The following is a 72,089-nucleotide window of genomic DNA, read 5'->3' as shown; positions in this document are numbered from 1 at the left end:
GCCAATGATTGAGAGTAGAGTGGATAGGACAGTAATTAGCCAGACTGGATTTGTCCTGTTTTGTACAAGCTTGGATGATTTCCCACATGGTGGGGTGGATGCCAGTGCTGTAGCAGTACTGAAACAGCTTGGCTGGAGGTGCGACTATCTCTGTAGTGCAGGTTTACAGCTGGGATGTTGTCTGGTCCTGTGCCATCAGCCATTCCTTGATATCGTGCACAGTGAAATGAATTGCCTGGTGACTGTCATCATTGGGGCCTGAGCTACCAATCTGTTAAGAGCCCTGTGCTCTTGTGACCTTTTACCAACGCCCAAGCAGAACCCTCGATCACGGTCACAGAGCGGAAATGTTTGTCCCTTTTGTTCAGCTCTATACGCCATTGTTTGCTGAAGGGCCCTGACTGTAAATGCCAAACATCAAGGAAATGTCAATGTTTTTTAAGCATGTAATTATGACAAATTGATGCAGAAACCAAGCTGTACTGTCAAGTGCTGCAACTCAGTGCAGAAAGGAGTGAATAAATTCAGAATAATGAACCCAACCAGCCAGCCCAGAGAAGAATGTTCCCTCAGTGTTTCTGTATATAACGTGAGTAATCTTACATCCACATCTCTCGGCAACACTGGAAGGCTGCAGGGACACCGCAGGTTTACTTAAAGTAAAATGGTAACTCTAAGCGGGTTAAAGTTAAGCATTTGGAGAAACATACCCAGCAAAACCTTTGTTAATTGATGTTTACAGATCTCTTAATGATTACGTTTAAATACTCGGCACAGAGGCAGCTGAGAAAGAGGCCATTCAGTCTAGTAAAATCATTCTGTTTGTTAAACTTCTCACACTCATTTTGATTAAGTACATTTTACATATCCTTCTAGTCCATTGTATCTTTAGCTGGCTTCTTCTTAAATATATCTCTGCAATTCGCTTAAAAATCTCCATTTGGTATCACATGCCCACATACCAGCCACTCCTTAGTTCCCGATTGGAATTCTTTATGAATGTCTTGCATTCTCCAGTCAAACATTACTGCTGCCATTAACTTGCTGGCTTAATGGCTTAATCTTGTTATAATGAGGCTTGTTGGCTTTCACCAGAGCACTCCAAGTCTGCTAATGACTAATTGTTATTCATCTGGCATATGTGCTGACTTCACCTTGACTGGCGGTGAGGTGCTGCGGTTAGTACTTGTGTACAGGGTTAGGTAGGCGATAGATTCCTCGCAGTAAATGGTAAACACCAGTATATCCTGAAAGTCCCTTTGTATGGGGATATTGATTGACTTTATCAACACGGGGCGGATATACTCCTGCAGGAGTCATAATGGCCAGTTTATAAATCATTTTGTTCCCTAATTCTAAAAGACTTAGAACAAATAAAAATATAAAAGCTGAAAATTTTGAAAAAAAGTAAAATAGATTAACAATCTTATTGAGATAACATCTTAGTTATTTTCTACATAAGGTTTTCTACACACTGTCTTCAGATGCAGGTTTTTTCAGAGTCCTCCCACTCCCAATCCATTCACTGTGCCAGCAGTCTCCTGACTCACCGGATCTCACAGCTATTCAATCAGATTAATCAAAGTCTAACTGGATGCCCTTATTTCTCCATCTCCTGTACTCTTGAAATTAATTTTAACAATTATTACAAAATAATTTTAAATAAATTGACTAATAATTTTTATTCTATCTGGAGTGCTCACGACAGAGTTAAGGAGCTTAGCATTAATTCCTGAAGACTCCAAATGATCCTGGAGGCTTGGCAGCTTTATTACCAGCAGAAAGTAGAGAAAATGACATACAGCACCTGTTATTTGATCGTCTGCGAAGAGAAGGCAGAAAGCAGCTGTAGGAATACAACGTAACCTATTGGTGCCCCTTGGAAACCCGAGAGATCATTTTCCATTTTTATTTGTTTCTGCTGAACCAAAAAAAAATGTCTGACATTCATTTGCACCCTTGCCTTTTAATTTGCAGGTGTAGAACTTTCTCTTCCTGACTTTATTTTGGGAAGTTCAGAGTCTGACAAGCTCTATCACGCTGGGCATGTGGTGTGGAGCTGGTGTGCATTACCTTGTATGCCTGTGATGATTTTTGTCACCCTTGACCCTGGTGCTGTAAGGATTAGTATTAGCTTTTGGAAGCAGCTGGGTTATTTAACTGTGCTGAACCTCTGAAGCTGCCATGCATTCTGTGAAGGGCATGGAAAGGGGAGGGATGATAGAAGGGAAGAAAGGAATAAGTTAAGAACAATCTTTGCATTTATGTAGCATCTTACACCATCTCCAGGATGTCACAAAGTTGTCTGCAGTCAGTGAGGTACTTCTGACATTTTCAGGTGCAACAGTACAAAGTCACACAAAGGGCAGTGTGAGAACAATGCGATCATCTGTTTTACTGATGGTGGTTGAAGGGTAAATATCAAACGTCTATGCTTTCCTTCTCCTGATCTTTCTACCTAAGAGGAAAGGCCAAATTAGATCTTGGTTTAATGTTTTATCTGAGATGCTGCTATCATACATACTGAATAAGCACAGCAGGACTGCTGCATCCTTGTTACCTTCAAGGCTACAACCAGAGGAGGCATTCACTGGCTTGCTCAGGTGGATATTCCCTTTGTACCTGTACAACTATCAGGACAGTGGAAGGAGAACGTTTGCCTGAACAAATCTAGGTCAAAATATGGATTGGGTAATGGACAAGTGTTGGAATTGCAAATCTTACCTCTCGTGTTTTCTCCACAAAACTGAATGATTGATGTCATTATGAACTAAAAATGAGTGACTGGCTTGTGCCCTTATAACAGAAGAACATGATTAAATAGGAGCAGGAGAAAGGCAACCCAGCCTCTCAATATGTTCAGGGCTGATCTGCTCCAGGCCTCAGCTCTCTTCAGTGCAAGGTCTTCTTAGCTATGAGGCAGTCCAGAGTGGATTGATTAAGCTAATTCTTGGAATGAAAGTGTTCTCTTCATTTTCCCAATCTTTCGAAAATTTTACCTATGTTCTCTTTAAATGACAAATAAACATAAATATTTATTCAAAAGATGCTGGATCAGCCAACTACAAGCTTCAAAATATTTCAGGACTGGAGAATACTTCATTAAGCCACAATTTTTTTTCCTTTTGTCCAGCATTAAGATGGAGCTGTATTAGAACAATGTTGAGGTTTTTAATTCCAAGACATCTCTTCCCTTGTTTATATATATATTTTAACAAGATATAACAATTAAACATGAAAATCAATTTCAATGAAAAGTGAAGAGAGGAATATACAATAACTGATTAATTCAGTACCACAGAGTTGTAGAATCCAAACTCTTATTGCAAGCTTCAATGACGAAGGGTCTCGGCCTGAAACGTCGACAGTGCTTCTTCCTATAAATGCTGCCTGGCCTGCTGTGTTCCACCAGCATTTTGTGTGTGATGCTTGAATTCCCAGCATCTGCAGATTTCCTCATGTTTGCATTCTTTAATAGTTATTTTTCAGCTAGTAGGTTTTAAGGTATAATTACATCCTTCATTCATACTTACTCAGGTTTATTTTAGACATTTTAATTTTATTATTAATCCTCAGGACTAATCTTAAAATTTTTTTCCTGCAGGTTTGAGGGCTTGTTTCAGGTATGTTGGTAGTCAATGTTGTGACTTTGATCAAGCCACATAGAACCAGGATCTATAGATATAACAGGATTCTCTTCAGCAAAAGCACACATTGAGGGAGAGTCCTGGAGGAATAATCCCACAGCAGACTCTCGCTGAACTGGAAGTGACTTTGTTTTAGAATCTTATTATGTACAAAGATAGCAGCATGTGATTGAATGCAAATTCAATATTTACAATTGCAATAGAATACAGTACTACAATAATTTGGGTGTAGATGTATGGTTCCATAGAGTTATGTTTTTAATGCGACCCATTTTAATAAACAAGACTATTAAAAACCTTTCTTGAGATGAAGTATTTCACATCAATATTCTAAGCATTCTGAGAAATTGATTTTGTGAGGACTGGCCCTTTTTGTATGTAATCACCCTAAATATCAATTGACTGAACAAATGTGATGAAGATCACAGTTGATGTGTTTAGCAGCAAAATAGCTGTTTAGAACCTTCCTTTATTTCAGTCACAATGGTGCAAATATTGTAACTAATGACATTTGATGCCTGGTTTGCTATAGGTCAGTAGGTCAGGCTTTGCATATGAGAATGTGTCATGGCCATGTCAGTTTCCAAACAAAATCTCTTAAGAGGTTTTCTGCTGTGTGTTGCTCTCTTCAGACTGTGCTGTTTGTTTATGCAGTGATCCAATAATTTCAAAACTACCTACAGTGTAGCTTGTCATTTTAAATAGTTCAAAAACTGGTCTTGTTTATATTAATGACTATTACCCCATTACTTCTGTTCATTGCTGCTTTTCCTCACTAGTCAAAGAGAGGTTTCATAGAACTGGTAACAACTATCAGAAAATTAGTTAGAAGAAAAGCCGTCCTCATTGGCAAGAGTAACTAGAAGGTACAGTCTTAAGATAATTGTCAAAAGAATAAGAGAGGAGATGGAGATTAGTTTTATACAGCGAGGTGCTATCAACTGGAATCCTGAGAATGGAAAAAAGAAGATTCAACAACACAGATGACCTCTTTCCCCCACCTTTGACCATTTGGGTAAGGGAAATTTGCACTTCCGAAATTCACAAATCACCATTCTAAAATTTGAGATATTGAATAAATTCACTCTCACTGAAAATAAAGTTTTTCAACTCATGTTTCTTACCATATTCACAGATGGCAGAAAATCATGAAAGCAACACCCCCAAGAAGGGTCAAGGATTCATAGAGTCTATGTGTGTAATGTTGTAGCTGGTCAGACCCCACTTGGAGTACTTTGCTCAATTCTGGTCACCTCACTACAGGAAGGATGCGGAAACCATAGAAAGGGTGCAGAGGAGATTTACAAGGATGTTGCCTGGATTGGGGAGCATGCCTTATGAGAATAGGTTGAGTGAACTCGACCTTTTCTCCTTGGAGTGTCGGAGGATGAGAGGTGACCTGATAGAGGTGTACAAGATAATGAGAGGTATTGATTGTGTGGATAGTCAGAGGCTTTTCCCCAGGGCTGAAATGGCTAGCACAAGAAGGCATAGTTTTAAATTGCTTGGAAGTAAGTACAGAGGAGATGTCAGGGGTAAGTTTTTTACACAGAGAGTGGTGAATGCGTGGAATGGACTGCCAGTGGTGGTGGAGGCTGAAATGATAGAGTCTCTTAAAAGACTCCTGGATGGCTACATGGAGCTTAGAAAAATAGAGGGCTATGGGTAAAGCCTAGGTAGTTCTAAGATAGGGACATGTTTGGCACAACTTTGTGGGCCAATGGGCCTGTATCGTGCTGTAGGTTTTCTAAGTTTCTCTATTTCTATGAGTTGTGTACAAAAACAGGGTCCACAGTTCACTATGCCCCTTGTACAAAAACTCCATATATCTACAGTAGGTCCACAGCGTTCTATGCCTTGGTAATCAGTTTATAATTGTCACATGTACTGATTTTTAAAGAAAAGCTTTTTTTAATACACCATTCTAGACAGATCATTCCAAACATACCTATGCTGAGGTACTACAAAAGGAAAATCTATAACAAGTTGCGGAATATTGTTCCTGTTAGGGAGATTGAAAATTCAAGTATTTGTCTTGTTGTTCCTTAAATATCATCAGAATATCTGCATTCATTCCTTCTTCAGGCACATATTCTAGACTTCAACCAGCTTCTATGTGGGGAAAAAATACCTCTTGATATCTTTCTAGACCTCTTACCTTAAACATATGCTCTCTTGTCTTAGAACCCCCATGATGAGAAACAGATTTTTACGATCTCCATCTAGTGTATCTCCCTCATAGCATTATATACCTGTATCAGGTCACCCCTTAGCCTCATCCACTCCAGGGAAAACAAACCCAGCCTATCCTTATAAATAAAATGCTCCAGTCCAGTCAACACCCTGCAGAATTTCCTCTGCATCTCCAGTAATCACAATATGGTGTGGCAACCGACCCACAAAAGATACTCCAGGTTCAGCTGAACCAATGTTTTAAAAAGTTGTAACATTAACTTTCTATCATAACTGTGTTTGTATGTATGTCTGACTGTATATGTGTGTGTGTGTGTGTGTACGCAGCCATGTGCACTGAGTCATGCTTGTGTATGCTGAGTCTCATTTTTATTAACTCAATTCTTTTGTACTTTATGGTACTGTTGAAGACTTCACTAATCACTAACACAAACTACTTTCAGGAAGCACTGTTGTAGCCTTATCCTTGTGGCTTTTAAATCGAGTCTCATTATCTGTAAAGGAAGTACAACAGAAACAGGAGGAGAGACACGTATTCTAAATGGGAAGCCAGTGGCCTGAGGAGGGGTGTATGCAAAGCAGAAATTTTATAGACTAAGATAACAAACAGAACCCTAAAACCCATTCATTTGTAGAAAAGAAAATGAATAGGACTTAATTTCTTCCATAAAAAGATTATCAAGCAAAATTGTAACCAGTTGTTTCTCCTTCTGGGTTGCTCCTTTCCCAAACTTCAGATTTCCCTGTCTACAGGTTCAAGAAGTAAAGATTTGAATCAGGAACAAAATTGCCAATAAAATCTCCTCTGAATTAATGATAAATGGGATAAACTTTTACAATTTTGTTCTGCTTCCCTTTTGTCACACGTGGAAACTTGACTCTAGCAGTTACAGCTGAACTGATTTAACTGTGCTGATCAATATTTTCTGACACGTATCTTAGAGCCTGGTTTTGCAAAAGTAAATGGTGTATTGCAAAACTTCTTCTCACAACATTTGAAGTTACAATTTGACATCTCAGGTACACTTTTAACAGCAAAATCTTCAGATTTTCTTCAATACAAGTAGAAGAGTAGAACATTACTCAAGGAAAACTCCAGAGCAGGAAACATTGGCTAGCAGGGGAAATGAGGGATGAGGCTCTCCATTGGTCAGGTTCGACTACGGATGTTGCGCCCCAGCTGTCCACGTGATGCGCAAACCAGGGTGGTACAATATGGAAAGCGAGCTGGTGACTATGTAGCAGGATGCACCTCTCCAGGCAGCTGATAGATCCAAAGGAAAGGCAGAGTCTGATACAGATTGGCACCAGTGGCATCACAAGACTTGCCCGTCTGTGTTGATCCTCAACATAAGACTGCCTCAGGGACTCCAGCTCCAGATTTTCCTCAGGGTTTCCTCCCAAAGCCTTCCCCATGAGTAGCAAGGAGCTGGAGTTGGTTGTTAAGGCTATTTGAGACGCATGCCATTGGGAGCATTTAATAGGCAGTGGGAAAATATCCTGACCACCACCCGGAGCTATAACAACCTTAAGGAGCCAATGGGAGATGAGTTAAGCATTAAAGTAGAAACATATTTGAATAACATGAGAGATCCTACAGATTGGAAAGGTAATAAAGGACTATGATTTGTAGGTGGAGAGTGGTAGAAGCCTAAGATGAATAAGCTTTCAAAGTATTACAAATGCTTGAAATACTTCTTAGTAATTCATTCAAAACTCAACAGCTAAGAACATGCAAACCCTTGAAGAACGTATATACAAAATGCTGGAGGAATTCAGCAGGCCAATCAGCACCTATGGGGAGGAATAAGCAGTCAACTTTTCAGGCTGAGACCCTTCATCAGGTGTAGGTGGGGGCGAGGGGGGAGAAATTACCAGAAGTTAGAGATTATTTCCTCTCCCACCCCCACTCTTTGCTTTCCATAGGAATCATTCTTTATGCCACTCTCTTGTCCAGACATCCCTTCCCTCTGTCCCTGCACCTCCTCCCTCACTACTAATCTGGGCCCCAAACTGTCCTTTCAGGTGAGGTGACACTTCAGCTGTTGATCTGTCGGGGTCATCTATTGTATTCTGTGCTTCTGGTGCAGCTTCCTCTACACCAGAAAGACCTGATGCAGTTGGGAGAATCTTTTTGAGTATCTTCACTCTGTCCGCTACAAAAAGCATGAATTCTGGTGGCTACCCATTCAACTCGACTTCCCATTCCAATTTTGACATGGTCTTCTCTCCTACCATGATGGTCATCATGGTAGGAGAGAAGAGCATGCCGACATCTCATATTCCATTTGGGAAACCTCCACCTGATAGAAGGAACATTGATTTCATGTACTTACAGTAATTTATCCCACCTTACTGCTTCTCTCCCCCCCCCCCACACTTTCTTATTCTGGCTTCTGCCCCTTCCTTTCCATTCGAGATGAAGAGTCTCGACTCAAAATGTTGACTGTCTATTCCTCCGCTATAGATGTTGCCTCACTTGCAGAGTTCCTCCAGCATTTTGTGTGTGTTACTCTAGATTTCTAGCATCTACAGAATCTCTTGTGGCTATGGATCAAGAGATGAGACCCATGGACCAAGGCTGCTGGGACACAAGCCAGGTTTTGATCAACCCCAGTTAGTCACCTGGACGAGAGTGTCTGATGTTGAAAGGCTTGAAATGCCCAATAGCCCCAGATAACATGTTTGTGCCTTTGAAGAATAAAATTATGACAGAAGCAAAGTTTGGAAATTTAAAATCCTGTGAGCTAGAGCTAGGAGAAAAGACCACAGAGTTGAGGACATCCATTGCTCAGTTGGGAACAGAGTCTTGGAGCAGAAGACAGCAAGAAATATTTGCTTAATCTCTGGAATGAACAGAATGAGTTCCTAGCTCTACATTCTTATGCCAGTCATTCCTTGGCAGGCATTGAGTATTCTTTCTGTTGCAGAGAAATGTATTTTCACGTTCCTTGTGCAGTTATATATTTGTGAGTCAAAACATAACATTGTGAAATATGCTATAGGAATGCAAACCTTCTTTTCTTTCAAAATCTCAGAAGCCTAAAAGTCCTGAAATACTACAAACTATTCAAAGCTGTAATGTAAGAACAACAGCAGCCAATTGACACAGAACAATTTTGCAAATAACAATAATGCTCAGATAAAAGACATCATTGAGGGATAACATTTCACCAAAACATTGGAAAGCACTGTACTGGTCTTATTTGGATATTATGAAGGGATCATCTGATCCTATTCAAGAGAGAAGATGAAGATTTGACTTAATATACAGATTGCTCTCATAACAGAGCTGCACTCCCTCAGAACTGTACAGAAGTATCAGTCTAGATTTTGCATTAAAGTCTCTGTGTGTGTTCAAAGGTTCAAATTCACAGCCTGTTTACTCAGAGATGAGAGTGATACTATCATGTCATTCCCCTATAATCAACTTTAAACGGTGAATTATACGTCAAATGCTATGGTGTAAGTTGTTAGACATTTTTCTGTGTGCCAAATCGCTAAGAACCAAAGGTCTGCCTCCAGCTGATCTAAATCACATAATTTGTAGTCTGAAAGATTGTGTTTTAACTTGTTTGGTATGAAAAGAGATAAGTATTATTTGTTATCTCCGTACATCAGTTATCTCTCATATCTGAACATAATTGTTTTCAATCTAAAGACTCCAGAATGAGAATAACATAATTTAAAAGGCTGTGATTTTTAAAATCAATTATAGCATAACATGTTTTATGGAAGTAGTTATAGCTCCATTTATTGTGCTCTCAATACTAAAGAACTTGTCATTCTGAACACAGCCTCTTCTAGATGATTTTCTTTCCTGACCTCAGCCCTGATCCCAGGATGATTCATGATCACAACTGGGTTGCCTAGCTGCCAGTTTTAACATTATTATAATTGCTTCTCATCCAACCATGTAATGGTGAACTCTGCCTATTTAGTGAACAGATCCTTAAATCTAGGTGATTCAGGTTCTTAAAGGTAACATATTGTGAAACATTGTTTTTTGTGAGTTCTCTCAGCCAACTGAAGTGATAATGAGAAAGGTAAGGTCACACATGTACTTGCAAACACCAGTAAATATAGATATAGATCACAAGGCTTACAGAAAAAAATAGATTGGAAGGTTCAATTTCATTTTATAGTTGATACTTTTATTAACAATAATTTTTGGTAATCGCTCTTATATTTCATGACTCTGTAAAATTAGCCTTCCTGATATACAGAGACCTCTATCTATCAAAACAGATTGACAGCAATAGTACTTGTAAAGGCTAAGCTGCTTCAAATGACGGCAATTTAAATTATTTCATTTATATAAAATAAGTTCCATTACATTGGCTGCTCCTTCTTCTGGATGTCAGCTGCCACTCAGGTTGTAGTTCACTCGGTTCAGATTCAAAAGATCTCGCTGGAGGAAATGCTTTCTTCTCAGGAAAAACATCTTTTGGATGAGATATTAAACACAGTTTTGAACTGTGTTTTCAGATCCACATAAAATATCCTCTACCAGCATTTCAGAAAAGAGCCATAGAGTTTCCCAAATGCTTTGGATATCAGCCCATCCCCCATTCATCCATTGTCATTTGTAAAATGCTGAGGTCTTGAAGGTGCTTTATGAATTCAAGTCTTTCTTTCACGATCTTATTCCAACCTATTTGTAGGAATCTGGCCCTGTAAATTCCTGAGCTCAGTTGCTAATAACAGCTGAGGAAGTCAAATCAAGACCTCAAAAACCTTCTTTTCAGAAAACACCCCTTTGTCCATGTCAGCGCCCAATGCTTATTTTATGTTTTCCATATGATTATTATTTCTTTATTGCTATCTGCCTGCGATGCTGCTGCAAGTAAGTTTTTCATTGCAGCTGTGCATATATACAAGTACGTATGTACGTACGTGTATGACAATACACTCTACTTTGACTTTGAATTAGGGTCTTACTTGATTTCAGGAATTTTGCCAACTTAACTGGGGGATTTCTTTTTTTGTGTGGAGGAATACTTCCTGAAAACAGAATTAATTTATGATTCATTACTCATTTCTCTTGGTCCATACAGCTGTCTTTCCTTTATTTCCATCTTTTTTAATAGTCTTCATCAAATGGAAAAAAATGAACTAAACGACATACCACTATTTGTACAAAGGTCATTTCAATCTGTTACCCAATCATTAATAGGTGTGTTAATGTTATTTTTCCTGCGCAAGTATTATTCTAAGGCAGGGGTGGTGAACCTATGGCACGCACAAACATTTTATTAGCACGTGGAATGTACTGCTGTCCTTCAATTCTTTAAACCTCACCCATAGTGACAAGGTACATTATGATTATCTTCACTTTAAAATAAAGCAGCAATTACGTTTTACAACCTGAGGACAGTGAGATGTTTTCACGGGAAGTGCCTTACACTGGCTTGATGCCAGCTAGACGGTTGTGAGAACATGTGACTTTGGATGATGCGTTGTGAAATTCTTGCAGACTTGGTATGCATACTAATATATGGATAGTAAAACATAGACATTGTCTTTGCTTTGCTTATACTTCTTCCTCCATTTTTTTGAGACTAGACATTATTATTGTAATAATAATGTTAAATACTACATATAGTTTAGTGTCTCCCTATTTTTTCCCAATAAACATATTTTATTTATATTAACAAAACTATATTTATTGGTGAGAAAAATTTCAAGTCAAGTCAAGTCACTTTTATTGTCATTTCGACCATAACTACTGGTACAGTACACAGGAAAACTGAGACAACGTTTGCAGGATCATGGTGTTACATGACACAGTACAAAAACTAGACTGAACTAGAATTTAAATTGATTTTGCCCTTTTCAAAAAGTCCAATACACCAGCAAAGAAAGAAAAACTTTGAAATAATGGGAGAAGCAGCAGAGGTTTTCAAGAGCGGTGGAGTGAAAGATTTGGCATGATTGAAAAGGGTGATAAAGTCTTATGCATCTTATGTTCTGAAACAGGAAACAGTGGTGTGCAGGACTTCCTCTCTATTAAAAGATTAATATTGATTTTTCAACGGGTTTTCTAAAATGCTTCATCTATTTCATTGTCTCTGTTATACTTCAATTAATAGTCAAGTTATGTATACACATAAATGAGCAACAGGACATCCTTTTTCCTGAAAAAATTCAATAACTTTGTTACAAATTCACTAACTAATGAAAATCTCTGCTCAAAATTACCAAGGCATATGAGCGCATTTTTCAGAATATTATTGCCACTTCAGGCACACGCTCTCAGAAATGTTGCCACCCTTGTACTATGGGGTTTGGGAGACTGCTTTTGAATTACAAACCCTGCATATGCAATATTCTTTGCAGAACAGAAACACATCAATACACTTTGGTCTAAGGAATGAAGTTCTAGCTGCACAATTCACGCAATTGCTCAGTACTAAAATGAGCTCCATTTATATAAGCTTAAAGGTTTAGGTCCAAACTCTTTCTCATCAAGCCTTCAACGTACAAGGCCAAACATATTTGTACAGCACTATGTCTCTGTAGTTGGCCTGTTTCACATAAGTTTGCTTTTGTGAGTCAAGTTGTTCGATATGGTTTGACCCTGATAAATGTTGGTCAATGGATGATTTCAGGAAGTGTATGACCCTGCAACCTCTCAGTAAAAGGACAAAAGACCAATGAAAACTGTCCAGAAAAAGATGTAATACTGTATCTTAAAGGTTGTGAAACTTTATCTTTAATAATTAATGTGATTGTTAAGTGGAAAACATCAAAAATCAGGTATGCAGAAAACAACACCCCTCAGAATAATTCATTGGCTTCAGACCCTCATCACTACATACTGTCCAAATCTTAGAAAATCTTGCTTTCTCTTCCAAAATGGATGATATTCAAACCATAAAATTTGCTTTGTGGCATTTCAGTATTTGAAAAATGGGTTACCACTCTACAACGTAGAGCAGAGGAAGAGTGAAGCTGGCTGCAAGGCTCATGAGGCTTGTCTTTACATCACAATGAAAGAGCATAGAGCCTAGCCTTCATTTACCAATTAACAGTGTATAAAACAAAACCACAAGCTGGTGCATGAGCACACAAACAACACCAGTTTGAAGTGCTGAAACTTGAATACACACGCACAAGAACTAGCACAAGCTTACAAATGACACAATAGCTTTGGCTTCAAGCACTTGATTTTGATTAAGGAAATATTAAGACTTAATGACCTAGAAATGTGGGTTGTTTGGGTGAGCAGGCATTGGGCCTGGGATAATGAAGCCCAAAACTGGGCTTTGTGTCTGCGTATAATGAAGCTGGCATGGTGAAAACAGCCAGCTACCACTGAGGAGAGCAAGAATGAGCTGTTGATAGAAGCAAGTTGAGCAGTGGCTGTGAAGCAAGGAGATGTGGATGGTGGAATTAGAGGTTGGGGGTGAGGATAAGCTGGTGTGAGAAAGGGGGTTGGTGGGAAATAGAGTTAGGATGTGTGTTGGGGGATGGTGAAGTGGAGAAAAAGGAAGCAGTCCAGAACGGGAGATCAGAGGTGTGTAGTGGATAAGACACGGAGAACAGAGAATGGTGTTAGTGTTAGAGAAGGTCCCAACATGAGGATCAGGAAAGGGGGGAACACTGAAGACTGCGGAGGTGGATGAAGTGGATCATTGGAAGTGGGGAGCTCAGGAGAGATTTGTGGTTGAGAAAGGAGACTGAGGATTTCGATTGGGAAAGGGTGTGATATCAGACAGCAGATTGAGTCAGGATGGATAAGAGTTCTGAGGGTTTTTGTGAGGAAGTTTGAAATAGGGAACCATAAAGCCAACCAGTCTTGACAAGGGGACCACAAGAAATTCTGCAGATGCTGGTGACTTTGAACAACTCACACAAAATGCTGAAGGAACTCAGCAAGTCGGAGTGAAGGGTCTGATGGAGGATCATGGCCCGAAACTTTGATTTATTTACTTCCATAGATGTTTTCCGAGTTCCGGTGTGTGTCAGCATGGGGGATCCATGTTTTAGAACTCATACATACATGTGTATATAAGACACAGGTATCTATCATGTTCCTTCCACCATTATGATGGAGGTAGAACTCTTATCCATCAAAGTCAAAGACAAGGTTATTGTCATATTCAGACTACATCTATATATGCAGGTGAAATGAATTACCTGCCACATCATCACAGGCACACATGGCATTAGAGACACAACATTCACAAGAAAGATATAATCCAAACATAAGTTTTAACAAATTTGTGCAAAAAAGAACACAACTACAGCAAAAAAAAAGGTCTATTGTAGTACAAAGTGGTTAAAATATTGCTCTACTGAAATAGTGATTAAGGATGTGCAGGGAGATTTAAGAACAAAATGGTTGAACGGTGGCAGCTGCTCTTGAACCTGGTGGTGTGGGAGTCCAGGCTTCTGTCCCTCCTGTTCCATGATGAGAAGGTGGCATAACCCATACTGGTGCTTGGTTCAGTATACGGTGTTGAGTTCATAGGTCATATCCTACTTAAAGGGAAGTAATTCTCCTTTAGTATTTTGGTACAAATGCAGGCCAACAAAAGACAACAAGAGATAATATAAATTAAACATAATGGAAATTAAATGACAGGTTAGTTCTCTTGACTGTAGCAATATGGCAACAAGCCTAGCCACTTATTATAATGAAGATTTGAATCACTTATCTGATGACTGCCATAGTATCTTAAATTGAAAGTGCTATTTAGTTACATGCAGAATTATTCCTAACACTGAAAATATGTTCAATTACCTGCAATGATCAGTAGTAATCATTATGTTTTCTATAACAATTGGCTGGAATGTTTACTTGGATTTACAGTACAATTTTACTAGAGAGATAGCTTTTCTGTGATAGCTATTTGCAAAATATCATAATTAATATGCATTATATTAACACATGGATGATGTCACTCAATTATCAATATATAAATAGCAAATTAGACCTGCCATGATTCACTGACAAACTATTTTATAGGTAATTAGGATTCTCTCAACAGGACAGATTGGTTTTAATCATTGTTCAATTTTTATTAACCAAGAGGTGTCCAAAAACACATGTAGCTAAATAAAGAGCAGGAATCCAGTCCATACTGCAAAATGGATGTGGGAGTGTCAGGGATGGGGGAATGTGGGTAGAGGGGAGATGAGAAATGAAGGAAAAGAGACTTGAATAAGACTAACCATCGACCATTGTTTTTGCTGGGCATTGTAGTTATTGTTGTGGTAGTGTAATGTGTAGTGCTTGTCTCTCTCACTTTCTGCTTCCACTGCTGGCTAGCTGTCTTGCAGAAAGGAGAGCTGAATGTGTAAGTCTCTCTCTGCCAGTGCACAGCCTCTCCAACAGCAAGCCTCATATAGTGCCTCCTCACTGGTGACACACAGAAACTGAACTCCTTTCAGACACAGGCTGAACTACAGAGGACAGGGAGGAGGTCTGGCCCCTGCACATGCAGCACGTAGACCCTCCATTGTGTGGCCACGTCCTGGTGCTCGTGAACCAGATCTCCAGCTATGGGTAAGTAGTTCCACTGCCTTGTGGGCAGCCTGGGGAGAGGTGAAGGCTACAAGAGTAAACCCAGACAGCAAATCCGGAGTGGAGCCCCTAAGGCGGCTGGATGCCATTGAACATCCTTCCGGCAGTTCCTGCAGCCGAGTTGGTGCCAAACATATTGCTTCATAAGCTTTCCTTTGCACTACGCTGGTGAGGCTGAGTGGGGGATCTTGATGACTGGGCATCTCAGGATCTCCATACCTTCCACCCAGGCTTGTGATGATGATCGTCATCACCCATTGTCCTTTGATGCAGATGGATGACAGCCATAGTTATTTATGTAAGAGGTTAAATATTCAGGTTTATTAATAAAGACCATAATTAAATTATTTCACCTCAGGGGTCATTACAATGTGATGCTTGCTGAAGATAAGGTACTTGCAAAATAATAATTCTAAACAATGAATCAATTTCATATGATGTGTGAGGGGTTTGCTGATGCTTAAAGGGCAGTTGATCCCAATAATTAAGACAATTATTTTTGTGTAAATCAACCACCGGTCAATTTGATACAATCATTTCAAAATGTTATGGTTATCAACTAATTTACATTAATGCTTGTGAATAGGTAGCACTGGTTTAAAATAGCTGGCAAAAGAAGAAGACTGGGTGGAGAGAATTTTTATTAGGATGTTGTTATGATCTGGAATCCACTGTCATCTTCATCATCATTTGAACTCCTAGTTACAACTATGTTGCCAGGGAATTAAATTTAGACTGTAGACACAGAAGTTTACAGATGTTGGAACTTGGAGTAACGGACAAAACGATGAGGAGCTCAACTGGCCAGACAACATCTATGGAGGAAAGTAGACGGTCAACCTTTCAGTTGAGACATTTCACTTGGACTAGCAGTCCAGATGAAGGATCTTGGCCCAAAGCATTGACTGTCCATTTTCCCCCATAGGTGCTGCCTAACCTGTTGAGCTCCTCCAACATTTTGCTTTTATTGCCAATGAAAAGACAAATTTAGCTCCTAGTTGGTTGTCTTTGTGGTGACCCTAATTATATGCCTTTATTCAAGATTTCATTTTGTTGCTTGCATGTAGTGTTTTGAGTACTCCACCTTTTGGAAGATATTTCCAAAATTTAAAAAAAAAACAATAATAAAATTCTACAACCATTTCACCTTTGAGATAAAACAGTAAGTTCCCAGAAGGTTAAGTGGAAATTGTAAGGAGAGACACTTAGTTTATCATAGAGTTGTACAGTAGGGAAACAGACTCTTCAAACCAATTCATCCACGTTGACCAGGGAGCATTCTGCCCTATTTATCCCATCATCCAGCACTTGCTTCAAAGCCTTCTTTGCTTAAGCAATTCAAGTGCTCACTTTTCTTCATTCTGAGATACAGCACGATAAAAGGCTCTTCGGGCCCAATGGGCCCACACCATTCAATTGCACCCATGTGACCAATTAACCTACTAGCCCATACGTCCTTGGAATGTGGTTGGAATCTGGAACACTTGGAGGAAATTCACACAGGGAGAACATACGAACTTATTCAACGGCATGATTGAACCAGATTGCTGATGCTCCAATACCATTACTCTAACCACTATGCCATCGTGCCACCCCAGCATCCTTAAAGGCCATCAACCTTGCGTTTTAGAGAAGCACCCTTGTATGAATGTATAAAAGGAATGCCTCTTCTTAAAATATTGACAAAATGTGAAGAAGTTTCCTGCACTGCGGAAGTTCGGGGAATAAATTATACCTCAGAGTCAGAGCTTGTGTAAAGTGTACAATTGCACATTGATTTCAGGTTGAAGATACCTCAGCTTCCTGATTCTCCTTTTGAGTTCACAGAGACAGCAGATGGCATATGGCAGCCAGCTCAGCGATTGTTGTTGAAATTTTAGCATCAGAGGAAGAGTTGCAACCAGAGACCGTGGTTCTGGATGAGATGTGGTAAGGAATGAGGTATTTATTTTATTTAGAAATACTGAACTGTAACTGGCACTTCCAGCCCAAGAAGTCCACAAAGCCCAATTACAGCCATGTGACCAATTACGGTAAGCTCCTAACCCATAAGTACTTGGAATGGGGGATGAAACCTACACAGTCGGGGGAGAACAAACTCCTTACAGACAATGACGGAATTGAATCTGGATGTTTGGAGTAACTGGCTCCTCCTGCCAACAATATCCACTTAACTTGAGAATAGCTTCTCAGTCTCCCTTCACTGAAAGGAAAGGCCAAGCTAATTTCCTGCTCAGACCCTCAGCTGCATCGGGGTAAGATTGCTATTGTTATCTAATTTTAAGGGATACCTGGTTGCTTCTGCTAGGGGCTTCAGCCAATCTTCTGCCAAGAGCACATCAGAGTTCACCATGGTCTCAGTAAAGGCAGGAATGGATTGGGTAGGAGAGCTGAAGAACAAATTACTGTTCCTCTGGGATTCCTGTGGCTGAATGCCCACCTTATAGTTCCTTCTTGAATGATCTGCTTATAGTCTCTTGTGTTGGTGGAAGGGTTTAGTTTATTTGGGGATTTGATTATTAATTTACTTAGTTGGGGACAGCATTGTGGGCCAAAGTGGCCTTTCCTGTGCTGCACTGTTCTATGTTCCAGATGTGTGTGTGCGTGTGTGTGCGCGTGTGCGCGCGCGTGTGTGTGTGTGTGTGTGTGTGTGTGTGTGTGTGTGTGTGTGTGTGTGTGTGTGTGTGTGTGTGTGTGAGCTTAACTCCTGGTGGAGTCGTTAGGGCGCCGTCATGGCAAGCTTTTTGCACCGATCTTTTTGGTGATTGCTCATCACCTTGGGCATCTGAAACCTGGCGGAGCCCATCCCTCTCCAGGTTGTTTGGACCTGGCTGGATTCAAACTGGGGAACCTTCACTCCAAAGTCCGGCGCTGATGCCACTGCGCCACCAGCCAGAAGGACATGGACACACACACACACACACACACACACACACACACACACACACACACACACACACACACACACACACACACACACACTCACACCACCCCCCCACCCCCCCACTTTCAGCAGGCTTGTGATTAAAAACGATGATGTTGCATTTGTTTCCTGTTCACTTTGACATCATTATAATAACAACCTTGTCTGTTTTCTATATTACTGAAAACTATCCAGACAATTTGGAAATTTCTTTCAACTACTAAGAAGATGTATATGCTGTATACAATACTTAAACTAGATATATTTAATTTTGATATTCAATACATCTATAGAACATTCAATTTCAAAGGGGTATTGATTATGACAAATTCCTGGACAGCATTTGACGTGATCAGTATAAACTCCATTAATCCAGTGTATTAGTTTTCAGGCTCCTTAACTTAATGCTCAATAAACAACAGTGGAGAAGCATGCCACTAATTAGAATTAAACAGTTCTTTCGACCCAGTATGTTCACACTATAAGGACTGAAAACTATACAGGGTGGAAGTTGAGTGTATAGAAGTGTATGCTAAAATATTAATGTATATCAGAAACTTTCCAGATTCTTATTGGCCACAGGGAACTGATGTTCCTAATCACGTGATGTGTGTGAATCCTAAGCCTCCACTGCAGTTACAAACAGTAACCTAAGTCAATGGCAAGCCTCGTTCCAGAAGATGAACCTTCATGCACAATTTGCTGCCATGGTGGAATTTACTGATAGTTATCCTGGGAATATCCTCTCCAACGTCTGGAATACTCAAGCCAGATATAATAGGATGCAGTCAGCCAATGTCTCCAATAACTAATTGAACTTCATAGCTGTGCAGATGAACACTGGGGAGGAATGTTGGTGATTTCTCCCAACTGCCTCACCAAAAATTGGAAAGGGCTAAGTGGAGCATGAGTAGGGTCAGGCTGTGGCCTTCCTGTTCTTCCTGTTGTCTGGCCTTGTGGTGAAGATCCATACTGCTCACTATCTCAAATGTCCACTCTGGTCTTTTACACAACCTTGGCAATCGTGTGTTGCACACCAACAAATATTACTCTGTGTGTGTGTGTGTGTGTGTGTGTGTGTGTGTGTGTGTGAATTACATTTAGTCATATGTTAGTCATATGATACATTATGCAAATTGTTGCATTCACAGTTCCAATGCAAATCAATATTTAAAATCAGTGTTGTAGGGTGAAGTTGAGCCAGATCCAATGAAGTTTTGCTAACTTAGTCTGGTTTGAACAAAAGTAATCTATTGAATGGGAGCCATATCCACAAACAAACTTTCTGACTCTTTATAATATTTAATGTTTTTGCTCTTTGGAGGAAACAGAGTTCAGTTATAGTTTCCATGAAGGTCAATGTCAATGAAGATCATTATTTCTTTGGTAATATTGGATCTTTGCCGTCTAAGGAGTAGGTGTTTTAATACTTCATTCTTATGAAAAACACACTCAATTACACTTTAACTCTGATTCTTCAGAGAAGCCAATCTCCTGAGGCAGAGTGAATAAACCATTTACTACATAAATAGATAAAGTGGGAACAATCGTAGGCACATCCTTTAACTTGCAGTTCAATTATGGAGTACCATTGTTGTATTAACATCAAGTATTTCTTCATAAAACTAGCAATCGAATCTACAGTAATTTTAATTAATTCATTGCAGTATCTTCTCCAACATTCACCATTAAAAAACTAAGTGTTAATCAACTGAAAAATATTTTAATTCAAAGCCAAATATGAAAGCACATCAGAGTACCAGTCCATGGACCACTTACCGCTAATTTCTAATCAGTCAGGTCTTGTGAAGCAGTGGATGAAGTATTGGTAATATTTCTAATATTGATTGACATTCATTCAGGGACAGTGCTCATGTGACAATTTTTAAAACCTGGGCAGAGTCCCCACGTGCAGTGCCAGCTAAGGGTCAGGACCTGATAGATGGAAGGGAGGGTATGCCACAATGGGATTATGTTAAATTGTATTCCAGTGCCCTCTACTGGATATTTGACAGTGGAAGAACATTTGAAATTGGCTGGGTCTGCAAGGAGCAACAAAGATGATACAACTGAGATAATATAGTTGTCCCTTTTTAACAAGCTATCTATAATCTTATCCAAACAGTTCTATTTTAAAGGGGAATCACTATACTAAAACAATCTCTACTGCTCTTGTCTGAATCAAATAGAATTCAATATGATTGTGCTATCGATACGCAGCTCATCACATATAAACTGAAGAACACAGTAACCCCAGTATTCAAATTAGAGCAAATTAAAGTAACTTTGATTTGAGTTGTATGTTGGGGTTGATGGAGAACCTGTAGTATTTTTTTTTAAATGACATTCATAAAGAAAGCATTATTTACAGGCTTCAGACTTTGTAAAGCATTCTTGGTCATTGAAATAGTTTTAAGGCATTGACATTCTCGTAAAACAGGAGCCATGACAGCCAATATACCTGCAGAGTTTGACATTTTGCTTATTAGGAGTTGGTTCCTACCTGAAACAGGAGGTGCCCTTGGCGGGGGGGGGGGGGGGCGGTGGAAGAGAGAGAGAGAGAGAGAGAATATATGTGTATGTATATATATATATAGGGGTGGGGTGTGGGATAGAGCTGGAAGGCCATAGAGCACCTGCAAAACAATCTAGACAGGTTAATCCAGTAGGGAAGAAGGCAACACATGAAGAGTAATGCAGGAAATTGTGGAGATATGCCCTTTGGTAAGACAAACAAAATATAGTAGATGTTGATATTCAGAGGGGTCTTAATCCTGAATATTTCTGCCAAAATGAAGAATGGATATTCTACATGTGGACTTATCTTGAATATTAGTCTGACATTCTTTTCATGACTTGTTTCTTCATCTGGACATATGCTTAGAAGGGGACCTCTATTGGACATATGCTCTGATCTCCTATTTAGGCAGGGAGATTAAAAATGTCTTGGTTGCATTCTACCTTGCAGGTTCTGAGGAGCTCATGACTCCAATATAGAGAAGGTCCATCCCTTCTGCAGTTGGGATAAACGGTAGCTGTTGGGACGGGTGAGTGGATGGTTTGTGAGGTGGTATGTTGAATCCACTGTTTATGCATGGTGTTGTGTGACTCCACGTTCTCAATACCAACCTGAGATGTCATGGGCTGAATATACCCAGGAGTATCCATTTAGGAGTCAATAAAGATGCTGTACCTCAAGGAAGTTATATACACATCACTGAATCCTTTCTTCTCCCTGGATTTAGTGCAGCAATATTGACTCTCACAATGTCCTTGTTAGAATCTCTGCAGATCTTAATTACACTGAAGTAACAATATGGATATATAAATATAGGAGGTATAGCCCTTACATTCACAAATGACACAAAATTAGTGAAGAAGGTAATCTTAGGCTACTGGACAGTATTACTAATTTGGGAAGGTTGCAGAACTTAATCCTGATAAGTGTGAGGTGACACACACAAAATGCTGGAAGAACACAGCAGGTCTGGCAGCATTGATGGGCACGATTCAACGTTTCCACCCAAGACCCTTCATCAGGACTGATGACAGGTCTCGCCTGAAAGGTCGAGTGTTTAATCTTTTCCATAGATGCTGCCTGGCCTGAGTTCCCGCCATTTTGCGTTTGTTGCATGGATTTCCGACATCTGCAGATTTTCTTTTGTTTGTGCTTAAGTGTGAGATGATGCACTTTGGGAGGACAAATAGTGCATAATGAATGTAGGACGCTAGAGAGCTTTGAAGAACCAAGGGGTTTTAATGCAGAAGTCTAAGGATTCCTGAAGGTGGCAGCACAGATAGATAAGGTGGTCAAGAAGTCATACAGGATCTTAGCCTTCATTAGTGGGGACATAAAATATAAAAGCAAGTAAGGCATAACTTTATAAAATATTAGGTAGGACACAGCTGTAAATAATTGCACTAGAGAGGTTGCAGAGGAAATTACCGAGGTGTTGGCTGGGATGGAGCATTTTGATTTTGAAGAAAGACCATCAGGCTGGGGTTCCTTATCCTTGGAGAAAAGGAGACTGAGGCATACAAAATGATGAAAGATAAAGATACAGTAGATCAGAAGAAGCTTTTCCCTTTGTGGGTATAGATTTAAGGTAAAGGTAAGAAGATTAGAGGGGATCTGAGGAAGATATTTTTCACTTATTGGATGGTTGAAATATGAAACTAACTGCCTGAATGAGTGTGGAAGCAGAGACTCACAACATTAAAGAGGTATCTAGATATGCAAGGCAAAAGCTGGTAACTGGTATTTATATCAATGTGGTGGCATCCGTCGGTCTCGAGAGACCATGGATCTGCGCCTGGAGTTTCCAGGGCGCAGGCCTGGGCAGGGTTGTATGGGAGACCGGCAGTTGCCCAAGCTGCAGGCCTTCCCCTCTCCATGCCACCGATGTTGTCCAAGGGAAGGGCACTAGGACCCCTGCAGCTTGGCACCGGTGACGTCACAGAGCAATGTGTTGTTAAGTGCCTTGCTCAAGGACACAAACACGCTGCCTCAGCTGAGGCTCGAACCAGAGACTTTCAGGTTACTAGTCTGATGCCTTGCCCACTAGGCCACGCGCCAACACATTTGATATTTCATCCTAACCAACTCTGCCACAAATATTTTAATCTGGACGTAATGGAAAAACAAGCTCTGTTGGTACTTCTGATGAGCTTGTATTAACTTGTTCAAATCCAGAACAAATTCTAGCTAGCATCAACACTAATTTCAAAATAATTTAATCAAATTCTCTAGATTTTGAACACTATATTTATGTAAAATTCAGAAATAACCCTCAAGAACATGAGGTATAAGGGAAAATAATAGCTCCGAGCAATAGTAAGTCTGCTTCTGCAATCACAAGGTAATGGCTGATCTTTCATCTAAAACATGAATTTACTGCCCTATCCTTGTTTCCTCCAATCATTTAACATCGTCATCTATCCATATTGCTCATGTATTCAAATCCTGTTGCAACAAAAAACAACATACCAGTTCTTCCCCAGTTGCCAACAGCACCTATATAAAAACTTTCTGTGACTTGTGAACAAGGACATCCAGCTAAGAGTGAATATTAAAATTCCATTTAAAAAGTTAAGCACTGTTCTGTTTTAACTACAAATGTGGATATCATGTTCTTGTACTTATTAGTCCATCTGCCATGTTATTACCTGTTTACTTAATTTGCCTCCGCCTCCTTGAAATCTGCATCCTCCCCACATTCCCATTTAGTTTCATACCTTAAGAACTTAGAAATGTTACATTTGGTCCCTTAAGCCAATTCATTAACGTAGATTGTGGATATCGCCAAAGCACTGGTGATAAAATGTCCCATTATTCACAACATAATAACCTGCGAATGACTGCAAAACCAAGGGAATCAAAAGCAGTGGGAAAGCATAGCATGCAAACACAGAGTGTGTGGTGTCTAACTGCTATGGGGTGTGTCTTTAAGGCATGTTGCCTACCTCAGCCTGTCTGGAAGGTCTAGGTAGAATGCGATATCTCTGAAGACTTCCTATGAATAAGCTCCATGTAAGTAAACATTCTTTTGCCTCCTGATCCACCCTGAATGGCTAGTCATGTCATCAATGATGCTTACAATTCTGCCAGTGCTACCAAATTAGTATTTCAGCCACTTATTGATAAATAAACAAATCCATTTGTGCAGCTCCCCCTGTGGACTTCTGAAGCTGCCCAGTTATGTCTGCTGTCTGCCTCTTTGGATTGACATAGAGACAACAAATGGGCTCTTGTTCTGAGGACCTTCACTGACAGCAGTAGCTTGAGCCCAAATATTCCAATTTAGCCAGTAATGGAGGTCACGTTTGTTGCATGATTGGATGCAAGAAAATTATTGTGCACATTGATGTGAACTGTAATTAGAAATGCTGTGGCCATCTTCCCAATGGGTGCAATCTTATATACAAATGATGACTTGTGCAATCTGACTCCAGTTAAATCATGCTATTGAGTGATTTACACCACAGATAGCAGATGCCAATAGATCGAATTTCTTGTCATTTATGTGACTTGCACAGCTGGGGTAGTGCACAATGCTGCTGTTAAAGTAAAAGGCATGGAAGAACTTCTAGGTTGGAATCTTTTATCTTCACCTGAGTAAATAGCTCCTCGCTTTAACAATTCAAACAAAATACGGAAAAGCGGAAGTTTAATTCCACTGACTACTTTAGAGTATTCCTATATTTAAATAACATTCTGGTACAAAGTAAGAAACTGCTGTTTAACAATCCCACTGGGGGAATCCACCATTGATTCCAAGCTTTGGTCAAAGAACTATTGGAAATTACTCTTGCTATTGAAAGCAGGCAGTTTGAGGGAGCCAACATTTCCCTGTAGCATCATTTTAACAGACTATTGGTTTTAAAGACCAGAAATATTGATTCTGCATTTGTACAGACTGAAGGGAAAGTCAAAGCAAAGCAAGGTGCTGGGACCTCGCTGCATCCTCATAGAACCTATTTGAATTAATAAGTTGCTCAAGAGCATTTAAGCACAATCTCACTTGATTACTGAATGGGGAAGAAGAGAGGCTGTTCCACCTGAACTAAATAATCCTCATAGAGTCAGAGCTCAGAAACAAGTCCATCATTTTACCACGTACATATTGATATAAATACATAGTTCAACAGAAGTACCAGCAGAGCTTGTTTTTCTGCTATGTGCAGATTAAAATTTTTGTGGCAGAGTTGGTTAGGATTAAGTATCAGATTCATCATAGATAATCTGATGTGGCAGGCGGGTAGGCCTCTCTGCCTTGTGTGGTATCCCTCTCTTCCACTGAATGCTGGTGATATTGTAGGATGGTATCATGGTTCTACATATAGATTGGAATACTCCATTTACGGACTGTGGAATTTTTCAGACTTATGGCTTTTATATTTTATGTTTTTTATCGCCCATTCCTCTACCATTTTCTTGGGAGAGTGTTTGGGGCTTGATGTTCTGTTGGTTTTTTGTGCAGAGAAGAGTTCGATTTTTAGGGGTTGATGTTCCTGTCAGGTTTTGTGCGAGGCACGGGGGTTTCAAGGGGTTGATGATTAGGATGTCATTCTTTTTTGTACGGGGGGGTGGGGGTTGGATTTGATGTTTGTCTCTGAACAACTTTCATGTTCTTTCTTTGTTTTATAGCTATCTGGAGAATACAAATTTCAGAGTTGTATATGGATATATGCTTTAATAATAAATTAACCTTTGAAGCTTTGAACTTGAGGACTACCAATTAATAATGCTATGATAGACATTCACTTTCCTCCTCATATTTGCTAAGCTTGCTTTCTAAACATAGCTACCACTTGCAAGATCAAAAGCAGATGTACTGTAAATAAACATCTAACTAACAATTTGTTTAACTTCTGGTCATAAATGGAATTCAGTCTTCAGTTCCTAAATGTAAATGGAAAGCTGTAACCGGCCTGAAGTTAAAAAAGATGCAGTTTTGAAGATGCTCTGTCTGTGAAGGCAGACACTAGCTCACTACACCTGCTTTATTATTGAGTTGTTTCAAACAGGCAAGCTGACTCTTAAGTTGTTTAATTCAAGAAAGTTTGCAGAACCAGACGGATCATATCACTAGCATATCAATAACTGATGTGCTCATTGTTGGAAGGGTTCATGTGTTCAGAGAAGCTAGCACTACAGCTATAATTGTGACTGTCAACCTTAAGCTGAGGTCTTCAAAGATGCCTTTAGACCAAGGATATCTGAGGAAGTATCATATGTGTGTGAAGTCACTCAAGTGGCAGATTAATGGGATAAATGTAAAGAGTAGTTCAAGCTTATTAGGAAAGTGGTAAGGAACATAGAGAAACATTGAAGAGATGCAGAATGAACTGGAATCCATTGCCTCCAGCTTCAGTTTCTCTGTAGCTGGTTGGTATGTCTTTTTTAATTTACAGGAATTGTTCCTGTGTTTTAGAAAACCCGAATCCTTTTCCCTTTGTGTTTTCAGCTTTTTGATTTGGAAATGTTTAAGATAGAAATCCTCTATGAATTTTAAATGTGTTTTAAGAATGATTGGACTTAAATGAATGAAATGTGTTTAAACTAGTTTGCCAGCTGGAAGTATCTTCTCTTTGGAAGGAAGAGGGAGCACACCTCTTAAATAGTGAGTATTGAAAGCTAAATTCACCATGGAGAATAAACAGGAAAGTAATCTAGTCTTTGAAGATTGGGTAGCTATAGTATAATCTCCCTTTAGAGAGAGTACTTGTGACTATTTATTTCCAATTAGGCTTAAGGCCTTCATCTGAGTTTAGAACTTCACCGTCAGCAAACTCAATGTCAGCACAATGTTTCTAGTTGCTTTCAGTTGGTGGTATCTTTACAAACCATTTTCAAATCAAAGTAAGCTTAATTTAATGTCCTCTCTGAAAGATAATAATTTCAACAGCAGCCTTTTACCATGGCACCTTACTTCAAATTGTCTGCTCATGAGACTTGAATCCACGGATAACAGATTCCAAGGTTATCCAAGGAGCCATCAGACGCTTGTGTAATATATTTTGAACCATAATGGGATCAGGGGTTGATCTTACAACATCCCTAAGTCTTCATTTACTAGATCACTTCTATCATTCCAATCAAAGTAACCAACAATATGATTTGCTATCAGGACACCATGAAAATATTCAGCTATCCTCTTCCACTGAACTAACTGGATTTTTTTAAAATAAAAAAAATGAAAATATTATGCATATTGTGGTAAAACGCCTAGAAACAGAATCCACTTGGCTAATCTCCTGAGAGAGGTTGGAAGATAGGAGTCAGTTTTAGTGGCTTGACAATGGCTACAGCTTTGCATGTCCAATTACCTCTGCGCTAGCCAATGTGGGACAATCATTCTCCATACCAAAGCCTTGTATCGGCTCTTTGGCTATTTGTTTTTCATAGTATCCTCGACATTAATACTGAGCAAACATCCCTATAGCTGTATATAAAGTCAAAGAGTCATACTGTACAGACACAGGCCCAGAAACATAGTAAGTGAAAGTCAAATACTTTCCATCTTTTCAGTGCTATTTTTGACATCCACATCAGCTGCATTTTCTGCATCATACTCAGCAGGAAATTCCAGGATTGGCTTGATGATGGCAAGAATGCAGAAGTAATTAATTTATTAACAAATCCATTCCAACTAAGCTTAGGAGATAGTAGAATTAAAGAAATCAGTTCTGGCTTCACTTGAGGACACCTGAAATGACTTAATTTTCATATTTTACATTTCTAGTTGGTCAGTTTTCGCTTTGTACAGTGGTATTTTTCAGTTCTCTACTTACATGCATTGTGGGTCTCTTGGTTAAATAATACATTCCCTGTCCAAAGGGAATTAAAAAGTCTTATATTATTCAGTAGGCTATGATTTAAATATAATTATTTCTTGTGGCTTGGATGTAAAAGGTTTTGGTCAAAATGTTGAATCCTTTATAGGTTTCAAATGTTGGTGTGTAATCTTCAAAGTTATTAAAGAATCATTATTGGAATTGCAGCAGTAATCTTGTTGAAATGAGCAAAGGTCTTAGCTGTTGCCTTCTGCAACTTAGAAACATCACACCGATCAAAGTAAATTTATTATCTAAGTACGTCTATGTCACCATATACAACCCTCAGGTTCATTTCTTTGTGGGCATGCAGAGTAAATACAAGAAACACAATAGAATCAATGAAAGGACGCCCCCAACAGGAAGGATAAACAAACAGTGAGCAAACAATAACAAAATGTGTAAAATACCAAATAAGGACTAATAATAACTAGATAAGCAATTAATATCAAGAACATGAGGTGAAGAGTCCTTGAAAGTGGGTGCATAGGTGTGACAACAGTTCAGTGATGGGCAGAGTAAAGTTGAGTGAGTTTAGTTGTTTAGAAGTTACTTCATTGTACAAAAACACTCCAGTCATCTATAAGAACGTAACACCACAAAATGTAGGGGCAAAATTAGGCCATTCGACCCATTGAGTCAGTTTGGCATTTCATCATGGCTGATCCATTTTCCCTCTAAACCCCATTCTTCTGCTTTCTGCCTGTAGCCTGTCACACCCTGACTAATGAAGAAAATATCAAACTCTGCCTTAATATACCCAATGACCTGGCCTGCACAGCCATGAGTGGTATGAAATTCCACAGATTCACCACCCTCCAGCAAAACAAATCCCTCCTCATCTCCATTCTAAATGGTTGCTTCTCTCTTCTGAAGTTGTTTCCACTGACCCTAGACTCCCCCACGGTAGGAAATGTCCTCTCCCCATCCATCCTATATAAGCCTTTCAACATTCAATGGTTTTCAGTGCAATTCTTCTGAATTCCAGTGAGTGAAGGCCCAGTGCTAACAAACACTCCTCGTACAATAACCCTTCCATTCTCAGAATCATTCTCATGAATCTCCTCTGAACCCTCACCAATATCAGCACATCCTTTCTTAGATAAAGGACTGAAAACTGCTCACAATACGACAAGTGAGGCCTCACCATTCCTCTACGAAGCCTTAGGATTACATCCTTGTTTTTATATTCTAGTCCTCTCAAAGTGAATGCTATCATTGTACTTACCTTTCTCACACCAACTCAACCTTCCAGCTCCTTTTACAGCTCAGATTTTTGAATTTTTTCCCCTGTTTATAAAATTCACTATGCTTTTATTCCTTCTGCTAAAGTGCATGACCATACACTTCCTGACACTATGTTCTGACTGCCATTTCTTTGATCATTCTCCTGAACCCTGTCTGTTTCATCAAAACTTCTTGCCCCTCCATCTACTTTCGTATAGTCCACAATCTTGTCCACAAAGCCATCAATTCTGTAATCCTAATCATTGATATATAATATAAAAGGAAGCGGTCCCAACACCGACTCTGCGGAACTGACAGCCAACCAGAAAGGGCTCCTTTTATTCCCACTTTTTGCCTCCTGGCATTCAACCAATACTCTACCCATGCTAGAATCTTTCCTGTAATACCTTGGGCTCTTATCTTGTTAAGCAGCCTGATGTGTGCCACCTTGTCAAAGGCCATCTTTAAATACAAGTACACAACATCTACTGATTCTCCTTTGTCTATCCTGCTTGCTATTTCCTCAAAGAATTCCAAAAGATTTGTCAGGCAAGATTTTGACAAAGGAAACCATGCAGGCTTGGCTTATTTTATCTTGTGCTTCCAAGTACCTGAGACCTCATCCTTAACAATCGACTCCAATATCTTCCCAACCACTGAGCTCAGGCTATCTGGCCTATAATTTTGTTTCTTCTGCCTCCCTCCATTCTTGAAGAGTAGGGTGATATTTGCAATTTTTCAGTCCTCGGGAACCATGCCAGAATTCAGTGATTCTTGAAAGTTAATTACTAATGCCTTCTCAAACTCTCTAGCTCCTCTTTCAGAACCCTACAGAATGGTCCTTCTCATCTAGATGGCTTATCCAGCTTCTGACTTTTCAACGTCTCAAGCACCTTTTCCCTAGTGATAGTAACTTCTCTCACTTCTACCCCCTGACACTTTAGAACATCTGGCATACTACCAATGATTTCCATAGTGAATACTAATGCAAAATACTTAATCAGTTTGTCTACTATTTTGTTGTCGCACCCTCCCCCATTGCTACTGTTCCTGCATCATTTTCCAGCAGTCAGGTATCTACTCTTGCCTTGTTTATACTCCAATTAACCAAAAATATTATTTCAGTTATACTCCATATAATCGAAAAACCGGTCTCCTCTTTGATATTATTGACTAGTTTACCTTCATATTTTATCTTTTCCTTCCATATGGGATCTTAGTTGCCTTCAGTTGGTTTTTAAAAGCCTCCCAATCCTTTAACTTCCCACTAATTTTTTGTCTATTATATGCCCTCTCTTTTGCTTTTACTTTGACTTCTGTTGTCAGGCACGGTGATATCATCCTGCCTTATGTATACTGCTTCTTCTTTAGGATATATCTATCCTGCACCTTCCAAATTGCACCAATAATCTCCAGCCATTGCTGCTCTGCCATCATTGCTGCTGGTGTTCCCTTCCCATCAACTTTGGCCAACTCCTCTCTCATGCCTCTAATTATTCCACTTTTAGCATCTCCCTCTCAAACTGCAGGATGAATTCCACCATATTATGATCACTGCCTCCTAAGGGTTGCTTTACCTTATTTCTCTAATCAAATCTGGTTCGCTATACAGCACCCAGTACAAAATACCCTTTCCCCTCATGGGTTCATCCACAAGCTGCTCTAAAAAGCAATCTCACATTGCATTCTACAAGTTCTCTGTCTTTGGATCCAACACCAACCTGATTTTACCAATCTACCTGGTTATTGAAACTCCCCCATGACTATGGTAACATTGCCCTTTTGACATGCCTTTTCTATCTCCCATTGTAGCTTCTACCCCACATCCAGATCCCTGTTTGGAGGCCGGTATATAACTCCTATCTGGCTCTGTTTACACTTGTAGTTTCTTAACTTTACTCACAAGAATCCAACAAAATATAGGATCAGAATTAGGCCATTCGGCCCATTGAGTCAGTTTGGCATTTCATCATGGCTGATCCATTTTCCCTCTAAACCCCATTCTTCTGCCTTCTCCCTGTAGCCTGTCACCTCTTTCTAAGGATTTGATTTAATTTTTTACCAACAGAGCCATGCCACCCACTCTACATACTTACCTGTCCTTTCAATATAATATGTACCCTTGGATGTTAAGCTCCCAACTATAATCTTTCAGCTACGACTCAGTGATGCCCACAATATCATACCAGCCAATCTCTAACTACAAGATCATTTACCTTATTCTGTATACTGTAACTGTATACTGTATACTGCATTCAAATGTAACACCTTTAGTCCTGTATTTGTCATCCTTTTCGGTGTTGTTCCCATTTTATACTGCAACTGATCCCACTGACTGCAATTTATCACTTGCTTGTCTTTCCTAACAGTCTCACTGCACTCTGAATCTGCTTGTATACCAAATGCCCTATCACTCCAGTTCCCATCCTTTTGCAGAATTAGTTTATGCCCTCCCCAACAGCTCTCACAAGCCTGCTGCAAGGATATTGGTTCCCCTGACAGGATTAGGTTTAACCCGTCCCTCTTGTACAGGTCATACATTCCCCAGAAGAGATCCCAAGCTCTGCCCCTTGCACCAGTTCCTCAGCCTCTCATTCATCTGCCAAATCATCCTACTCTTACCCTCTCCAGCATGTGGCACAGGCAGCAAAGCAGGAGTTCCTGCTTTTCAGCTTTCTAACTAACTCCCTAGGTTCTCTCTTTAGAACCTCCTATCTTTTCCTATCCTCTGTTATTGATGCTAATATGTACCAAGACTTCTGGCTGTTCACCCTCCCCTTTCAAAATGCCTTGAACCCCATCTGAAACATCTCTGACCCTGCCAACTAGGAGGCAACATACCATCCGGGTGACTCTTTCATGCCCACAGAATCTCATGTCTACTCCTCTAACTATGGAATCCCCTTATCACTATTGCAGTCCTCTTTTACCCACCTTTCCCTTCTAATCTGCAGCGCCAGACTCAGTGCCAGAGATTCGGTTGTTGCAGCTTCCCTCAACGGGTTGTCCCGCTCAACAGTATCCAAATGGTATATTTATTATTGAGGGGAATGGCCCCAGTACTCTGCACTGGTTATCATTTCCCTTCCCTCTCCTGGAAGACACTCAGGAACCTGTCGACTGTAGCAAGTGCTGACTATCTCCCTGTAGTTCCTATCTATCACCACCTCATGTCATCGAGGTTCAGCTCCAGTTCCTTACACATTCTCTGAAGAGCTGCAGATCAGTGCACTTGGTGCAGATGTGGTTGCTTGGGCGGCTGAAAGTCTCCCAGAATTCCCACATCTCACACAAAAAATTAAACACAGCTATTCTCACTGCTCCACTGTGCACTAACAGATGAAGAATGAAGAAGAAACTTACGAGAACTTACCTCACCCAAGCCTGTTGAAGTGTAACCCTTCCCACTCCAATACTGGCTGCTCCATTTGTCCTTCCCTTATTTTATTCTCCCTTCCTAATGAGCCACAGTACAACAGGGCTGCCAGAAAACATCGAAAGCTATTGAACACTTCTTACTAAATTGCTCACACCAATCTGTCTGGTGCCTCCTCTGTCAATTCAATTGGGCTGGCAGGAAAGATGTTGAGTAAGACCATAAGACATAGAAGCAGAACTAGGCCATTCAGCCCATCAAGTCTGCTCTGCCATTCCATCATGGTGATCCTGGATCCCACCCAACCCCGTACGCCTGCCTTTTCACCATATCCTTTGATGCCCTGACCGATCAGGAAACAATTAACTTTCGCCTTAAGCATACCCACAGACCTGGCCTCCACCACAGACTGTGGCAGAGTATTCCACAGATTCACTACTCTCTGGACAAAGAAAATTCCTCCTTACCTCTGCTCTAAAAGGTCACCCCTCAATTTTGAGGCTGTACCCTCTATTCGGGATTCCCTCACCGTAGGAAACATCCACCTTATCCAGTCCTTTCAACATTGGATAGGTTTCAAAGATATTCCACCGCATTCTTCTAAATTACAATGAGTACAGGCCCAAAGCTACCAAACATTCCTCATATGTTAACCCCTTCATTCCTGGAATTATCCCATGAGCCTCCTCTGGATTCTCCCCAATGACAACATGTCCTTTCTGAGATATGGGGCCCAAAACTAGTGACAATACTCCAGGTGTAGCCTGACTGGTGTCTTATAAAGGCTCAGGATTATCTCCTTGCTTTTATATTCTATTCCCCTTGAAATAAATGCCAACATTTATTTGCCTTCTTTACCACAGACTCAACCTGTAAATTAACTTTCTGGGAGTCTTGTATGAGGACTCCCAAATCTCTCTGCACCTCTGATGTTTGAACTTTCCCCATTTAGATAATAGTCCACACTAGTGTTCTTTTACCAAAATGCATTTTCATACATTTTCCAACACTGTATTCCATCTGCCACTTTTTTGCCCATTCTTCCAAACTGTCTAAGTCCTGCTGCAATCGCATTGCTTCCTCTGCACTACCTACTCCTCTACCTTTCTTCTTATCACCCACAAACTTTGCCACAAAGCTATCAATTCCATTATCCAAATCACCAACAGGCAATGTAAAAAGTAGTTGTCCCAATACTGACCCCTGTAGAAAACCACCAATCACTGGCCCTTTTTATTCCAACTCATGCCTCCGGCCTGTCAGTCATTCCTCTATCCATGCCAGTATCTTTCCTGTAATGCCATAGGATTTTATCTTGTAAAGCAGCCTCATGTGTGGCACCTTATCAAATGCCTTCTGAAAATCCAAGTAAGTGACATCCACTGCCTCTCATTTATCCACCGCCTCCCCTTTATCCACCCTGCTTGTTACTTCCTCAAAGAGCTTTAACAGATTCGTCAGGCAAGACTTCCCTTTACAGAACAATGCTGACTTCGGTTTATTTTATCATTAGTCTCCAAGTACCCCGAAACCTTGTCCTTAAGAATAGACTCCAACTCTTTCCCAACCACTGAGGCTAGGCTATCTGGCCTATAATTTCCTTTCTTTTGCCTTCCTCCCTTCTTAAAGAGTGGAGTGACATTTGCAATCTTCCAGTCCTCCAGGACCATGCCAGAATCAAGAGATCCTTGAAGGATGAAGACCAATGCATCCGTTATCTCTTCAGCAACCTCTCTCAAGACTGGGATGTAGTCCATCTGGTCCAGGTGACTTATTCACCTTAAGACCTTTGTGTTTACCTAATAATAGCAATGACACTCACTCCTGCTCCCTGATACTCACAGACCTCTGGCACACTGCTGTTGTCTTCCACAGTGAAGGCTGATGCAAAGTACTGATTAAGTTCATCTGCCATTTCTTGTACAAACTCCCCCCCCCCCAACCATTACTACCTCACCAGCATAATTTTCCAGTAGTCCAATATTAACTCTCACCTCCCTTTAACTCTTTATATAACTGAAAAGAAAGTTTGGTATCCTGCTTTATTTTATTGGCTAGTTTACACTCATATTTCATGTTTTCCCTTCTTATAATTTCTTTAGTTGCTATAACTGGGCAGTATGCAGTCAAAAGAATTTGCCAATCTTGTTCCCAATTGCCGTACAATTACCATATAAATAAATTCTCCAGTTTCAAGTTAGGAGTTGCAAAAATGCCTTAACGGTAGATGTTATATGACTCTGAATGTCCCCTTTTCAAATAAGTGTTCATTGTATATTGTGATTTCAGTAGGAACCATACACATTAATAGACAGGCTATTTCACTGCAATTGTACTGTTGTAACTATAAAAGCTACACAATATTGTTGCGATGTATTTATGGAACATCACCCATATGTTTTTCATTTACTTTAATGGGAAAAGAATTGACAGGAACAATTAAGCTGTCATTGTTTAACCATTCTAGGATCAATATTCATGGAAAGACTCTGTTCAGAAAATGACCTTAGAGTCCCTTTTGCTGTATTGCTTAAATGTCATTATTCCGTTATTGAGAGCCAGAAGTTGTAGCCATGATGCATAAGCACAAGCTATATAAAATTGGAAGATAACTGACATATGAATTCTGCCCAAAACTCCAAGGTGCTTATTTCTTCGGCACTGGCTGTGCTCACAGCAAAGGAAATTTTCATAAACAGACATAATCTCCTGGATCCTCATGCAAATGATAAGGATGACAGTGTGTGGTAGATGAATAATGATTTTGAATGGCAACTGAGAGTCAATATGTTTTTTTCCCTTATTTAAGAAAGAACATTTACCCTTAGATCTGAAAAGGTTGGGTCATGCGGAGGAGCAAAATGGAAGTTAGTGTTCACAAGACATTAAATTCAAACACCTCAAATCCATTAACCTACAAAAAGAAAGCGAATGTCACCTTCTTAGTGCAAGAGAAATGAAACTGTGAATAGGTGTAATTTTTACAGCTCCATAGAACAGTGGATCAGGCTTGGCTATTAATTCTTTAAGAAGACTGTTAACACAATTTAAGTAACATAGAATCATAAGAAATAAAAGCAGGATTTGACTCCTTGAACCTGCTCTCCTTTCAATGACGTCATCTTTCTTGCCTGGTTCTCATAACCCTCGACTCCCCTATGGATCAAAGCTCCACAGTGAAATATATTCAGCATGGGCCTGAGAGGGAAAGAATTCCAAATATTCACAATGCCTGAAAGAGAAAAAAAAACTCCATATCTAGAGTCTTTCATAAGTACAGTAGTCAGGTGAAGAGATCTGAGTGCTTTCTGTGACTCAGGATGTCTAAAAACATTGGCTTCCATGGACTGGTTAAGCTGAACAAGTTGTTTTCATTTGAAAATTTCCAATTCTTTCTTTGTTAAAAATACCATTCCATCCTCTTAATATGTACAGGGTGACACTGAGTTTTAGTTACTGCAACAAATTGCATATTTAGGATAGAAAACAGAACAAATTGTTGAATTTATAGTACCAAACACAATATTAGGGGAATCTGTAACAGAGGGCTAAAATAGCTTTCCATTAATGGAATATTTATACAGTTTGGTTAAGTAGCAAAGCCTTGAATGAAACTCTTTTGAACACCTTTGTCAGATAAAGATGACCGTGGCAATGGATGAGGTCAGTGCTGCATTGATTTTCTTTGTGTCACACCTCGACTCAGAAATTAATTAAGACAGAAATTACAGAGTGGTTCAGAATGACTGTTTGAAATGTTAACACATGAAGGTAAACAGACTGCGGATTAGAAGAGTCAATTACTCTAACTGCTGAACCATTAAAGTGAGATGTTTGCAGGAAAGTGGTGATGCCAGACATTCACACCCGACCTTGGAACGTCTGATGGCTTACATTAGGATAGTGAAATGAAAGCTATTCTGTGACATAAATCTGCGTTTATCTTCATTGCTATGTACAGAATAGTTCCAGTCCACCGTGCAGAACTTAGCAAAGAAATGCTCTCTCTTTTCTTCTCAGTTAAGCTCCACATTTGCTTTGAAACAGATTCTTTTCAGTTTCTCACCCTCCCCCATCAGGCAGGTTCATCCAACTTAGTTTTTCACATGCTCCTGTTTCTTCACTGGTAAAATGGTGGAGGAACTCAGCAGGTCGGGCAGCATCTTCGGAAATGAATAAACAGTCAATGGTTTGGGCTATTCCTTCCTCCGCCAATGAAGCTACCCTCACCTGCAACTCCTCCATTTCCTACTGCCTTGACAGGGATGGAGTTCCTCTAGTCCTCACCTACCACCCCATGAGCCTTTGCATCCAACACGTCATTCTCCACAACATCTGCCATCTTCAAGGGAATCCTACCACAAAAACACATTGTTACTTACTACTCTCTGCTTTCCACAGGGATCACTCCCTCTGTGAATCCATTGTCCACTCATTCCTTCTCACTAACCTCCATTCTGGTACATATCCCTGCAAGTGACAGAAATGCTACATCTGCCCATTCATCTCCTCCCTTTCCACTATTCAAGGCTCCAAACAGTCCTTCCAGCTTTGCCTGCAATCTGTTGGGCTTGTCTATTGCGTCCTGTGTTCTCAATATGTTCTACCCTACATTGGTGAATTAGGGGATCGCTTTGTTAAGCGTCTCCACTCCTTTGCCCAAAAGTGGAATTTCCTGTCAGCCAACCATTTTAATCCTATCCTCATTCCTGATCTGACATGTCAGTCCATGATCTCCTCTTTTGCCACAATGCGGCCACCCTCAGGGAGGAGGAGCAAAACCTCATATTCCATCCAGGTAGCCTCCAACTTGATGGCACGGACATCAATTCCACCTCTGATAATTTTTTTTTCTTCTTTGCTATTCCCCTCACCCCTCCCCTCTTCTTCTATTCCCCTCTCTAGCCTGTTAACTCTTCTCTCACCTGCCTATCACCTCCACCCGGTATCTCTTTCTTCATTGTCTTCCCTTTCTCCCATGGTCCACTCACCTCTACTATCAGGTTTCTTCCTCTCCAGCTCTTTACCTTTCCCACCCGCTTGGCTTCACCTATCACTGTCTAGCTTGTCCTCATTCCCCTCTCTCTCCCCCCCCCACCTACCTTTTATTCTGGCATGCTCCCCCTTCCTTTCCAGTTCTGATGAAGGGTCTCAGCCTGAAACGTCAACTGCTTATTCATTTCCATAAATACTGCCTAACCTGCTGAGTTCCATCTTGTGTATGTTGCTTTGGATTTCCCTGCAGAATCTCATGTCTTTATCACCACATTCAATGTCCCTCTTTTGCCCCAGTTCATCTGCCTCCAATTGTTTCTTTGCTGTTAATCTCCGTCTGATAACATTGAAACCAGCCCTTCCTCACCCCACTGCTGAGTGCCACAGTAGTGTAGTGGTTGGTTTGCATTATTACAGCTCGGGGCGTTGGGGTTCAGAGTTCAATTCCAGTGGCCTGTTTAAGGAGTCTGTGGAACGCATGGGTTTTCTCCGGGTGCTCCAGTTTCCTTCCACACTCCAAACACTGTATGTCCCAGTTTGCAGTTTAATTGGTCATTGTAAACTGTTCTGTGATTACGCTAGGGTTAAATTGGGTGATTGCTGGGTCGCACAGCTCAAGGGTTGGAAGGGTCTATCTTCTGCTTTGTATCTCAATAAACAAGTATATTTATAAACTTGCAGTTCTCTGTTTAATCCTTATTATAACATTTCCTGCAAAACACCCAGTTTAAACTGTTCAATAAAGACAATGATGCATGGGTAGCCACCCTAACACCCTTCCCCATACATCTATCTTTCCCCGCTGGGATTGTAGGCATCACTGTTTTCTCCCCGTGTCCTAATTGCTACCACCCCTACCTGCCCACAGAAAGGCAAGGTCTTCTGAGACTTAACTACATCCTCAGAATCAGAATCCGAATCGGATTTAGCATCATCGACATACGCCATGCAATTTGTTGCTTTACAGCAACTCTGTAGCTTTTTCCGATCCTGTGCAGTGTTCTCTCCATACCAGAGAGCGATGCAACCAATTAGAATGTTCTCCGCTGTAAATCTGCCAAAATTTGTTGGAGTCTTTGGTAACATACCAAATCTCCTCAAACTCTTATTGAAATATAGCCGTTGATGGGCCTTTTTTGTAATCGCATCAATATTTAGGATAGATCTACAGAGATGTTGACATCCAGAAACTTACAGCTGTTCACCCTTTTCACTGCTGATTGCTCGATGAAGACTGGTATGTCTTCCTTCAACTTCCTCTTCCTGAAGTCCACAATCATTTCCTAGGTCTTACTAACATCGCATGTTGCAACACAACTCAACCGCTGATCGATCTCTCCTCCTGTACGCCTCCTCATTCACCATCTGAGATTCTACCAACAACAGTTGTGACATCGGCAAATTTATAGATATCAATTGAGCTATGCCTAGATACACAGTCATTGGTGGAGAGAAGAGAGCGGGGTTTAAGCACACATCCTTGAGGTGTGCCAGTGTTGATTGTCAGTGAGAAGGAGATGTAATTTCTGATCTGCACTGACTGTGGTCTCCCAGTCATGAATCCTTTTGCAGAAGGAGGTGCAGAGGCCCATGTTTTGATTAGTACTGAGGGTGATACTTTATAACTGTAATTAATAAACACCAGCCTAACGTGCTATAGGTATTGCTATTGTCATGCTGCTCCAAGGCCTCACTATCATGGTCAATGGTTCTCACCGGAACAGGAAGTAATTATAGACTTAATGCTGTAGAAGCAAACTTAAAACAGAACGGGATGGTGTGTGGAGTGAGTGTTGGAGTGCAGCTGAAGGAACAAGGTGAGTGAAACAAAAAAAGAAATGGGAAGCTCTGCCTAAAGGAGAAGGGCATAGTTGATTATATTGAAAGAGAACTCAAGGGACAAGCCCATCAATGCTGATTTGCTCTTGAGTGACCATAATGGCTAATGATCAGTTTTATTATTAGGATGACTAGACATTATGACACCAATATATTATTACTGCTAAACATAAAATGCAACGATGAGGAGTTACTTGCCTAAGCATTCGGTTACATAATGCTGTTTATTCAATATTCCAGCCTCTGTAGTTTCTTTTGTCTCCGTAATACAGAAGGAACCTTATATAACCATGCAGCTAACCCTGAGAAAGTTTCAACTTTCAAAGTGAGTTTCAAACTTACAGTGAAACGAGTAACATTTAGAATTCTGAATGCAACCATGCAGAGATGTTCCACTTGAGTGAAGATAATAGCCAGAAATGTTTGGTTTGGACTGGAAACTATACATAATGTGAGCAAAAAGTAAGTGGTTTCTGTATAGGAATTCAATGCTTGGATCAGAACTTATGAGCCAGTTTGATTTTCTTGGAAGCTGCTGTCTACTTATATTTAAGATGGTCCTAGACTACTGACAGGTTGTGTCAAACTAGAATCAAACATTACAGCATTAGCACACGTTTTGCTTATATTAGATGGAGGCACCTGTCCTTTTCAACACTTGTCCATGGTAACATCATTTTCTTGGATCCAGCAAGTTCTCCTTTATTACCAGGCAACTGTAGCTACAATAAAGTAACCAAAGTAACTTATGATTGAGTTGATCAAGGTAAGCCATCAGATCATTACGGAATGCGCACAACACACTGGAGGAACTCTGCAGGTTGGGCAGCATCCGTGGAAACAAACAGTCAACATTTTGGGCCGAGATCCTTCATCAGGACTGAAGAGGGAGGGGGCAGGGGCAAGGTGGGGGGAGGGTGGGAAGGAGAAGGCTGGTAGATGCCGGGTGAAAAACCAGTAAGGGGAAAGATCAAGGGGTGGGGGAGGGAGTAAGCAGCAAAGGTGAAGAAGGAATTTAAGGGGAAAGCACTATGGGTAGTAGAAGAAGGTGGAATCATGAGGGAGGTGATAGGCAGTTGGAGGAGGAGGCAGAGTGAAACTGGGATGGGGGAAGGGAGGGGGAGGAATTACCGGAAGTTGGAGAATTCATTGTTCATGCCAAGGGACTGGAGACCCCCTCTGAAATCATTACAGATATGTGAGTTGAGATGGGGTGGAGAAGAGGTGTTTCACCATAGCCATCTGAATTCTTTATTGTTTGAGACTGAGTTGATTTGGAATCCGGTGTTGACCCATGTTTTCTAAATGTCCATGTAAATCCTAATGGCTGATTCTAAGAGGAGTCCATTATGTGTCCTGTGATGTAGCAAGTGTGTATGCTTACATGCATTTCTCAGTCCTGAAGATGAAGAGAGCACCGAATCTGGTTTTATCACTTCCCATCATCATCTCTCACAAGACGATATTATTGTTCTCATTGCTGTATTCAAAACCAACCAGTCGAGTTTCTCGAAGCTGAAAGATCCTGTAAGACCTGTCCTTTTTTCTCCACCGCACCATCCAAGTACAAAAGAATGTAATAAATAGGAGCAGGAGTAAGACATTTGCCTCCTGAGTCTGCTCTCCATTTAACATGATCATGGCATTTTCTGCCCCCACACTATTTTCCTGTCCTGGTTATTATATCCCTTTAGTCTCTTATGTATATAAATCTATCTAGATTAACTGATTGATTTAACAGCAACCTTGTGCTCAATGTCAGGAAGACTAAGGAATTGATTGTGAACTTCAGGATGAGGAACTCGTGAGAATAAACACCAGTCCTCATTGAGGGGTCATTGGTGGAAAGGGTGAGCAGCAACAAGTTCCTTGGCATCAGCATCTCAGAGCTGTCCTGGGCCGTACATATTGATGCAATTATGAAGAACGAACACCAGCGGCTGTACTTCATTCAGAGTTTGAGGAGATTGGGAATGTCAGCAAAGACTCCAGCAAATTTCTACAGATGTACCATGGAGAACATTCTGACTGGCTGCATTGTCACTTAGTATGGAGGCTTCAATGCATAGAATCAAAAGGGGCTACAGAGGGTCATGGACTCAGCCAATTCCATCACAGCACAAGTCACCCTACCATCAAGGGCATCTTCAAAAGGAGGTACCTCTAGAAGGGGGCATTCATCATTAAGAACCCTCACCATCTGAGGTATTCATCTTCTCATCATTACCATTGGGGAGGAGGTACAGGAGCCTGAAGATGCACAGTCAATATTTTAGAAATAGCTTGTTCCTCTCTGCCATCAGATTTCTGAAAGTTCCATGGACACTTCTTCATTATTCCTCTTTTGCACTATTTATTAATTGTAACATACTATTTTTGCACTATATTGCTGCCACAAAAATAAACAAGTTTCATGATGTATGTCGATGATAATAACCCAGATTCTGATTACATATGGCTGATGTTCCAGTCATCCAGGGTAGATATTTCCAAAGGTTCACCACCCTAAAATTCCCATCATCTCAGTCTTAAATGGTCTACTCTTTGCTTTGGACCCGTGTCCTAATATTTGTCAGACAGAATAAATCAAGAATCACAACTTGCTGATTTCTAAACCCGTTTTCATACCTATCATGTGAGCCTCATATGCAAATTACATGCTTTAATAAGGTTACTTATTCTTGGAAAGAATAGGGGCATAACCAACTCAGTCTCTCTACATGTAACAAACCCACCATATCTGGAACCAGTTCAATGAATTTCACCTACCACCCCACCAGTCTCCGGGTCGAACATATAATTCTCCGTAACTTCTGCCACCTCCAACGGGATCCCACCATCAAGCACATCTTTCCTTCACCCCCTCTTTCCGCAGGAATCGCTCCCTATGTGACTCCCTTGTCCATTCATTCCCCCCCATGCGACTCCCTTGTCCATTCGTCCGTCCCCCCCCCCATCCCGTCCTACCGATCTCCCTCCTGGTGCTTATCCTTGTAAGCGGAACAAGTGCTACACCTGCCCTTACACTTCCTCCCTCACCACCATTCAGGGCCCCAGACAGTCCTTCCAGGTGAGGCTGGTGTGATTTACTGCGTCCGGTGCTCCCGGTGCAGCCTTCTATATATCGGTGAAACCGGGCACAGACTGGGAGACCGTTTTGCCGAACACCTACGCTCGGACCGCCAGGAAAAGCAGGATCTCCCATTGGCCACACATTTTAATTCCACGTCCCATTCCTATTCTGATATGTCTGTCTATGGTCTCCTCTACTGTCAAGATGAAGCCACACTCAGGTTGGAGGAACATCACCTTATATACCAGCTGAGTAGCCTCCAATCTAATGGCATGAACATTAACTTCTCTAACTTCCGTTAATGCCCCTCCTCCCCTTCTTACTCCATCCCTTATTTATTTATTCATTCATTCATCCCCCCCTCCTTTTCTCTTTCTCTCTCTTTTCTTTCTGTCCTTCTCACAATCACTCCTTGCCTGCTCTCCATCTCCCTCTGGTGCTCCCCTCCACCTTTCTTTCTCCCTCGGCCTCCCATCCCATGATCCTCCCCCTTCTGCAGCTCTGTATCCCTTTTGCTAATCAACTTTCCAGGTCTTAGCTTCATCCCTCCCCCTTCTGTCTTCTCATATCATTTCAGATCTCCCCCTCCCCCTCCCACTTTCAAAACTCTTACTATCTTTTTTTTCAGTTAGTCCTGACGAAGGGTCTCGGCCCGAAACATCAACAGTGCTTCTCCCTATAGATGCTGCCTGGCCTGCTGTGTTCCACCAGCATTTTGTGTGTGTTGCAAAAAATTTTAACTTCACCCTTTTTTTTTGGTAAGGAGATCAAGACTATGCATGTAAGTGTACATGGTGGCATGTTAGTGCAGCAGACAGCACTGGTGCACCACAGCCCGGTGATAAAGATTAATCCTGATTGAGCACTGTTTGTATGAACCTGCACCTCTTCCCAGTTTCCCTCAAGCAGCTTGGTTTCATCCCACTCTCCAAAGACATGCTAGATCATAGGCTAATAAGCTGTTGTAAATTGCCTTGAATGTTAGATAGATGGTAGCAGAATCAGGTGGAGTTAGTGGACTGTGAGAGAGAACAGGTCACCAAGAAATAAGTTGGGGGGATGATATCGATGGGAATGTTCTGAGGGATATCATTGACTTGATGGACCAAAAGGCCTCCTGTGTTGAGAGGAATATGAAATTTTAGGTACGATCTCAACAGAAGCTTGTATAGTTACAGTCAAATTTTGGTCGATAAATCCATGTCAGTTGATATTTAATGTAGAAGACATCCATAGGACCCATTCAGCAATCTCAAGCAGCAGTCCATGCCTCAACAATAATAAATATTGATCTCCTAATTTCTAAATCTTATTATTATAAGAAGAAAGCAGAATTCAGTGGCTGGTATCAGAAGTCATTTTCTTCCCTCTTTTATTCTGGATTCATAACTATTTAGGAACTCGTTATTATGACAAAGACACTTTATGGTCAACCAGAAAAAGTAATTCACCTATTTCCGAATTAATATGTTGATTGTTTTGTATGAGTGAGAATGGAAGGGGCATCACTGGGAAATTGGATCAGGTAGGACAAATATTTTTGATATGTTCCCCAGTGAAAGATGTGTTAGCAATTATTTCCAGATGAAATTGCACCACTCACAAAATTGGACCAGGCTTTTCTGGTTGGGATCAATGCTACAGTGTTGGATGTTTTGCCAGCATCAGACATGCACCCAAGGTTGCCAATGCAGCAGACATTCAGAGCCTTCCTGACAGAAATTGGAGTCCCCTGGTCCATAAAATGACTGATCTTTGGCAGCCAGAGTGAAAAAAAGGAACATGATCTGTTGAGTTCTGCATTTAGCTGCTAATTAAAGAGTTACTTCAGGACATTTCACAAGCAAAACATAAACAGATGGAAGAACTCAATGAATCAAACAGCAATTGAGGCGACATAGTCAACATTTCAGGTCATACCTTTGCGTTCACAGATGTTGACTGAAGCTTTGAAGTGCTCCAGCAATTTATGGTTTGCTCCATATTCTGCAGTCTCCTCACCTTCCATGGGATATTTCACAAGGCAGTATTAAAACTTACCAAGGGCACTCACAGACCTCCCAAATGCTCAGGCTGAACTATGGACAAGCTGTCCTTCAGGATGAAGAATGACTGACTTCCGTTCCAGCACTGTGGGTTCTGAAGTGACTGATCAAGCTGATGTGGGGCCAGCAGACTTTTTCTCAGAGCTGCTGGTTTGGAGGTGATGTAATGTTTATGCTGGGCTTCAGCTTGCACCTTGTGCATCAATGTGAGGTTTTTAATGCTATTTTGAATACTTCTTCTCCACCTTGAATGGTTATGAGCTAAGAGTTCCCAAACATTAGTGTGGGGGCTATTGGAATTTTAAAAAGACATTTTGGTAACATTTTTGAATACTTTCCTCCATCTCTTCCCTAGCAACACATATAAATTGCTGGAGGAACTCAGCAGACCAGGCAGCATCTTTGAAAAAGATGAACAGTTGACGTTTCAGGCTGAGGCCCTTCATCTGTCCCCATGAAAGAGCCTTCTACTTTGTGAGTCTAGTTTCAGGAATGTGAATTCTGTGATCAGTCCATTAGAGTAACTGATATTAGAGCCTCAATACTGGAGCTTGGCAAATGAAGTGATACTGCTTATCCCCTCTCAGTGGATGCTAATGGTGTCTCTCCAATACTTCGAGGTGCCTGCATTAGTGATTCAAGTCTCCGCAGCATAAAGAATCAAAGCGTCCAATAAACCACAAGCTTTGCCTGGGTTTGAGGCCTTATTTTTCCAACACATCTCAGATGAGCAGAGTCTGTGCTGGTGCGCTGTAAGTGTTGGCAAGTTTCATTTTTGATAACTACATTGGCTGAAATGCAGCTGACAACGTTTAGGAAGTTTTTCAGGTTATGAATCTTTATTGTCAGAGTGTGACGTTGTAGAGTGGGAGGTAAGTTGGCAGGGGGACATTTTTTGTAAGTTAATTATAAGGCCCATTCTTTTTGAAGCTTCAGTGATAGAGTCAATGATTACTTGGAGGTTAGGTTCTGAACATAAACAAACTCAGGTGTCCTATGTGCACTGTTCTCAGTTACTACATTTAGGTGACCTTGGTTCTGGAGTGTAGACAACCGAGAATGAACACTTTCCCACACATTCTGCAAGGTGAACATTCCAGGAGTATTTCATCATACAGCAAGAAAAATCAAAGAAGCGTTAGGACTTTGTTGCCATTTTGCACTATGATTGGGCCCGTTGTGAACTCACTGGTGAGGACTATAGTTTGCATTCTATCAGGCATCAAACGTAAGGTGGGGTCTAAGTTTTACTGACATTACAGCAAGATTGTCCACAAGGCTAGAGAGGTTAAAAAGGGCTAGTTTGGTTGTTCCCTGCATTCCTATTGCAGTTGTCATGCTGTGAACTTCGTGTCCACGATACCGTTGTATCAGCTGAATCTACAGTATGATTCTGGGAGGTTTAGTCCAACATAGAGCAGAGCAGCAAAAGCATAACTACAGTATTCTTGGAGTAACTAACAGCAGTTAGTCTTCAAAGCAATATGATCCACTTTCCCCTGCAATGTTTGAAAAATAATAATATTACATAATGTTGTCAGACCTGCAGGCGTGACTTATATTAGGAAATGCCCCAGTCAAATTGGCAGAGTGCTGCAGAGCAGCCCAGCAAAATATTCAGGAGAAATCTTCCAGTTGTGCCCTACCAAAATAACAGTCCTGCATTATTGAACATTCAGACCATTACGTCCATTGTTCATGTGGCCACAATCCAAGACACTCTCTCCACAGTCACACATCAGGAACAGCCGCTCCACTAGTTCAGCCTGCTATAGCTTAAAGCACTGCCTTAAGAAGGAAAAGGAGAAGTGCCAAGCAAAAGAAGTCTTGGCCTTGGGAATCTTCTTACATTGTAATAGAGTAAATAGAATATTCTCATGAATATCATGCTCTTTGCATTGTGGATCAGCCAGAATGGTCTTATCTGAAATCTGCTGATGCTTGCTACAACAGGACACCTTGGCCTGGTTACGTTGCTAAATACTTCGCTTAGCAAATTTTGTGTTCTTTAAGCTTTGTATTGAGGAAAGTATTTTCAATAAGAATCCAGTGGTGGTCTAAAATGACCCCCATTTCTGACCTCCGTGTGACTGCATTTCGATCTGCTGTTGCGTATGTGGCCATGTCTGCTTCATTCAGGACAGCCCAGGTTTACAATGGAGGCACAAAGCAGGTATCGAACCCTGAGAGCCCTATGGCTGTTCTCAGTAAAGCTTATGGATACCTTATTTTTGTTCCATGACTGGAAGGTGACTGGCTATTTCATGAGTTTTTCTTATTTTATTTGTACATTGTTTTAGGGTGTCTCTCAAACCAGTTCTCTGTCTCCAGCAATCTCAATATTATTTAAAGAAAGCAGTTAATCTAATGCACTTTGGAACACTCTGTCCAATCAGGCCAAGGTGCCCTGTTATATCAGACATCAGTAGATTTTAGATAAATCCATGCTTGCTAATCCAAGATACCGATAATATACATGGTCATAATGCTCATGAGAATACTCCAACTGTTTACTTTGGTAAGATGTGAAAATATTTTCAAGCTCTATACAAGCTCAGGTTAATTAAAAGCAGATGGTTAAAACATATGTGTCTGCTGTGGAGAATGCTTTAACTACTTGAATTCCTGATTTGTGCACAGTTCTTTCTGCCCAGGATATTGATTTCACACACTTCACTGAATACACCTGATTGCTCACAACTTTAGAGTTTGAAAACCCTCAGACTGCTTCATCCCATTGTCAAGGTTAACTACGTATTTCCAGCCTTTAAATATAAAGGATCTGTACTCTTGTGTCTTCCCTCTGCTACTGAAAAATTTATCCCTGCATATCTGGATGCACTTAAGGCAGAGATTGATAAGTTCTTGAGTGGTAGGAGGGTTGAGGATTATAGAAAGTTAACGGGAGAATAGGGATGAATAAGAAAATCAGCTAGGATTGAACGATGGAGCAGAACAGATGAGCCTAACTCTGCTCCTATACCTTCAGTATGAAACGTCCCAATTCTTCCCTAACCAGCCTTCTAAAATCACCAACTGTCAAATTTAGCTCATTTAGACATCTGCATCCCAAATCTGAGCCTATGCTCACAAGTGCTCTTCGGATGAGGCTGCCACTGGACACTTAAACAGGCATTTAATCTCTTTCAAACCTTTGTCCCAGCTGGTGCCCTAGGGTGGCGGGAGCAGTGCCAGCGAAGACTGAATTCATGGGTTGTATGGGGCCTTTCCAGGAGGTAGAGGGTCCCTGAATTGAGAAAGGGGAAGCATGTAGGAGGTGCTGGAGCTGGGGTAGGGGATGGATGCAGCACAGAGGACAACATTGAGAGGAGGAGAATATTGCATTTGGACTCAACACAACCCCAGGGGGAAGTTAGCAAAGATCAGATGCTACGCTTTACAAAGTAAAGACTATAGACATGATATAGTGGCAAGAACCAGTAAATACATGAATCAAAAAGGCAGTCACAAAAAAATGTTGATAAGAATGAGATGGCGCAACATGCAGACACCTCAGAAAATGTCTTGCTGAAGAGTCTGCTGATAATGTATACAAACAGATCTCCGACAAGATCAAAAGATGCATTCTCCAAATTATGAAGGACTATTTGCTTTGATCTATGGATTAGAGAAGTTCATCTGTGGGCAAACGTTGCATTTGCACAGTGATCATAAGCCACTTCAGATTATTACTGTGAAACCCCTCCACAGAGCAGGGAATACTTGTGAGGATGTAGGTGTACAACACAAAGAATTGATTTGTCTGGCAGGAATGTCTGTCACACTTATAAAACCCTACCTTGAGGACAGAAGAGATGCCAAGAATACTGAGCCTGAGACAACCAGGATGTATTTAAGCTCTCAGTGACAGATGCTTGAGATTGACCAGAGAAGATGATATAATACAGCTGTGAAACCTACTAATACATACATAGAAGATGAAAAGAGACATGAAGTAGGGCTGCACCTGTTCTCAAACTAATCCTCCACATGAGAGATGTGAAAATCCTGTTTGAGTACCAAGCACACAACAGAATTGGACAATGAGGAGATGGAAACAACAGTTTTGAATCTCGAGAATCCTGTGGCAATTGCAACACCTGTCCAGGAGTCTCCTAAAAGGTCCTATCATATTCACCATCACCAGCAGCCCATTCCAAGCACTCACCGCTCTCTGTGCAAAAAACTTACCCCTGACATCTCCTCTGTACCTACTACTGAGCACCTTAAGACTATGCCCTCTTTTGTCAGCCATTTCAGCCCTGGGAAAAAGCCTCTGACTATCCACACGATCAATGTCTCTCATCACCTTATACATCTCTATCAGGTCACCTCTCATCCTCTGTTGCTCCAAGGAGAAAAGGCCGAGTTCACTCAACCTATTCTCATAAGGCATGCTCCCCAATCCAGGCAACATCTCTGTAAATCCCCTCTGCACCCTTTCTATAGTTTCCACATCCTTCCAGTAGTGAGTTACCAGAACTGAGCACGGTAATCCGAATAGGGTCAGACCAGTGTCCTATAGAGCTGTAACATTACCTCTCAGTTTTTAAACTCAATCCCACAGTTGATGAAGGCCAATGTGCTGTATGCCTTCTTAACCACAGAGTCAACCTGCGTAGCAGCTTTGAGTGTCCTATGGACTCGGACCCCAAGATCCCTCTTATCCTCCACTCTGCCAAAAGTCTTACTATTAATACTATATTCTGCCATCATATTTGACCTACCAAAACGAACCACTTCACACTTACCTGGGTTGAACTGCATCTGCAACTTCTCAGCCCAGTTTTGCATCCTATCAATGTCCCGCTGTAAACTCTGACAGCCCTCCACACTATCCACAACACCCCCAACCTTTGTTTTATCAGCAAATTTACTAACCCATCCGTCCACTTCCTCATCCAGGTCATTTATAAAAATCACGAAAAGAAGGGGTCCCAGAACAGATCCCTGAGGCACACCACAGGTCACCAACCTCCATGCAGAACATGATCTATCTATAACCACTCTTTGCCTTCTGTGGGCAGGCCAGTTCTGGATCCACAAAGCAATGTTCCCTTGGATCCCATGCCTTCTTACTGTCTCAATAGCCCTTGCATGGGGTACCTTATCAAATGCCTTGCTGAAACCATATACACTCCACTACAGTTTTTGAAGGAAGTTACGAGGAAAGTGGATGAAAACAAGGCAGTGAATGTTGTCTACATGAACTTTAGCAAGGCATTTGACAAGATCCCACATGGGAGGCTGGTCATTCGGCATTCAAGATGAGGGAGTAAATTGGATTAGACATTAGCTTTGTGGGAGAAGCCAGAGAGTGGTAATATTTGGTTACCTCTTTGACTGGATGTCTGTGACTAGTGGTGTGCCTCAGGATTCAGTGCTGGATCCATTGTTGTTTGTCATCTATACCAACAATCTGGTTGCTAATGTGGTTAACTGGATCAGCACAGTGGCAGATGAAACCAAAATTGGGAGAGGTGGACAGCAAGAAAGAAAATCAGTTTCCAATGAGTTCGGGACTAACTGGAAAAATGGGCTGAAAGACGACAGATGGAATTTAATGCAGGCAAGTGTTGTATTTCAGAAGGACCAACCAGGGTAGATCTTACATAGTGAAAAGTAGGGCACTGTGGATTGCAGTAAAACAAAGGGATCCAGGAGTGCAGCTACATGCTTCACTGAAAGTAGCATCACAGGTAGATGGGGTCATAAAGAAAGCTTTTGGCACATTGGCCTTCACAAATCAAAGTATTGAGTACAGGAGATGAGAGGTTATGTTGAAGTTGTATGCACCATTGGTACAGAAAGTTTGAAGTTAATAACACATCAGGGTGATTGATAAGTTTGTGGCCTAAAGTAGAAGGAGATGAGTTACTTACAAACTTCAGACTTTCTGCATAATCACTCAAGGAGTTGACCTGCATGTGCTTGTAACGAGAGCTGTATAACTCATCTCCTTCTGCCTTAGGCCACAAACTTATCAATCACCCATCCGTGGACACTTTCTGGAGGTCCAAGATCCGTGTGCTCCACGACGGCTGGACTAAGTGTGTAAATGTAGAAGGGGACTATGTTGAAAAATAAATGTGCTCGGTTTTCTAAGATTGACTCCTTCTACCTTAGGCCACAAACATATCAATCACCCCTCTTAAAGAGCCTTCAATATAATGAAAGACGTTGATTGCTTCCCTTCTGCTACATGCCTCTGTAAGTAGTGATGCCAAAGAGCTCCAGTTCAAAGATCTTTGTGGAAACCACTTTTAAATTTGAAAGCAGGAATATAAATGTAAGTTGTTCTTTATTTTTGAGAAGTAACTGTGTCAAATGCCTAGGGAATTTTCTTTTGGTTTATGAGTGTTTACTAAGCATCACGTTAGTAAAACATGGATCACAGCACAGTACTGAAATCAGCCCCACAAATTATTGAAGACAATACTGGACAACGAAGATTTTGCTTCCAGCATACTTTTGGATGTATTTTATGGATCTTGAACTGCTGATCATGAAAATCACCATAAAATTAACAAAGTTAATTTGTTAACAAATTTCATGACACATGCCAATGATAATAAACCTGATTCTGATTTTGATTTTGAAATTCCCCTATCACACAACATTTCTTTTTGAAATCACCTATATTTATCATTTCAATTCATAATTCTAGTCAGAATAACTGATGCCAAGATCAAGAAAGCATTTTTGCTGGTGCACAAATCAAACAGGTTATTAATGACAGGCAATTTGAAGAACCTCTAATGGGACCAGAGAAAACCACATGGAAGGCATTCAAGGGTGTTGTTGAAAATTCTCTTGGCAACTACAGAGCACCAAACTACATGCAACTGGTTAACAACATGCTTCAAGCATACAAAACTATGAAGTGCACACGTCACCAAAGATTCATTTTCTGAAAACCCATTTAGACTTCTTCCCTGCAAATCTTAGCATTGACAGTGGCAAGCATGGTGAAAGGTTTCACCAGGACTTTGCAGTCATGGAGAAGTGGTACCAGGGCAACTGGAATCCATCAATGATAGCTGATTATTGCTGCAAGAATCCCGACACTGAGTACAAACAAAAAATATCTTTAGCTCCGTTAATCTATTGCAAAGTATCAGCACCATTATGAAGAAAACGTTAGTTCTGTTTCTCCAAATTCTGTGTGATACAAGTAGTTTGGAATTATATTTCCGTTCAGCTTCTACCATAAACAAAAGAAAAAATTCTGAGGAAGCACCACTTTCAAAAGGATAAATTTTGGCCAGTGCAATGAGAAACGATGAACAAAATTGTGGAACTTTTATTTTATAAGGTTAAAAAAATTGACATTGTTCAGTAAAATATTACAGTAACATACTCAGATTCTCAGATTTTCATTGGCCCTGTCCTCTTATTGTTTAGTACAATAGATATTGAGGAATACCTAGAAACAGACATTTTCTGAAAGAGCTGCTTTCTTGACAAAGCATGGAGCTACTGGTTGTCGCATTAAGGATTGATCTGCAATGCATAAAATATCAGTAAAATCATATTTGCTGTGTACAATAATGTGTTTTAGATAGATGCTTTATTTTGGCCATTCAGACTTAGTTATGTGATTAAAAAATTGAAATTTCTGTGCTTTTCCATCTGGCACCTGAAACCACCCACAGAGCAGAGTCCCTGACACTTTGAAGATAGCTTTGCTTGTAATCTCTGCAGGTTGATTGACAACCCACATTTCCAATGTGCATTTATATGAGTTAAGTATGCAAACCTAATCTGGGTTACATTTGAGCTGGAGACTGACAGGCCTTCCATCTGTGTAAATGTGCATTTATTATTTAACATAGAATATTTTCCTTATTAAATGTAAATATAATTCTGCCTATGTTTAGAGCTATAAGTTGGGCTACTCATTTTTGTCTGGTATATGAGAGCACGCAGAGACTAAATGAGATTCGAAGTTTGTTCTTTTTGCATGCAGATAGCTATCTTAACCTGAGATGGCTGCCAAAGAACAAAATGAAAAGGATTGAGCAGGCCTGCTTCAGTAGTTTTCTGCTTTGTACTCTCGCAGGCTCCTTCCAGTTGCATTGTTTCAGCGCACACTCCCTCTTTACAAAAGCAACAGGCTTTGCAGAGTCCTGCCATTGACCACATAAAGGCAAAGCTGTCTTCCAAAGGGTTTCACTGAAAGATCAAAGTGAATAGTGTAACAGGCATAATCCACAAGCAGCCAAGCACAGAGGGACCATTCTTCCCATTCTGTCTGTCCTAGTCTGAGCCCATCACTTCTATTTTGCAGTCTCTCTTCCTCGTCCCTTCTTCCAATCATTCCTCCACTCTTCAGCAACTCCTCCCCATCCTAAATCCCTACCTTACCTTTCCACCACACCTCGGCCCCCGCATTCCATTTCTATTCCCTTCCTAAACATCTTGGGGATTCAGAAAACAAGCTATTAACATTTTCCTTGTCTCTTTGCACAGCTCATAGGCAAATTTTTGTTTGATAACTGCCCCTGCAGAAAGTGGAGGGCGTATTCACTAGAAAGACAAACTGATATTATTATTGTGGTACACATGGTGGTGGTGTGATATGTCTGTGTTCAGTGCAACTTATGGGTGCGACATGATGAAAGAAAGTGACTGACACTGACCCTGGGGAAATGCTAAAGATTGCAAAGGCATGGGCGAGAATCATTTTGCAAAAGTACACTTCACAAACACTACGCCAACATAATCAAACAACTCAATCATCTATTTTATCATTCTTTAATGAAAATGATTTTCTTATCATTTTTCACATTGTATGGTACTTGCTTGTGAGATATTTTCCATCTGCCAACATTTTGCATATGGATTAAAAGAAATGTTAATAAAATAATTCATGGCTTATCCAGAACGTAGCCTCAGAAGGCCCATTGTTGGGGAAAGGAACATTTATTCCTTATCACTGGTTTTAAGCATCTATTCATCTTTTTAAAAGGGCAATTGTTTGGAATCCATTAAATCAGAATTTATAATACCTCAGCATACTGAATTTTAAATGAAAAACTGTGTTTGGATGAAAGAATACATTAGTATACTGTAAATCATTACCACACTGAAAATCCATGACTAGTTCATTTTTCAATCATTTCTATTCTTTGCCAAGGAAATGAGAGACTTAGTAATTACTTGATGGGAAAAACATGGAGTGGTGGGTGTTCACAAAATGTTTATTGTACTTACTTACATCAATGCAGGGACAATAGTTAGAACCGCAGTTGGAAAGGAATTCTTCAGCTCCAGGGTTTGTGGAGGCCAGATGCAGGAGGTATTTAAAGAAAAGGGAGATCAAGGTGGGGTATCAAGGACTATGTGGAACTGGCACAGAAGAAGTATGACATGGGGCAGGTCAACCATCACAGTACTAAATGGCAAGGCATGACCTACTCCTGCTCTTCTTCCCTTGTGTTAGTGCTTTCCTCCGAGAACAAAATCTGAAATTCTGAATTTAAAGTAGAGAATGCTCAGAATACTGTGTAGGTCTGAAACGTCTTTTTTTTTTGTGTCTCTCCACAAACGTTGCCCACCCTGCTGAGGGATTCTAGCATTATCTGGTTTAATTAGTATCTCAGTCCTGGGACATGCAATTATATCTGTGATATTTGAATGAGTGTAATTCAAAAAGAAAAATAATCCATGTAAAAGAATAGACTCACCAATACATAATACTCAATCCAAGTAATAGTACTTAATACTGAATTAACTATTGTGTACTGATGTATTTATTCTTTACCTAGAAATAAATCCAATGTAATAGTCCGAAGCTGACGACTGTGAATATATTATACACCCTCCTCCAATAACTACATCCCCTCCTGTACTGAATGTATTGAAGTTCAATTTAGCAAATAAAGGAAGAACTTTCCAAGGGGCACTTCATTCTCTCCAAACAGAACAACATCAGACATAATCTCAAAACTAACTTATGGTGTTTTGCAATCAAATTACTCTTGAAGTATGATCTCTTGTAGTATAATGAGGGTGGCAACGCAAAGGCTGGCACAGTTGTCTAGCGGTTAGCACAACTCATAGTGATTAGGTCTCAATTTTTGCTGCTGTCTGTAAGGAGTTAATACATTCTACCCGTGACCGCTTGTGTTTCTTTCAGGTGCTCGGGTTTCCTCCCACCTTGCAAAGGCTTACCGTTAATAAATTGTGGGCATGGCTATGTTGGCATGTAATGCACAAGGTGCAAAATCAATTCATCCCCCAGAGAAGGAAGGATTCAAAGGGGGAAAAGGGGCCACAGTGGTTGACAAAGGAAGTCAGAGATGGCATAGCATTAAAAAAAAAAGGAAGTATGACAGAGCTAAGGTGAGTGGGAGGACAGATGATTGGGAAATTTTTAAGGAACAACAGAACTTAACTAAAAAGACAATACGGGGAGAAAAAATGAGGTACGAAAGCAAGCTAGCCAGGAATATAAAGGATAGCAAAAGCTTTTTTAGGTATGTGAAGGGAAAGAAGATAGTTAAGAACAATTTTGGGCTCTTGAAGAATGAATTGGGTGAAATTGTTATGGGAAACAGAGAAATGGCAGAAGAATTTAATAAGTACTTTAGATCTGTCTTCGCTAAGGAAGACACAAGCAATCTCCCAGATGTATGGATGGGCCAAGGACATAGGGAACAGAGGAAATGAAACAGATTGACGTTAGGAAGGAAACGGTGATGAGTAGACTGATGGGACTGAAGGCTGACAAATCCCCAGGTCCAAATGGTCTGCATCCTAGGGTACTAAAGGAGGTGGCCCTGGAAATTGCGGATGCATTTGTAATCATTTTCCAATGTTCCTTAGATTCAGGATCAGTTCCTGAGGATTGGAGAATGGCTAATGTTATCCCACTTTTTAAGAAAGGAGGGAGGGAGAAAACAGAGAACTATCAACCTGTCAGCCTAACATCAGTAGTGGGGAAGATGCTAGAGTCCATTATTAAAGATGACATAGTGGCATTTCTAGATAGCAGTGATAGGATTGGGCCGAACCAGCATGGATTTACCAAGGGTAAATCATGCTTGACTAATCTATTGGAGTTTTTCGAGGATGTAACCAGGAAGTTAGACAAGGGAGATCCAGTGGATGTAGTGTACCTCGATTTTCCGAAGGCATTTGATAAGGTCCCACATAGGAGATTGGTGGGTAAAATCAAAGCTCATGGTATTGGGGGGAAGACATTGACATGGATAGAAAACTGGTTGGCAGATAGAAAGCAAAGGGTAGCGGTGAATGGGTGTTTCTCGGAATGGCAGGTAGTGACTAGTGGGGTGCCACAGGGCTCGGTATTGGGACCACAGTTGTTTACGATTTATGTCAACGATTTAGATGAAGGCATTGAGAATAACATCAGCAAGTTTGCTGATGATACTAAGCTGGGTGGCAGTGTGACATGTGATGAGGATGTTAGGAGAATTCAGGATGACTTGGTGAGTGGGCGGATACTTGGCAGATGACGTTTAATGTGAATAAGTGTGAGATTATCCACTTTAGGAGTAAGAACAGGAAAGCAGATTCTTATCTGAACGGTGTAAAGTTAGGTAAGGGAGAAATACAAAGAGATCTAGGAGTCCTTGTCCATCAGTCACTGAAGGTGAATGAGCAAGTGCAGCAGGCAGTGAAGAAGGCTAATGGAATGTTGGCCTTTATTACAAAGGGAATTGAATAGAAGAGTAAGGAAATCCTCTTGCATTTGTACAGGACTCTGGTGAGACCACACCTGGAGTACTGTGTACAGTTTTGGTCCCCAGGGTTAAGGAAGGACATTCTGGCTGTAGAGGAAGTGCAGCATAGATTCACGAGGTTAATTCCTGGGATGTCAGGACTGTCTTATGCAGAGAGGTTAGAGAGACTGGGCTTGTACACACTGGAATTAAGGAGATTAAGAGGGGATCTGATTGCAACATATAAGATTATTAAGGGATTGGACAAGATCGAGGCAGGAAATATGTTCCAGATGCTGGGTGAGTCCAGTACCAGAGGGCATGGTTTGAGAATAAGGGGTAGGTCATTTAGGACAGAGTTAAGGAAAAATTTCTTCTCCCAGAGAGTTGTGGGAATGCACTGCATCAGAAGGCAGTGGAGGCCAATTCTCTGGATGCTTTCAAGAAGGAGCTAGATAGGTATCTTATGGATAGGGGAATCAAGGGATATGGGGACAAGGCAGGAACCGGGTATTGATAGTAGATGATCAGCCATGATCTCAAAATGGCGGTGCAGGCTCGAAGGGCTGAATGGTCTACTTCTGCACCTATTGTCTATTGGCACCATACCAACACATCTTGGCTGCACTCAGCACATCTCCAGGCTGTGCAGGTCATTGACACAATCGACATATTTCTCTGTATGTTTCAATGTTTGGATGTACAGTGAATTACAGAACGTAAGTATATATAATAGTTAAATTATATAGGTAGTGCAAAAACAGAAATAAAAAAGTAGGGAGGTAGTGTTCATGGGTTCAATGTCCATTCAAAAATCGGATGGCAGAACAGCTGCCATAAACATCAGTGTGCTAACAATTCCATGATCATTTTCCAAATAATGTTGGTCAAGGTCCAGAACACCACACTGCTTCTCTTCAAAGTAACAGTAGTAGTGTGATCACTCGGGCCAAGTATAATGTATTCCTAAGGAGCTACTCCGTTAACGGAGGACGCCTGTGCATGACTGTCTAATGTGGGGAGACTGATGCATGGGCAGCCACCACACAGCCCTTGACAGTCTGGGGTCAGATTCCAGTGCTTTGGAATGCAAGGCGATTGGGGATTCTTCACTCCTGCTGGCTTCCACCACCTTCACCGCTATTGTAATGTGTCATCATCTGATGCCAGGTCCGCCGTTATCACTGCTTGTCTAGACCCTCCCGCTTGATGTTACTGCCATGGTGATCCTACCAGAAGTGAAACTCCAGATGGCATCACCCTCAGAATCGCAGGAACTCACAGTTCTCTCCACCATGACAAGGAGGTGATCCTCGGAGAAGACTCAAAATGATAAATGGCACTGATTTAATCTCTGATCAGAAAGGGAACATCAGCAATAATGTTATGCATTCCCAATAGAGGACTGAATTATCAACCAAGTTATGTGCTCTAAATCCTTCTAAATGAACCAGGTTAATAATTGCAGAATGAGGACTAACTCCAATTCCCATGCTACATTGCAGCTTTTGTGATATTTGAAGAGAAACCCATTCTTTTTAACCATGCAGGAATACCCTTAAGCATCAAGTGAGTGCTAAGGTTATCAAGTGAATGCTACAATAGCTGTACAATTTTATAGTTACCTGCTTATTGTTCATTGCTTTTCAACTTCGGCATACAACTATCCATGTCAACTATTGCCTTGAGAGGTGGAGATGAGTCACTTTCTTGAGTACCGTACCCTTCTTCTGAGGATGGGGCACCCACAGTGGGTAAGAAGTGCCAACATTTAGATCAACTGCTTATCTGGCATAAACATCACTTGCCATGTGTCAGCTCCTGTTGGAATGTTGTCTGGACTGCTTCTTGTTTAGAGGGCGTGTGAATGGAATTAAACTTTGTATAATCATTAATGAAGCTAATCTCTCAGGATTGAGTTTGGTTAAAAATACAAATTCTCATTTCATTCAGAACAAATATTTAAGGATTTATAGGTAGGGGAGAAAAGTTTTTATAGGCATTTGTCTGTAAGTAGTTTTTTTAATACCCATGAATGGGGGTTATTGTGTAAGTGTGATGAGGGATCATTAGTATTTGAATGTGTTAGTTGATCATATCACATAGTGGATAAGTGGCACTTTGTCATGGAAAAGAAATGCTATAAATTTCTAACTATGTGATCTGTTTTTAGAACTATAATGCAAGTTATAAGGTTTCTATGCTGATGAATGAAGAGGACATTTCATTACTTAACCCTCTAAAAAACAATTTTCCATGAAGCAGGCTTCATGCAAAGTTTGCACCGTGAGTATCAGCGCACTACTAAACTAAACAGACAGAAATGCCAAATATCCCCAGTTTCATCCTTGCCATTGGTCAAGATGTTAGTATGGTATGGAAAATATTGCTCCTTTTTTTTTGTCTGGAGATACATGAATTCAATTGTATAGAAAGAACTGCTGATTAGATAGCATGTATGGAAAGTGAAACAAAGTTAACATTTCATGTAAAGCATCCTTCATCAATTGTGTCACACTTACTGTGCCAACATAGCCTGCCAACAACTCACTAACCCTAACCGTACAGATCTGGGATGTAGGAGGAAACCGGAGCACCCAGAGGAAACCCAGGTGGTGACAAGAACATACAAACTCCTTACAGACAGTAGTGTAAATTGAGTCTGATATTTGATCACTGGTGCTGTAAAGTGATTGCACAAACCTAGTCCTAGAATTGCCTTTTGTTCCATAGATCAACATGACAGCCTCATCCCAGGCCATAATGAGCATTCAACTCCTCATCATATTGGGAGTTAGTGCCTGCCAAGTACCTAAAAGTAGGATACAGCAACATTAAAAACTTCCAAGCCAAAGAGATCCTCTCAACTTGATGCAACCATGGTACATTTACCCCTGGATTTCAGCTTAAAGTCTATCTCTGAAAATATATGGACCAAGATTCCTGCATTATAAGTTCAATAGGAATATCCACCTTTCACTAGCCTCAAATCCAGAAATATGACTATTCTTTGGATAGCTCCAATCCAGTTCTCCTACTAACAACAGGAAATTGGAAAATTCCCTTCTCCCAGCCCCATTGGAGTTCTCGGACTACACTTTGTAAGGTTTGAACACTGCTGCAACGTGAATTGACCAGCTCACAGAAAAGGGCCTCTTTCTACACAAACAAGAAATAAAGCCCACTGCCTCCTTGCATTTTTGGTAGATTTCTGTCTTGAATATAAGCAAAGGATTGTTTTCCACTCTCAGACTTCTGTTTTAAATTAATTACTGATAGATAGGCTTAAGGTCATTTTCTTGAAAGGTCAAAAAAGGAATGAATTCTGGCATTTCAGGTTAGATACAGATTCTGCAGCTTTTGGGACCTATTAGTATTTAAGTCAATCAGTGCTTCATTCGTCTGTTAAACATTGTTTATCCTACCTGTATTATGTCAAGCAATCATTCAAGGAGACAGGAGAGAAAGCTCCCCATTCCTCAAAGGGATTAGTTCCAAAGAATTTATCCCAGATTAAGAATGCTCCATGTAAGAATAGAGAATGTTATTAATGGAAGATATTGGCCTCAACCACTGCCCCAGTACATTTTAGCAAACAGTAATTCTGCTGACTGTGTTAGTAAGCCTGAGAAAAGCTCATAAACTGCATTATTCTGCAGCAGAAGAAGGAATATTTTTTTGCACTCTGAAGAATCCTGCTCTAATTAGTGAAATACCAACCTGCAGAAATCCCTGTCAGTGTTTCTCTCACACTTTTATATGACTCAGACAAAGAAATAGCAGAAAATTACTCATTAAGTATATACTGTATGTAGAGGTTTGATGACCTCTGAAGTTGTTTCTTTCTGTCTCTCTATTGCATGCAAGTTTAGAGCAACACAACATTGGGTTGCACTTCAACCTAATTAAAGCATCGTCCAAATGCCCAATTTCTTCAATAAACTGCTGCACTTCTGCACTTTACAAATGTGATTTACACTCACCGATACAGTGTAAGAGAAAATCTGAAAGCTCACTCATTAGATGCATGACCAAACCATTGCTCTTATCAAGTTGGCCAGATTACATAATGTCCTTTACAAGCCCATCGATTCTCACAGCTGTATTCCCTGTGCTTCATCACTCTGCTTCATGTAAAGACTTGCTTCCATTTTTCACTTTCTTTGTTTCTTTGTTTTATTCACTCTGATTCCACACTGAGCTTTTATTCTGTTTTCACTGGTTTCTCTTCTACCATAGTTAACAGGGCTCTCAACCATAGCCCATCTATTTCCCACATTTCTTCCCTAACTTCCTTTCTTCCCATTTAGTGCCAGGATCTTATATCCCTCACCGATATCAACGACATTTAGTGGAATATCCTTTGCACCTTCCAGAAATTTCAGTGGCAAGATGTATCATCCCTTCCCTTCCTTTTTCAGCATTCTGAAATGACCATGCCCTTTACAACTCCCCGAAGTTACCTTCCATCTCCAACAATCTATTCCCTTCTCATAACACTTTCTCAGGTATCTGTAGGAGATGCAACAGCATTTTTTTTTGTTTTACCTTACTCCTTCTTGTCATTCAGAGACCCAAACTTATTTTCCTTTTGAAACAGAGATTCACTTGCACTTCTTCCAATCTGGTGTATTGAATGTGGTGTTCTTAGTGTTATAAAGGTATAGGGCAAGGAAATGGGCCTTCAGTTGATCGAATCCTCACCAACCATCAATAATCCATTTCTATTTAAACCTACACTCATACTCCTTTATTCATCTCACATTCCCATCATTTTCTCCTGAATTCTACCACTGGTACACATTAGGATTTTTCAACCCACTAACCTGCATGACTTTGGAAGGTGGAATGAAACTGGAACATTGAGGTCCTTGAGCTCACAGTCGTCTGTCATTTTATTTCTGCTTTCCTCTCCCACTTCTACAAGTCAATTGGTGGCGACCTACGCTATCCTTACTTGGCCCAATGTAAGCTAGAGGAGCAGATCTTCCATCTGGCACATGGTAGCCTTCAAGATATGAAATCAAATTCAGCGGCTGCGGGTCAGTTTGTATCAGAATTGGGCAGTTCTGCTGGAATTAACTATCTGTAATATTAGTTCGGTATTCTCTCTCCACAAGCAGTCCCTGATCCTCTGGAAGTTTGGTTTTAGTTTCAGCAACAGCTCTCTCACTGTCATTCTCTTGCTCTCACTCACTGCCTTGCTATATCCTCCCTGGAAATTAAAACTGCCTCTTTTACATGCTTCCTAAGTTCTGATGTAAAGATTTCATACACAAACATTAACCCTATTTCTCTTTCCACATATGCTCCTGACTTTCAGTTTCCTATATTCCCCGTGGTTATTTCAGATTTCCAGCAGCCACATTGTTATTATTGTTTTACCACATGCCTTGTGCGGCTTCCAAGTAGCCAGATTACCCCATGACCTCAGATCTGTATTTCTGCTCTGGATGTCAACTAATGTTGCGTTTTTGATCAAAGGGCAAAATCAGCACTTTCATCCATCTCTGCTACCCAATCCTCTTCCATCCCAATACATGCTTTCTCTCTGTTCTTTGCATCACAATTTTCCAAGGATTCACTATCCACTGTTTTACCCATATCTCTCTATTTCTCAGGTGAAGTGAAGATTCCGTTTAGGACTGGAATCAATGTGAATGCTCGACAGCTGTGGCAGGATTTGAATGCCTTAACCTCCTACAAAGTTAAATATTGCAACATAGGGGACAGCAGAGTTTCACTTCCAGGTGAGTTCTCTGCCTTCTATGCTCACTTTGACTACTAGGACAAGAAGGAACCATCATACACCACCATCTCTCCTAATGATCATTTGGTCTCAGTATTTGAAGATGACATGGGAGCTGCCTTCAAGAGAACAAATCCAAGGAAAGCATGTGGTCCGGATGAAAATTGCGATACAAGAACAGAGGTTGAATATCTTCAACCTCTCACTCCAGCAGTATGTGGTACACACTTGCTTCGAGTAGGCTTCAATTGTACCAGTGCCCAAAAAGAGTGTGCTAACCTGTCTAAATGACTATTGCTCAGTGGCACTTATATCCACAGTGATGAAGTATTTTGAGAGGTTGGTATTGAAGCATATCAGTTCCTGTTTGAATGGTGACTTGGATCCGCTCCAGTTCACCTATCGAAGCAATAGGTCTACAGCAAATATTGTCTCGTTGGCTTTTCTCTGGAAAATCTGGACAGTAAAGATGCCTACATCAGGATGCTTTTTATCGATTACAGCTCAGCATTTAACCTCCATCATCCCCTCGAAACTAATCAGTAAACTCCAAAACCTGGGCCTTGTGTGATTGAATCCTGGATTTCTTCACCTGTAGACCCCAGTCAGTTCATGTTGGCAAAAACATCTCCTCCACAATCTCCGTCAGCACAGGAGCACCACAGGGATGTGTGCTTAGCCCCCTGCTCTACTCACTTCACACCTATGACTCTGTGGCTACGTACAGCTCCAACACCATTTACTAGTTTGCTGATGACACCACTGTTGTGGGCTATCAAAGGGTGTGATAAATCAGCATACAGGAGGGAGATTGCAAACTTGGCCGAATGGTGTAATAACAACAACCTCTCACTCAATGTCAATAACACCAAGGAAAAGACTGTAGACTTCAGGAGAAGGAAACCAGAGCCCCATGAGCCAGTAATTATTGGAGGATCAGAGGTGCAGGGGGTCAGTAACTTTAAATTCCTGAGTGTCACTATCTCAGAGGACTTATCCTGGGCCCATCATATAAATATTATTGCGAAGAAAGCACAACAACATTTCGACTTCTTCAGGAATCTGCGGAGGTCCAGCATGTCATCGAAAACCTTGGCAAACTTCTATAGATGTGTGGTAGAAGGTGTCTTGACTGGCTACATTGTGGCCTGGTATGGGAACACCAATGCCTTTGAGTGGAAAATCCTACAAAAGGTAGTGGATTTGGCCCAGTATATCGCAGGTAAAGCCCTTCCAACCATTGAGCACATCTACATGAAATGTTGTATAGAAAAGCAGCAAACATTAGCAGAGATCCTCACCACCCAGACCATGCTCTTTTCTCACTGCTGCCATCAGGTAGAATGTACAGGTGTCTCAAGACCCGCAAAATTAGATTCAAGAATAGTCACTACCCCTGAGCCATCAGGCTCTTGAACAAAAAGGGGATATCTACACTCATTTAAGGACTCTGTTATATTGTTATTTTTCATGCTCGTTATTTACTGCTGTTTATTTTTATCTGCATTTGCACAGTTTGTTTACAGTTATTGTTCCTGATGTTTACAGTTTTCAGTTACTGTTCTATATATTTGCTACGTACGTCCACAGATGATGAATCTCAAGATTGTATGCAGTGACATGCATTTACTCCAATAATAAAAATTACTTTGAACTTTGAATCTAATACTGATAAACATAAGCTGAACTAAGCAAATAATAAGTTTGTCATCCATACACTTCCCAGTAAAAAGCAGTGAAGTTGATTTCAATCTTTAAGAGAAGCTTAGATAGGTACATGGATGGTAGGGGTATGGAGGGCTATGGTCCCAGTGCAGGTTGATGGGAGTAGAGAGTTTAAATGGTTTGGTATGGACTAGATGGGCTGAAAGGCCTGTTTCTGTGCTGTAGTTTTCTGTGACTCTACGTAGAGCCACAAAATCTAAGCCAAAGAAAGATGGTGAGGCCCTGTTTGCCATCCTGCCTGTTACTACAAAGCTGCATTGGCTGCAGTGACTCTGCCCTTAAAATGCATGATACAAATAAAAGAGCACCAGTATGCTGTGTTAAGTTGCAGGCGTATTAAAGAGAATACATATCATTCTTAAAACCTCTTTCACAAAGTTCCTGGTTTTAAGTTATAACAAGACTCTCACAACAAATATAGAATAAAACCACAGTTTTCTTTTCTTCAGCATTAAAACCAATATATGCATGTTAATAAAGTACCTAATTCTAAGGGAGAAAAAAGAAACACTAATAGTTAAAAGTTATTCATCTTAACTTCAGGCAGAGATCTCAAGTGAATACGTGATGTTCTGCAACAACATTTACATCCTTCTGTGCTATATCTTCCAAAAATGTGATGTTTCTTCAGGCAGAGAAAAAAAATAGTGGGCTTTTAAGCTTCTCTGAGTTTCTTTCTCTTAATATTATCCTGAGTGACTTTCCCCTGTGAAACTCTGGAGTTCCCTCGCTAAATCTTCCATCACTCTCTCCTCATTATAGCGTGAGCATGCTGGATAAACTTCTTTATTAGTTGTGGAGCCCATCAAGATACGTGTTACTTGTTCCCTAAATGCAAGCCATTCATTCTTTTTAACTAAGTCCGAGTTTTAATGTGTCTGACATTTTCTCTGATTCTTCAGCTCTGAAGCACATTAAGATTTTTTCCCTTACATTGAACAAATACAAAGCAAGAACATTGTTGCTTTACCACATGTCAGTTCATTGAAAATTAAAAAAAAATTTCATGATTTCCTAATGCGAAAAATCAGAGCAACTGTAACAAAACTGTATGTTTTCAATCCTCAATAGTTTCATCTATCAGGAAAAAAATTATTGCAGAACAAGAAAGATTTGCTTGACTGGCAGCAGTCAAATATCACCCAACTGGATAGTAGGCCTGATCGTTAGCCAATTCAAGAAGAGCGAGGCAGTTCTCAGACAGAAGTGGAGAAGCAATGGTGAGAAGGATTGGTTTGAGGCAGGAGCACCTGTGATTAATCCTCCTGGAGTATGTCCATTTACTGCTGGCAACCCAAGCAGAATGCAAGCAGCCTGATAATATGGGATTATAAATCAATGCACTCTTCTGGGACTGAGCTTGCTCAAGAGAAAAGATGAAGCATTGATTACAGAAATGTAAAGGTTAGTCTGCCATGAAGAGGAACAATTCCATTATCACCTAAAGGTGTCGAAGCATGTAGTCACATAAGAAAAATTATAACTGTGACATATGGATAGGGAAGATGTCACTATGGTTGTTTGCTGCTATGTGTGATACTTCTATAAACAAGAGTTAAGCTTTGCGAAACTCAGTGGCTGGCAGTCTGTTAGAAACCATGTATAATGTATGGCCTTAAAGGGCTTTAATGAGAATCAGTGACTTTGAAGAAGAAATGAAATAATATTTTTTCTTAATTGTATCCCTGTCTGTATCTCTAAATTAAGCAATTACCACAGGCAAGCTGTTTAAATTACACACGTAATTAGAATTATTTCCAACGAAGGCTGTGTTTGCTGAATAATAAATGACTATCAGTACTGACGCTGGGACGCCTTCTCATGAACCATTACTAGTACTGCGGTCACTAGTACTAAATTCCTACCTATCAGCTCTGATAGCCCTGGAACTACACAGTCTGTTGCTGTTGGTTCTGAGCTAGTTCAGCTGCTTTAACCATCTGTAACCTGCCCTTGTCATTATCTATCTAGTGCTTCGTCAGATTTCTTCAGCTTCTTAATCCATGTGCACCTTGACGTACAGGACCACAAAAGATCCAAGCACTGTTGAAAACAGTAATGCTGTCAGCCTGACCTGTCCTAAAGTAGTGGAAGGAATGTTTGCTATTCTCTTGTTATAAAGATTACATTCCAAGGGCACGGTGATTTGTGGGAGCTGGGGATAACTTCTGTTCGAAATGTGAGTTTTAAACAAACTCTGGCTAGGGAAGAAACAATCTCCTTTCACACAGCAATACAGCCCTGAAAGAGGCCTTTCAGCCCAAGTGGTCCATGCTGACCAGAGCATCCTCCCTACTAGTCTCAGTTGCCTGTGTCCGGCCCATCACCCTCCAAACCTTTCCCTCCATGTACCTATCCAAATGCATCTTCAGTGTTTCAGTTGTATATGTCTCAGCTATTTCCTCTGGCAGCTCATTCCAGATACTCACTACTCTCTGTCTGAAGATGTTACCTCTCAAGGTCTTCCAGTTTAAGATGGCGCAGGTAAAGCCCAGTGACTACTTATCAGTGGCAAACAAAAAGAGAGAATATAAATAAATACTTTATTAATAACCACTTTTCTAGTAAAATGTATGGTAAAAGACCACAAACAATTGTTAGGTGGGCTGAGGTGATGAAGAGTCAAGGGTCGAAGTGAGCGGAGTTAAGGCTAAGTTAAGGAGTGAAGCAAGTGGGTGCAAGGCGAAGTTGAGGCAGATTCGAGGTGTGCAGAGGTGAGGCAAAGTTGGGGTGAGCAGAGGGGAGGAAGGACCCAAGGTTTGATTGATCTAAGCACCAGGCCAATTTGGAAAGGTTAGGTATGGGCCAAAATGTGGCATCCGGGTCCAGGCCTAAGAGCAAGGAGTGACCTGATAGTTGGAAGATTTAAACACTGAGCCAGATTGAAAAGACAGGGTGTCAGGACCGGAGGCAAGGCTTGGGCTGGTTCTGCTCACTGTTGCGTGACGTTTACCTGGTTCTGCGTTGAACTGAATCTGAACCTATGGCCTGCTCCAGCTGCTCCGGGCTTTGTGTCTGTGGACTCATTTTCTTCCTGAATGCTATTTGCTTACTTTAATTGTTTGCACAATTTGCTTTTTTTCCTCTGCACATTGGGTGTTTGACAATTGTTTTTATTGTTTTGTTTTGAATTTCTTTGTTTTGTGACTGCCTGTAAGGAAACAAATCTCAACATTGTTTAATGTATACATACTTTAATAATAAATGTACTTTAAGCTTTGAACTTTGGAGCCTCTCCTCTTTTGTATCTGTGTCCTCTAGTTTTGGACTGTCTAATCCCAGGGTAAAAGACTATAAATGTCACCCCATATGATTTTGTAGCACCACCCACAAAATACTTGATGAACTCAGCAGATCAGGCAGCATCTATGGTGGATTAAAGTAATGATGAAGGGACTCAGTCCAAAATGCCAGCAGTTCCTTTCTCTCCATAAGTGCTACCCGACTTGTGTGTGTTGCTCCAGATTTCCAGCATCTGCAGAAGCTCTTGTGGCCTCTCATAATTTTACAAAAATTTCTATGAGATCACCCCTTATTCTCAGGCAATAGTGATTCAGCATGGCCAAACTCTCAGTGTAACTCTGACTGTAGTGTTCTCGCTCGGCGTGTAAGATAACGCTGAACTAAACACCGAGGTAAACCATTGCTAATGAAGACAGGGTCGTAGTAAGATTAACCGTTTACTGTTCACTCTTCCACATTAACATATGTTGAAAACTGTTGATAAAACAATACAAGATTTGTACAGCATTTGTTTCCTTCTTGATATTACGTTTACATCGTAAATACTTGCAAAGGTAAAACTACAACAACTACATTACATTAAAGTGCAGCATACAATCAGAATCTACCTACGCCATTGACTGCTTTAAATACACTTCAACACAAACTATCCGCAACTCTTTAACTAACGAAAACATAAACCTTATCGACCGTCGTTACTTTTAACAGGATCAGCGTTAACATTTTAATTCAACATATCGATTATCTCATGACTTACAGCGTTGCCTTCACTATGTTTCTAATGCGTAGAAGACAACTTTTCTTGCACTGGACTCGCACATGTCAGGCCCCACCTTCCCGTTTCTCCAAACCGGTATTTTCCCACAGGACGCGGCGAAACCGGATGTGACGTCATCGCATGCCGCGATATATCACAGACAACAAATTTACTTTAAACAATCCAAACTTTAACTAAAATGCTAACAAACGAATTACTAAGCAAAAATATTATAAACTAAATGACTGCCATAAAGGCAACACACTCCCCGCTTGACCTTCGTAAGGTCACAATGAACATAATACAAACTTCAGTCTCTAAATCGGTCCTTAGGTAGAAGTAGAATGACTTCTGTAACTGGCCTTTGGTATATTTTCACATCACCTTGGTCTGTAGTTTTCAACTCAACCTTCCGACATGTCCTTCCCTGCTAGGGAATGTAGCAGTGATTCTGGCCATTGGCCAGCAGTTGCGGGCGATTTGCTTGTCCCTGAGCAGGACTGTCTCCAACTTGAAGATTCCTGCAGGGTTCTGTCCACTTTTGTCTGTGTTGCAACAAAGGTAGATATTCCTGTCTCCAATGAGACCAGAACCGATTTGCCAGAGCCTGGACCTGTCTCCATTGCTTTAAGTACAAATCCTTATCAGAGAAGTCCCCTGGTGGAGGGGGAGCTCCCGCCTTCTGCGTAAGGGGCGTTGTTGGCAAGAGTATGAAGGGGTTTTCCAGGTCGGAAGACACGGGTAGAAATGGTTGTACATTTATGATGGCTGTGACCTCTGCCATTAGTGTGCACAGTACCTCGTGGGTCAATCGGGTGCATTACTGCATCTCAGGTTTCCTTTACAGGGTTTTTTGCAAGGGTGTGAACCACTTGACTGCCTGCTCTTTGTTGTTTGGAAAGCACTGGCGTGGTTCTCTGAAAGGTAGTGGGGCAACCCCATTATTTGCTTAGTCTCTGAAGACCTTGGTGTCCTTTGTTTTTAAGAAAATGGCATCTTGAGCTGATTGAGCAAGTTTATTATCATGCTCAGTTTGAGCGAAGACTGACTGACCAAGCATCTTGTCAGTTACTTTACATTTATTAAGGCCTTGTCGTGCTTCCTTAATACACGTGACACTTGTGCGGGGTTGAAAAATTGAATGGTGGCCACTCTCTAGCACATTGGTCTTGAGTGTGCTAACCGTTGGTTTGTATACATTGCCAGGGCACACCTCTCCTATCAACACCCAGCCTAGATCCAGGCATTGCGCAAAGGGGGCGTCATGTGGTCCTAACGTCTCTTCCTAATAGCAGGAGTATTTCTGCTGTTGGATCCAGTTCTGGGATGTGTTTGGCGATGTGGTGGAGATGTGGCTGGTGTAGCACCGCACTTGGCGTTGGGATCTCAGTGCGGTTCTTCAAAATTTCATTGCACTCCAAGAGTGGAGGGAGACAGATGATGATTTTACCATCCAGGGACTCGAGCTGGAAGCCTTCTGCCTTCCTTCCATGAGTTTCCACGTTGCCTGAGCAAGTTCTAAGGTAGTATGGGAACTGCTCACTCTCAATGTTGAACAATTTAAAGAACTCTGGACTGACTAGTGAGCGATTGCTCTGAACATCCAGAATCACATAGGCTTTGATGGCCTTGTCTTTGGCTCCCTTAGGGTACACCTTAGTGAGACAGATCTTTGAACAAGAACGGCTTGACTGAGCTTGACCGCAAACTTCTGTGCAGCTCGAGCTGACAACAGTTCTCCTGGAGTGAGCCTCTCCCTCCCCGCTGTCCTGTTGTGGGGGTGAAGGAGCGTTGTCGGTTTGCGGTAATGGGCCGGGATACATAGCCCCATCGTGATTAGTGCTACTACATTCCAGATGCTTCACGGCGATCGTACACTCTCTAGCAAGGTGAGAGGTGGATGAACAGCATTTAAAACATATTCTTTTCTCCTTGAGAAGGGCCATCCTCTCTTCAAGGGATTTTTCCCTAAACGTTCTGCATTTTCTGAGGGGGTGGGGTTTGTTATGCAATGGACGATTCTTGCGAGGGTCGTGGTTAGTTGTGAAGACTTCAGTCTTAAGCAGTGAGACGGGTTTAATAATGTTGAAATTATTCGAAGAGGATTTATCTGGCTTGGTGTAAATTGTACTGCTTCCTGGACCCATGATACTAGGGTCGTTTCGCTTCTTCGCCTCCCTGCACACAAACCTAGTGAAATACTCGAAGGGAGGAAATCGAACATTGCGGTCTTCTTTGTACTCTGAGGCAACAGACACCCACCTGTCCTGCAGCCCAAATGGAAGTTTGTCCACGATTTGTCTAATCCCGGATGGAGTACCTAGGTATACTAGCCCAGTTGAGTAGCCATCTTCTTTGATGCCTTGAATCTCCATGAATAAATCTCTGAGCTCCCTTAACTTAATGTGGTCCTTGGCTGATTCCTTAGGAAAATTTTCCAGACGTCGGTATAGCGCCGCTTCAATAATTTCGGGGGCCGCATAGCCCTCCCGAAGTCTCTCCCATGCTTTGCTTAAGGCTAGCTCAGGTTTGTTGATGTACGCTGAACGTATGCGTCTCACCTGTTCGCATGATTCATTTCCCAGCCATTTCGCCATAAGATCCAACTCTTGGGTTGCTCTGAGCTGGATTCCGTCGATAGCATTGGTGAATGTGGAGTACCATGCACGGTAATTTTCAGGGTTGTCGTCGAACTGGTACAGTCCTGAAGTGGCAAGATCTCGTCGTGCTAAATTCTGTGCCAGGGGATCAATTGCAAGTGTCATGCGGCCTGGGGAAGTATGTCGGCGGGTATATGACCGAGGGCGTACCTCTGTTATGGACTTTGCTGTTCTGAATTCAGCCTTTGCCTCTCTTCTCGCCAAATCTGGTGAGTTTGGTGTCGAGAAGTATTTGCCATCAGCCCTTTCATTCTTGACTTCATCGCGGAGTTGCAAGGGTAAATTGTCTTCCTCAGATGGATGTGATGCAATTGGGTCTCTCTGAGACTCCTCATGAAGTGGGACGTTATCGAATAAGTATGGAGAGGAAGAACGAATCTTCCAGTCTGTTTGAGATCAGACATAGTCGCTTGTGCATTCCAATCTGGTCTTTTCTGAAGTAGATTTTACGTCAACCAGATCGTGCATTTCTTCAGCATCTTCTATGAACTCTGCTTCCACCCTGGCAGCTTCTTCTTCTCGTTCCAGCATCAGCACTTCTAGCTCTGCCGCTATCCTTGCCCTTTCCAACTGGTTTTTGGTTTCCCTGGCAGCCTTTTCCACTTCTCTGGCAGCTGCTTCCTTCTGGTTTTCGGCTTCTCTGGCAGCCTTTTTCATTTCTCTGGCAGCCGCTTCCATTTTCAATTTTGCTTCTCATTTGGCGTAGCGCACTCGCACCTTGGTGGATTCTGCTTTAGCTCTTGCATGGGCGGCCTTACTTGATGATGCCCTACTGCCCCTATCGCTGGATGGCAACGACTTGATGTTGGATCGAGTTGTCATTGTAGCAATTGAAACACCTGATAATGCCGCTTTTCACTGTAGTGTTCTCGCTCGGCGTGAAAGATAATGCTGAACTAAACACCGAGGTAAACCGTTGTTAATGAAGACAGGTTCGCAGTAAGATTAACCGTTTACTGTTCGCTCTTCCACATTAACGTATGGTGAAAACTGTTGATAAAACAATACAAGGTTTGTACAGCATTTGTTTCCTTCTTGGTATTACGTTTACATCGTAAATACTTGCAAAAGTAAAACTACAACAACTACATTACATTAAAGTGCAGCATACAGTCAGAATCTACCTACGCCATTGACTGCTTTAAATACACTTCAACGCAAACTATCTGCAACTCTTTAACTAACGAAAACATAAACCTTATCGACCGTCGCTACTTTTAACAGGATCGGCGTTAACATTTTAATTCAACATATCGACTATCTCATGACTTACGGCGTTGCCTCACTATGTTTCTAATGCATAGAAGACAACTTTTCTTGTGCTGGACTCGTACATGACAGGCCCCCTCCTTCCCGTTTCTCCAAACCGGTATTTTCCCACAGGACGCGGCGAAACCGGATGTGACGTCATCGCATGCCGCGATATATCATGTAAAACGAATTTACCTTAAACAATCCTAACTTTAACTAAAATGCTAACAAACGAATTACTAGGCGAAAATATTATAAACTAAATGACTGCCATAAAGGCAACACACTGACCCTCTAGTCAAGTCCACATTTCTTATATAACTGCAACATGATGTCCCTATCCTAATCTTGATGGCCTGACTGAAGAAGGCCAGCATGCTGAACACCACCTTCACCACTCTGTCTCCTTGCACAGCGGCTTTCAGTGAAGTGTGCACTGGTAAAACACAATCAATTAGAAAGTTATTGTCTAACTTAGTAATTATTTATGCATTACTCAAGTTTCACTACATACTTGATGTTAGTGATAATATATCTAATTCTGATTCTGACAAGTAGCAAATAATAATGATTGAGCAGAATCTAACTGGATTGATAGGAAATCCATGTTTGACTAATCCACCGACGTATCTTTGAAATCTCATTCAGCTCAGCAGATTAGGGAGAACAAGTTGATGTAATATATTTGGACTTGTTGAAAGCTTTCACTAAGGTTAGTGAACAAGGTGAGAGCACAGAGAATTAAGATTACCGCTGTTCATTGAGTGTCAGTCCACAGATCGCATAAGAGCAGAAATAAACGAGGCTTACTCAGGACGTGACTGGTTG

General features: G+C 40.9%; 1 long non-coding RNA gene across 1 annotated transcript; it reads right to left on the bottom strand.

Annotated features, from left to right (window-relative positions):
- Nucleotides 1-11,528: 11,528 nt before the first annotated feature.
- Nucleotides 11,529-57,705, bottom strand: LOC132378501 (uncharacterized). The gene is made up of 2 exons (XR_009507059.1): nt 57,502-57,705; nt 11,529-14,327 (listed from the first exon to the last, which is right to left on the bottom strand). It is a non-coding gene; the product is annotated as an uncharacterized LOC132378501 (long non-coding RNA).
- Nucleotides 57,706-72,089: the final 14,384 nt, after the last annotated feature.

Source organism: Hypanus sabinus, chromosome 20 (assembly GCF_030144855.1).
Source record: "Hypanus sabinus isolate sHypSab1 chromosome 20, sHypSab1.hap1, whole genome shotgun sequence".
Classification (NCBI taxonomy): domain Eukaryota; kingdom Metazoa; phylum Chordata; class Chondrichthyes; order Myliobatiformes; family Dasyatidae; genus Hypanus; species Hypanus sabinus.
Note: the sequence above shows the minus strand (reverse complement) of the source record. Positions and strands in the feature narration are given on the sequence as shown.